The following is a 72,089-nucleotide window of genomic DNA, read 5'->3' on the forward strand; positions in this document are numbered from 1 at the left end:
TCATTGGTGAAAGATCAAGCTTCAATAACGACTCTTTGGTGCGCTGGCAATTTCACAACGTCTCTTTCACACCTCTATATAAAGGAGTGAAGACCTAGAGATTTGGTAATGCAAGAACGCTGAACGAAAGACTCACAAGATTTTCACAAGTACCAAACCTCTGCTGAAATTGTTCTGCATTCACTTAGAATTTCTGTGTCTCAAAGTCATATCTTAGAAATTCTTAAGTCCATTGAGTCTGTATCTGATTTGTATTGTGAGCACCTCTGATTGTATATCAAGTGTTCAACCTTAAACAATTTTCTGTGTAATTTTGTTTAGTTAGGAAGTCTCTTGCAGTTGTGCTTGAGCAGGAAGTCTCTTGATTGTGTTCTTGAGCAAAGGAAGTCTCTTGCAGTTGTGCTTGAGCAGGAAGTCTCTTGATTGTGTTCTTGAGCAAAGGAAGTCTCTTGCTTGTGTGCTTGAGCATTTGTAATCAGATATTACTCATAGTGAAATCTCCTTGGAAGTGCAAGGGGGACTGGACTACTTCCGGATTGTGGAAGGAACCAGTATAATTGCTTTGTGTCGTTCTTCTTCTCTCTCTCTGTTTTATTCCGCTGCATTTAGATTCTGATTATCACTTCAGAAGCTGTCTCACCTAGCCTCTGATCAGTGTGTTCAGTTTTTAGGAGAATTGAAGAATTTTTCAAAACACAATTTCTCACCTTCAAATTGCTGCAATGGTACTTTGGAGACTTTGGAAGAGCCGCAACGCAAAGCTTTGGGAATCTACCGACAACCCGACTGTTGTTATTATCTCCCGAGAAAAGGACGCGTTGTATGAATGGTCTTGCATGCAAAGAGCTAAATCACAGATGCCAAACCAGAATCAACTTATACCATGGTCCAAACCGCTTCGAGGTGTGATAAAATGTAATGTGGACGCCGCAATTTTTCACAGCAATGTTGTCACCGTGTTGTCACCGGTTATGGAATCTGTTTTCGAAATTCTGAGGGTCATTTCATAATGGGGAAGTCTAATTTTTCAACTTCTAATATGTTAATTTTAGAGGCTGAAGCAACATCATTGCTTGAGGCGATAAAGTAAGCAGCAAACAACGACTTCCAGTTTGTCCAATTTGAAACCGACAGCAAAATCCTAGTTGCAGCTGTGAACTCACGCTGCACTTATATCAATGAGTTCAGAGTGTCATTTATTCGGGGGCAAGCTAGTAGGGTCGCTCATAGTATAGCGAGAGCTTCTCTATCACACACTATCCCCCCATCTTTTTTATATTGTACCTGACTCTTTGTACTTTTACTTATGAATGAAATGCATTAATCTTGCCTTTGCTAAAAAAAAATAGATTAATATATAAAGGTGATTGATATGAGATTAAGGTATATTTTATTAGGGAAATGTTAACTAGTGCCCACATGACACTAGTTAAATACCATAAGTGGTAAGTATTTATGAAAATATGTGTATTAAATACAATAAAAATCAAAATATTTAATTTTTTTTAAATAATACTAACTTATTTTAGAATGCTTAAAGAATACTCCGTATACACTCGTTAACAAGACCCAATTTATAAAGGTTCTTAAAGAATGTCCCAAGAACATTTGTTAATATTTTCTTTTTATAAAAGCAAAAAGTACTTTATAGATTTTTATTAATAGATTAACTATTTAACTTTCATTTTTGCCTCTTCTTCATCTGTCATTAATAATTGACAATGTTGCCTTGGATCAGTATTAATCTAGAATGATGGCATACAATCTCTGTCCCGTGGTTTGGATCAGATATGGCCTCCTAATTTATTATTAATAAAAAGAGTATGCAAATGGGTTTTGATCATTCAATTGAGTATTTGTCAAGTTTATGATGATATATAATATAATATGTAAAAACAAGAAAAGGGCATGCAGTGTGGGATCATTTAATTTTTCCCTTGTTTCTGCTTCACGGAATAGAAGATCTATAAGGGACAGAAATTAATTAATAGATAGTGGTATATTTTGAGGATAGAGGACTTTGGTATATGGATGAGCTGTGAATAGAAAAGCTATGTAAGAATCATGTACCCTCACTCTCCCATGTGAAATAGCCCAGCTTTATTTGCTTTGTCCCCAATCAGACTCACATGGGGGTATTTGTGTTCCTCCCTCCTTCCCCTCTCTGAAATTCTAAATACCTCCATCATTTCATGCTGGCACATATGTTAGTGTATATATATTTTTTACAATGGTGAAGAAAGTACATAATTAGGACATGCTAATAATGATTAGAGGAAAAGGGGGGAATGCATGTTAAACTGTCTATTGTTTTATACTTTCTTTGTCTTTATATTTATTATTACTTGTACTATAGTAGTACTTTTGTGCAATAACGCGTTGCCCACTTTTAGAATTGTTTTTTCCACAATGTCTTGTACTTTTGTTTGTTGAAATAAATCTATGGTATTTTTATCTCTGAATTTTGTGGCTAATTTCTCGAAATATTGAGATTTATTCAAATAATTAGATTTATTAGAAGAGTTTAAAGTTATTCTATATTTGGTTGCCACGTAAATTCATGAATATCACAATTCATATATTTTTATATTTATTAATTGACGTAATAACACATCATTGGATGCATGTGTAAAATAATTATACACTTAAAATGTATACTAATTAAATTCATACACAAAGTGGCACATGTATTTTTTTAATCATCATGTTCTTGAGGGAACGAAGCCCTAATAATTCAGACTAAATGAATACGTGACCAACACTTGGGTTGATTTGGTGTTATTGATTTGAGATTTGGGAGTGTGTTACTCATCATGTCTCAGATTTAAAGAAGTTTTATCAATTGTGCCACACTATATTCATAAAAGACATTTTTTAAGGAATATTCATAAAGACTTTTAGAGTGTGTTTGATGAGAAAATATAATTTTTTGAGTGAATTCATATTATTTTATGTAAATTCATTGTTTTGATAATTAATTTGGAGAATTTTTAAAACGATGAAAATTTATGAAGGGTTTTGTCCAAACTAAATTTAGAAAATTCAATTGATACCTATAATCTAAAAATTTGACATTCTTCCTCCCATGTGTTAATAAAATTTAGAATTGGCCTCTATAAATTTTTAAATTGACCCCTGCAAATTTTCAAAAATTGCAAATAAGCCGCTTTAAATTTTTAAAATGTGCAAATTGGTCCCTATTTTTTAAAGTTTGAATTTGACCCAACATTTTTAAAATTTATAAAAGTTGTCCAAAAATTTAACAATGAAGTTTATTATTACTCTATCTAAAAATATTTATAAATTGAGGAAATTCAATTTCTAATTATTATTATTTTTTTGAATAGATTTTCTAATTATTTGAATTGTCTAGAATGTTAAATTCTTTAAAATTTCTAATTACCCAATCCAAACAAATTCTTAGAGATTAGATTTAGAGATGTTCTCAAAGTTTTTTTGTGGAACATTTCTTTACAAGTTAACTAGTAATAAAAAAAATCATATTCCTTACGTAATTATGAAATCGAATCTTCAGAAATCATCATGAGAATTATTAATTGATATACATTCCTTCAAGATAACTAGATAACTAGAGCTGTAAACTCAATCCTACCAAGGTTTAATTAAGTGGTTAGTTATCCTTCTCCAATCCATGGTCAATGAAAACAATTCCACTCCATGTTCTATGCATAAATTAAACGTTAAAAAATACTCTAGTTAATTAATCAAGAAATCATTGAAACAGAAATATATGCCTTTTTTTTTCTTGACAGGCTTTTATTTTTTTAGATAAATGGCGCAGTTACTAATAATGTAAGTAAACTGCTAGCTGGTTAGAAACAATGATAAAAAATAATTAAACCTAAGAGAAGCTAAGCTTACAAACTAAGTTTAAGGTTTACTCCCAAAAAAACACTGAGATTAAGGTCAGAAATGCCAGGCGCACATTAAAATAAAATATCATGTTTTTAAACTTTATTTACATTCAATTAAATGAAAAAACTTCATTTTCTACGTTATCACGTTCCATAATTTAATTCTCAAAATACTTGGATACTAAAAAATAAAGATGTTCTTTAAAAAAATAAATAAGGATGTTCATATCCAAATCAGTCTAAAAAGATACTTGAACTGACTCAAGCATAAGGTCAGTTCAAACATAAAGCAACCTCTAAAATAATTCATTCCCGTGGGCTTCGGCACTCTCTTGTATCAAAAAATAATAAAAATAATAATAATTCATTCCCCCCTCCCCTCTCATTCATTCCCGTCTAACCAAACACACACCTGCAAAGTGATTGATAAAACTAATTTCGTCTATTCTAGGATTAGCTCCTTAAAAAAAATTCTTAACTAAACTCAAAAAAAAAAAAAAAAAGTGAAGGAGAGAGAATATACATCATAAAGGAGGATTCGGTTAATTTTTTGCTACCCTCTTCATTCATCCATGATTGGCTTTATAGAGCTGGGAAATGTCACACAATGGGAATTATCCCTTAAAACTAAAGCTGGGAAATGCCTAAGACATGGATGCTGAGTATTCCTAGTCAAATAGTCAAATGAATTCTGCTCTTTACCCAAACGGTTCTGCTCATTCCTAAAGTAAAAGTCCAAAATGCTCCTACGCATGTTAACATGCGTTAGTGTATTATGAGCGTATGTTAAGTCACGCTACGTGACTTAACATGCGTTAGTGTAACGTGACTTAAGTTACGTACCACGTAGCACTAGCGCAAGTTAACTCACGCTAGTTGGCCGGTGAAAAACAAACGTTTTTCCAACTTTGGTCAGCTTTTCAACATTCAATGTACACGTTTTTTTACCACTTTCACACGTTTTTTTTGACCACATTTATGTTAGATACAACCTAGGTTCACATTTCTACCTATAAATACCCTCACATACTTCCCATATTCCTCACATTATCTCCTCCCACTCTCTCACTCTAATTCTCTTCTTTCTTTGTTTTTTTTCTTCAATATTCTCTTTGGGGGTAAAAAGTGATCAAAATTCGTCGGGGTAAAACAGTGAGTAGCCGACTTGGGGAAGTGATCGACCCTTGGGATAATTTTAAATCTGCTTTTTTAACCACAGAAACTTTTTACCGTTGGTAAAAAGAACTTCTTGTGGTAAAAAAAAATCAGATTTAAATTTAGCTCAAGGGTTGATGATGTATTTTCCCCAAGAAGGCTGCTCACTATTTTACCCCACGAAGATTGATTACTTTTTACCCCAAAAAGGATAAAATAAGTAGATTTAGTGAATTAGTTCAAAAGTATTGTATGAATAATTGTAATGTATGAATTATCAATGAAATGAGATGTTGTTATATTTACTTTTATTTATATTTAGTCCATTTGCTTTTATTTATATTTAGTCCATTTGCTTTTATTAATTTAGTCCATTTACTTTTATTTATATTTGTATTTATTTAAAGAATAATATCGAATCAATAATTTAGAATAATGTTAACAAAATAATTTACAAATAAAATAATTTAGAATAAAGTTAAGAAAATAATTTAGATTAATGTAAACAAAATAATTTAGAATAAAGTTAAAAAATTAATTTAGAATAATGTTAAAAAAATAATTTAGATTAATGTAAACAAAATAATTTCAGAATAATGTTAATAAAATAATTTAGAATAAAGTTAAGAAAATAATTTAGATTAATGTAAAAAAAAATTATAATAAAGTTAATAAATTAATTTAGAATAAATTCCTTAAATGTAACAAAAAAAAAAAAGGCCTAATTGAAAATTATTTAGTGCATAGTTTTTATATGCACTAAATGCAGTCAAAAAACAGTAAAAAAACGTGTAAAAATCAATAAAACCATGGTTGAATAACCGACCAAAGTCCAACAAACGTGTTTTTGAGTTGTGACCACCGGCCTAACTAGCGTGAGTTAACTCACGTTAGTGTTAACCTGTGCGTGAGTTAACTCACGCTAGTGTTAATCCTGGGCTCAAGAACACATTTTTTTGACTTTGTTCAATGCATTTTAATTGATTTTACACGTTTTTGTTAAGTTTTTACACGTTTTTTGACCATATTTATGGTAGATATAACCTGTGTTACAATCTCCCCCTATATATACACCTCTAAACTTCCCCATTTCCTCACACCATCTCCCATTCTCACTCTCTCCCCCTATGAATCTTCTTCCTTTCCTTCTCTTTTTCCTTCTTTATTTTGGTGTAAAAAAAGAAAGGATGATAAGTAGTGGGAATGCTGGGGAAAAGATAAGTAGTGAGCAGCTTTCTTCGGAAAAGAACCACATTGGGTAAAACTAAATGTGCAGATTTAGTTTTACCCCAGGAAGGTTGGCTTTCTTGTGGTTTATTTTTAGTTTTACCCCAGGAAGATAGGTTTTCTGGTGGTTTTTATTTTTTCGCAGATTTAGTTTTACCCCATTGTAAATGTAATAAGAATTATATTAATAAAATGATATTTTATATCCATTATTTTTGTTTCTTTATTTTTGTTAATTGTTGCATTTATTTATGATTGCGTATTGAAGAATTAGAATAAATTCAGCGTGAATTCGAATAAATATTGCGATAGCGTGAATTCGAATAAAAAATGCGATAGCGTGAATTCGAATAAAATAAAAAGTAAGATAGCGTGAATTCGAATACAAATTGCGATAGCGTGAATTCGAATAAAAATTGTGATAGCGTGAATTCGAATAAAATAAAAAGTACGATAGCGTGAATTCGAATAAAAATTACGAGCGTGACTTCGAATAAAAATTGTGATATCATGAATTCGAATAAAATAAAAATTGTGATAGCGTGAATTCGAATAAAAATTGCGATAGCGTGAATTCGAATAAAAATTGCGATAGCGTGAATTCGAATAAAAATTGCGATAGCATGAATTCGAATAAAATAAAAAGTACGATAGTGTGAATTCGAATAAAAATTGCGATAGCGTGAATTCAAATAAAAATTGCAATAGAGGTATCGTTACATTACATAAACGACATGTATGTCAACAATTACATTACATTCCAGAATGTACCTTCCAAGTGCAACAATTATCTTACCACTGAATGGGGCAAATTCAAACTTGTTAAGCAGCAGGACTGCAACATTCGATGAGCATCTTGAACGATGGTATTCAAGTGCCAACGAAATGAGGTCCATTCCTTGACACTTGAATACCATCGTTCAAGATGCTCATCGAATGTTGGAGTCCTGCCGATTAACAAGTTTGAATTGCCCCATCCAGTGTAAGACAATTGTTGCAGTTGGAATGTGCAATCCAACTACAACAATCATCTTACCTCTGAAATGGGGTAAATTCAAACTTGCCAAACAACATGGACTCAAGCATTTCGCTCCACATTCATGCTTTCCTTTGAAAAGAATAAATTTTTGTTAGGTATTCAAGTGCCACCGAAATGAGGTCCATTCCTTGACACCTAATACCTTCATCTAAACCAGCCTAACAAGAATTTAATCTTTTCAAAGGAAAAACATGAATGTCGAGCGAAATGCTTGAGTCCTCGCCGTTTGGCAAATTTGAATTACCCCATTTCAGAGGTAAGACAATTGTTGTAGTTGGAATGCACCTTACCCTAACTAACGACGATCTTCTGGCGGAATCAAGCTGTTGATGATATCTTCAGTTGATCTCAGCAACGTCACCCGCATATCGATCCACTGGAACTTGGTGTGCTCCCAAAACATGCTCGTCATGTTTTCGTCGTTCTTTAACTCCACCCAAGTGAATGATACTCTCCCCTCGTCGAGCTTTGGACGTTTATACAGAATATTTTGCACCTTCCTTGTGTCTCTGGGGTTGACTCCTTGGTAGAATTCATTCAGTTGATCCTTGAGACCTCTTAACCTTACATCAAGGCACCGAACCTTCAACCTCTGAGTTTCTCCGCCGTTGAATTTTGCATGAACGTCGATCCACCCGGCCATTGCTTCAAATCTACACAATTACAAATTAAACACAATCAATGAAAAACTCATTCAAACATTTCATCAAACACTTGGAGTGCAAATTATACATAAACCCTAAAAATGATAACTACAACATAAACATGCAAAGATCAAAATAATTAAGCAATATTACTCATTTGCATGTAACATTGTATCATATATTGCAAAAAACAAAATAACCAAAAATTAAACAAACCCTAAATCTAAAAAAATCTAATCTAAGTGTAAAAAATCTAACATAATCATGCAAACATCTAAACATCATAAGAATTAAACACTATAAGTCATTTGCATGTAGCATTCTATAATTTCTTGCAAAAAAATTTAAAATTTTAACAAAACAATAAACCTAAAAAATTCTAGATTAAGTGAATTTTTTTTATCATAACAACATAGTTTAAGTGAAAGCTTCCTTGTTCTTGTTGTTGTAGTGTTGTTTGATTTGAAGTTGAAGGAATTTTGGAGTTGGGTAATTTGAGAGAAAATTGAGATTTGTGTGTGTTGTTTGATGAAAATGAGGCAGAATGAGGTTCTGCCTGGGCTAATAACATCATGCAACGCAACTTAAGTCACGCAGCGTGACTTAAGTTGCGTTAACATTACAACTAGCGTAAGTTAACTTACGTAACGCATGTTAACATGCGTAGGGGTATATTTGTATTTTACTTTGGGAGTGAGCAAAACTGTTTGGGTAAAGAGCAGGATTCTAGTCAAATAACGATTGCTTTCTGAAATTGTTTGGGCACAGATTCAATGGGCTTTAACCAACTCTTTTTTTCCTTCAGAAAGCAACTCTTCTCACTTTTATTTTTGCTCTTCACACACCGCAAAAAACATCAAAATACCTTCGGTGACAGTTAACTGCTGCTTGTTACACAACAGTATTTGCCGAGTGACAATTAACTTTTGTGGAGGTATTTTAGTATTTTCGCAGTGTCTGGGAGCAAAAATGAAAGTGAAAAGATCAATTTCCCTTTTTCTAAGGCGTAACTCATGGGTCGTAACTCTGATGTGTGACATTTTTTTCGTCGAATGGATGTGTAACACTTATTGGAGAGTTAGTAGGAAAAGGAGATGAAATATTTTGGAAGAAATTATAGAATTTTACGTATAAAATGAGCTTAAAGTTTGATTTATAAGTTACTTTTTTCTGTCAAAAAAGGTTACTTTCATGATTTTGTTTATTTAGCTTTTAACGTTTTTAACAATTCAATTTTGATTTATATGTTGTTAGATAAATTTCAATTTTATGGGTTGATGTTTGTGATATTTTTTTAAGCAAGTTAGATATATAAATTATAAAAGGTAGTATAAATAGTTGGGGAACATAAACTTGACTCAGCAACCACAAGTCAACCATAAAAGGGTAATACAACAAACATTAACAAAAAGTGGTATAAAATAGCCAACTGGATGTAAATCCAATGATAACCCAAAGAGGAGTGTTATTTGAACAACCTTTAATTGACAACTTATGGGGACAACCATAATTTGTAATGAACGAATAGGTATTTGCACGAAAATCAAAGCAATAGAGAGATAAAGTAAAAAATAATGTGAGTATGAGAGAGAACGTTGTAGCAAAAGTTGTCACAAAATGGATGTTCAAATATCATTTCTCTAACCCAAATGCATCGTCGAAAAATACACGCATACACAACTCAGCAAGCGCAACGTGGGACCCGAAACTAGATTGTAAAAGAAATCGATGTGTAAAAAACCGCAATAGTTGATCGAACCAAAACAACCAGAGACAAGTTTGACTACTAAATCAAACTGTCTTTTGAGAAATGGTTTACAAACCGACCGCCAACACGGATTAGATTCACGTACCAACCACCCCTGCAAGAAATCACAACAAGCCTAACTAGCCCTTTCGAGCAAAAAGAAAAATGTTCATAAATAGAAAACTCAACATTACTTATAATAAAGTGGCCTTGAATTATCAGAAAATTATTAAAACTCCTTGTAACCCAAACCTCCACTTATGTAACATCCCATAAAGTCAAAATTCCACTTGAAGCTCTAACTGATGGTCTAAGAAAAACAAACCGAACATGATCCCCATAAAGATAAACTAACATACTTATTCACTGCCTCTAACTTTGTTTCTTGTAAACACAACACCAAAGGTCTCATCTCCTTCACCAACTTTTGAACTCCCCTCCAATTCTCCCACCCACCTAAACCTCTCACATTAAATGATAATAACTTCATTTTTACCATCAACCCCCTCCACTTCCTCCAACAACCCCAACCATGCTATAATCTCAACCTCACTTCCAACATTCACCTCACACATCCCCCTCCTTCCATCCACCGTCCTTTCTCACCAACCCACTGAACATATTATGATTTGCACCTTTTAGTTGTACTACGATAGTCTTGCCTACCTCATAAACATCATTCATAGCCTCTTTAGAATTACCATGAAGCACTATCCAATTCTTCGATCATCTGGATTCCTCGTGGACGAAGATACTACTGACAAAGAAACTCCATCTGATTTACAAAAAGAGGATATTAATTTCTTAATTATCGTCTTATTCTTTTTGCTCCTTTTGAGAGAACGAATCAATTCATGTTTATCCTTTGTCACCAACCTTGCTACTATTTTCAAATCCAATAAAGATGGTGCCACCTTCTTCGAACGAGGTTTATGACCAATTTTTCCCCTCCTTTAACACTGATCCCCACAGACCCTTACTACTAATGTTACAATCATTATGATAAACCTCTGGTACACAATTACCTTTGAGCCACTCATAACTCCAAGGTTCCGGTCCCACTGAATCATCACACTTGTGAGGACAAAATTGTCTTCTCCCATGCCTTACCTTTTTTCTTTGAGAAGCTGAAACATCACTATTCTTGTCGATTCCTTAATTGAAATCACTACTATTAGCCTCCTCTCGTCTTTCTGATTCCTTAACTGCTTATGTAACCGAAACTTTATCGTTAACTACTAACTGTTGATCATTACTATTAGCCAACAAAGACTTTTTCTCTATGGTAACTGTTTCAACCCCATCAACTTTCGGCTGATCTCCATTGTGTTGCCCCTACTTTCCTTCAAATTTCTATTTTTCTCTTGAGGCCAATCCTCATGTAATTGAATGACAAATGTTTCAATCTTTATTTTTCCCTTTTTTGATAGAATTGGGTCTTTATTGTGTTCTTGTTACAATTTATATAATATTTAATGTTAAATAAAAAGATATATAATAATGAATATAAAAAGGTTTTGTTAAAAAAAATTATTTCAATTGAACTCATATAGAATGTTCACACTTTATAAATAAAAATAATTCAAAATAAATTAAATTATTTAAAATAAATAAATATTTACTTTAATGTCATTTTATATTTATAAATCACTTCAACGATTTTATCTAACACTTTGTTTTCAATTATCTAACTTTTTAACTATAAATCATCAACTATCGATTATTAGCTATAAACTAGTTTTTTTGTCAAAAAAAAGCTATAAACTAGTTTTTTTAGTTTTTATTTTTGATGGATGAGTTTTTTTTTGATAAAATTTCATTCTTCTTCTGTTTAAATTAATTTTCATTTTTTTTTTATGGTGGTCGGGGTTCAAACTCCAAACCTTTTATATATATATATATATATATATATATATATATATATATATATATATATATATACATTGTCATTATCAACTGAACTAAGCTAACAAATATAAAATTCATATGAAAACATTAGTAAAAATCCATTTAATTGAATATTGAAGATCCATATATAAATCAATTTTTTTTTTGAAGGACCATATATAAATCAATTAAAAAGACAAAAATGATATAAAAAAAAAATATAAATGATATAAATCAATTAAAAAGACAAAAATGATATAAAAAAAAATATAAATGATACAGTGAAGAATGACAAAATCCATCGTTGATGGCACAACACCTTAAACCCTAAACATCGAAATTCTTCTTCCACAGCATTCTCCATCCTCTCTTCACTAACCTCTTGAGAAAAAGGGTTTCAACTTTCAACAGTGCTCGACGTGAAGAATCTTAATGGTAGCAATGGAAGTCGAAGCGTTAGATATAATACAAGCAGATACCAACATTACTCCAACGAAACCAACCCCTCGCCGCAAGAGAAAGGACGATGCTAACCACCAACTCTCCGCCCGGAAAAAGAAGGAGATGAGAATCCGTTTATCTCTTACAAGACCTTCTTACGTTCTTCGTCTCTGTCCTAAACCTCTCAGAACAGAGCATCGCCGGAGATTGCAGTATTTGCTGCGGAGACTCGTTAATCAGCAAGATTGGGTTTCAGCTAGTGGTGTTCTTAGTGTTTACTTGAAAGGAACTGTTAACGATGCTTCTCCCAACAACAACCGTTTCAAATTTTGGGTATTCTTCATCTTTCTTGTTTCTGAATATCCCAAATTTCTTCAATTAAGTTTAGAATGATTATGCTATTCTTTTAAATGATTATGCTGTTGTTTGAAAGATTTAACAATTTAGTTTAGAGATTAATTTCTATGCACTGATGGTGTAAAACTTGTTTACACATGCATCCAATGCCATTTTTATTGGTTAGTTTTTAAAATATCTCAACAAATGTCTACATGGTGTAATTGAATGGATGAATGTGTAAAAAAGTTTTACACTGTCGATGTATACAAATTATATTGATACGTTTAGAGGTTAATTTATATGCACAGACAGTGTAATTTTTTATAGGTTGGGATAAAATATACAAATTATATTGATACGTTTAGACGTTTAGATGTATACAATCAAGTCACAATGTAGTGCCATTTTTATAGGTTGGTTTATAAAATATATCCACAAATGTCTATATCACGTAAATTGATTGGATGCATGTGTTAAAAAGTTTTACACTGTCGGTGTATACAAATTCTACTGACATCCGATAGGAGCTCTCTCATAACATCAATTTTAAGATACATTTACAAAAGTGGAATGGCATGGCGAAACAGTAGATTTCTATTGGATGTCAGTGGAAAACTGGTTTGCTCTGACCGTGTATATCCTTTAAATTTAAAGGGGATAGAATCGATTTGGAAAAGCTTTGTAGCACTTATATGAAAAATAAATGTTTTTTATTTTTGTTGTAAACCATGGGTTTAATCATGTAGGAATACTTCATGTTTGAGGAGTTGTGAGACACTTGATATGGGCACCTATTTGGACATTTGAGCTGTGGTTTGCCATGTTATGGAAGACTAGCTCCTTTTGCTATAACTGACTAGTATTTGTATAGTTAACCACATGTTGAAATCATATTACTTTACGCATAGATTGAAACCAGCCTCCCTTACTTCTGTTACCTTTTACCCCCTCTTTCTAAAGTTGTTATACATTTTTGCTGTAGTTTCTTTCATCATTGATATCCTGAATCCAAAATGTATGCCTGTGTATATGTAGGTTTTACTCGAGCTTATTAAGCATGTGAAAAACTATTATATGAATCCAACAAGGATCACAAATCTTTATGATATTTGGTCAAAGAAGATTGGATTAATGAAGACTTGGCCAGTAGAGGTATATTTCAGAAACACTCCTCCCAAGTTCTTTATAATGGCTACCTTTATAATATTATTTTGAATAGGTATTTGAAAAATTCTTGCATATGCAGCTATGCTCGTCTTTTCACATACTAACATTATCTTCTACAATATTCAAGATCTTGATGGCTGAGTTCTAACCAAATTCCAACTTTAATGCTCAGTGTTCATTACCATCTATTAAGTTTTTTTTTTTCTTTCACTTTTTTCTACTTTAGCACAAAGGTTACAATTTTATAACAGATTAGCTGAATTTTACATGCAGAAAATTCTTTCAGTTCATTATTGAAGCTTAACTTTCAAAGGTTCCCTAAATTTTAGATGTAATTCTTAGTAATTTTGTAAAGATTTCTTATTAATTTATTGCATGTGCAAGCTAAGTGAGAGTAATCAGTATTGTGTTTAATGATTATATGTTTGTTCCTATTTACATTATGTTGCAGCCTGCTGTTGCACAACTCTTCTATATCCAATGCAAATAATCTCACCAAATCTCTTATAACTTCAGTTCTAGTTGATAAATAACTTATATTTGCAATTGAAAAACTGTTATGGGTAGGTTGATTTAGAACATTCAAATTTATTGTGTATTTTTACTTGGAAAGCAGAGCAGGTATGCAGTTCAATTGGAGTTCTTGTTGTTCCGTCTTATGCAAGGCGATGCTAATCAAACAGAATCTCAGCTGTCTGTATGGTATGCTATATTAAATTTTAATGCTTAGCTCTTTACCTGTAGGGGAGCCTTGGCACAATGATTATATTTGCTATTGTGTAACTACTAGAAAGTCATAGGTTTGAGTCATGAAACCAAATGGATCCTGCTCTTACTGAACATTGGCGTGGAAAGAGCGGCTAGTTTCAGTAGAGACATATGTGTTGCATCATGATGCCAAGGAGTGAATTGTTTCAAAACTTGTCATCACAAGATAATGTGGTCAATTGGTTATTTACCATTACCGTTCTATTCTTTAGCGGGTGATATATTGTTCTGTAAAAGTTATATTGCTCATAATTGTTGATGAAGTATTAATGATTATCGCCATTAGTATTCTAATTCTCAAAAAATTTAGGAATAATACCTTAACTAAGAATATGTATGGTTCTCAACTATTCATTATGAAATACTGACGACTTATAACTTAACTGATAATGACTTAAACACCTTTGACTTTTTTCAATTGCTAACTTTCCTTGATAAAGCATTTTGTCCTGCATTAATGACGATTTTTACTTCAAAAATAAATTGCACCTTTTGAGAAATACTGTTAGTATGGTTGCTTAGTTGGCTCTAATTTTGTCCTGCATCTTATCCCCCGGTCTCTTTTTTTTGTCCTTTTGTGTCTTCATTAGCATTGAGCAAGAGAAAACTGATAATGATCCCGTTTCAAAGATGATGATGGGTTTGACATTCTACGAGCTGTGGTATTCTGGGATTCCAGATGAATTTAAGTGGAGAGATTTAGATCAAATTGACCGTCAAGAGAACTCACAAACGGAGGGAACCTCATTCAGCAACAAGGTACATACGGAGGGAATCTCATTCAGCAACAGGGTCGGACAGTCAGAATGGCATAATTCAGTTGAGTCGCACATGGCAGACTCCCAATATCAATGTGACTCAGATTCATCTGTCATGGGTGATGGGCAAATTTCTGGGGAGATTGGCACCAATAAAGATATGATTGTTTCCATGGATGTTGATGCTAACCATAGAAGAGAAAAATCACATCCAATCATTGAGGTAGGAGGTTTTTCCTTGACATCTGATGAAAATCCCACACAAGATATCTTGCATACTGATGATCTTGATCTTGGTAAGATTTTTGTTTTCTGATTAATCATTAACGGCAGATTATCTATTTCTTGTGGCTGCACACCTGTATGAGAATGTGCATGCACATATGCTTGTATATTTTCAATTTTTCCTATCTGATTTTTTTCTTCCCAGATTGAAAATATTGATTTTGTCTTGCATAATAGTTTGATAAGGCTAGATTTTAATTTTCTCATGCCTGCGATTACTGTTTTACAGCAGCCACTTATTAGTCTTATTCTAAATATTGCTCTTCATTTAGCATTTATACTCTCACATCAGTCTATATTTTAGATAGCGTTTGCTATTCAGCTCACCTGTAACTTTACTTTTGATTTTCTTATGCATTTATTTAGGGAGACTTGATTTGTGGTTGTTACCCTTGCGTTTTCCGGAGGGGAACGGTCTGCGTGAGTTCCATATCCTGCACAGAGATCAGTTTAATGACTACTATAACAATGCAGAAAATTATTTACGTCTGGCTCTAAATTCAACATCCTTTGCATCAGCAGCATTACTTCCATTAATTCAGGTATGGAGCATACTTTTCAATTTCAAATAATTTTGGAACCACTTCACTACTTTTGGTATTGGTATTTGTAATTTTTGAATAAACTGAAAAGATGGTTTAAAACTTTGAAGTTATAACAAGTCACTAGTTACGTAACCCCATCCCCAAAATAAAACAAAATTTAACTTAGATTTCACTAGTAGTGTAAAACTTTTCTGAACTATGTTATTCAATAATAATATCTGGCCACATCGCAAAAAAAAAAAAAACATTTTTTTTATGTAAATTGATATTCTTTTAAGAAGAAGCCGGGCCAAACAAGTTTTTAAAGAAGATCTAATAATAAGAAGTAGCTTACTTTACATGAGTAAAAACACAACCGGTAGCTTCAATATAAGCCATAAGAAGATCTAATAATAAGAAGTAGCTTACTTTACATGAGTAAAAACACAACCGGTGGCTTCAATATAAGCCATAAATAGTAACTTTGAAATGGCTTCACTTTAGTGGAGCTTTTGTGCCATAACCTTCCTTCGACTCCTACTCATCATATTTTGTATAATACATTTCGTAATTTTTATTGCTGTCCGTGTAGAAATGTTAAACTCTTATTTCTATTTGACATATACAATTATAAATCCGTTGCCCCGTTCAAATTCATCTACTCTATTTCACATTTTCTAACCTTCCCTTGATGACTTGAGCTTTTGGATCACATCCCTTATAGTGTCTCAAAAACCTTTATTACCAACTGATTAGGAGCTCAGTCCTTGCAATTTGCGATCCACATCCATCATTATTTAATTAAATTCCAGTACTTGGATAAGAGGGTGTTTGGCAAAGCTTATTCGGGTTTTTCTTATGACATAAGTGTTTGTGTAACTGTTTGGAGACTTATTTTCATAAGCTACCTCAGATGTCCTATTTTCCAAAGCTATTTTCAGTGTATGCAGAGTTTATTTTCATTTCCTCTTTGATTGTAAAAACAACTTATTCATAAACTCTTTTACTTAAGTTGTTTATCCAGACATTCTCTAAGTAGGCCGGAGCACAACCTTCAATTTTCTACATGCATTTAAGAGCGTTACTAGTGATTAAAAAAAAAAAAAATTGTAATCTAAACAGACCATTTTTAGTTGTTGGGATACTTGGTCCTTTATTTGACCTTCTCTTCCATATGCATGTCAGCATGTGTACAAGCATAATATGAAAATATAATTGGCTTGGATTATTTGAAATCAATTTTTCATTTTAACGTGCACAAAACAACTATATGTGCTCTGCAACTCTGCTGTATGTTTCCTTTCTGTATGTACATGCACATGCATATTTTGCATCTGCTTGAAACAATATATACGATAATTATTTTCTCCATGGAATAATTTTGAGATATCAACAATTGCTTCACTTTATTTTCTGTTGACAGCTGCTGTTGATTAGAGGTCGAGTTAATGATGTTCTAACTTTACTTGAGAACCAATGCAATAGTTCATATTCTGTACTCCCAATCAGGTACACATCCCTTATCTTATTGTTGAAAGAGAAAACAAGAGTGCTATATGGTTAAAGCGTGTGTTTGAATTATACTCTGGAGTCAATTTTATCTTGGCTCGAAGTAATAATTGCAAAAAATATCGGAGATACTATCCCTATTTACATGATATGATATTCCGATACAATAAAATACAAAGATCGTAATATTAATATGCTGAAATAGCGGCGCTATAGCGCTATTGCATAGCTGTATGTAAGTGCAGAAACAAATCCGAAATGTGTGCACAATATCAGATATACGCAGAAACATATTTAAAAATAGAGCGAATACTAGAGGGAGACCAGAAGCTACCGATCTGAATCAGACAAATATTCACTAGAAAAGACAAAGAAGTTGCTAGTGAGTTGAACTCTGGAATCGGCGTCATAATTGGATCTCTGGAAGGAGGCGTGTGAGTCTCACATGCCGGTGGTCTGGGCGCCGCGTAGATGGTTTTACGGCATTCACCGTGCAAGGCGGCAGTCCGACGGTCGCAGCGGCAGCCCTATGAGATTCTGACTTGGTTCTTCTAAAACAAAGAGTCAGCACTTACTGTTGCTGAAAAACCCTAACAAAATTGAGAGAAAAAAATAAACCAGAGCTTGAGATACCAATTAAAATATATTAGAATTGCTTATGAGAAATTACTTTCAGCCTTGTTATTTATAACCAAGTATTTACAATCAAATCCCTTGATAAATAGTGAAGTTAAAACTAAATAGTTACAACTTTTCAACATCTCAACACTCCCCCTCAAGGTGGTACGTATACATAAGTTATCCGAGGACTCCATAGAGATTTAGTAAAGATATCTGCGAGTTGATCCTTGGAATTGACAAATGAGGTTCTGATGATTTCGGTGATAATCTTCTCTCTAAGAAAGTGACAGTCACCTTCAATATGCTTTGTCCTCTCGTGAAAAACTGGATTGGAGGAGAGGTGTAAAGTTGATTGATTATCACATACAAGTTCCATTTGACCAACCTCACAAAAATGTAATTCTTGCATTAAATGTTTCAACCACACAAGCTCACATGTAGTATGAGCCATAGCTTGATACTCGGCTTCTGTACTCGACCTGGCGACAACAGTCTGTTTTTTGCTCTTCCATGAAATCAGATTTCCGCCCACAAAAATGCAATAACCAGAAGTAGACCGTCTATCACTTGCATCTCCTGCCCAATCGGCATCTGAATGCCCAACGATATTTGTATGGCGTCTATCCTTTTCCAGGCGCTCTTTTGATGTACTTAGAATTCGACACAAGGAGAGATAAGACTGACTTACGATGCTAACCAGAAAAGATATGTCTGGTCTGGTCAAGGTGAGATAATTCAATTTTCCCACTAGTCTTCGGTATCTGCATGGATAAGAATAGGGCTCCCCCTGGTTAGGAAGAAGCTTTACATTAGGATACATATGAGTATCAACTGGTTTACTATCTATAAGACCTCTTTGCTCCAAAATATCAAGGGCCTACTTCCTCTGAGAGATAGCAATACTAGAGTTTGATTGAGCCACTTCAATCCCGAGAAAGTAACTTAGAGGACCCAAGTCTGTAGTCTGAATGTTTTGAAATAGATGTTGTTTTAATGCCTTGATACCTTCATAATCATCACATGTAATTACAATGTCATCAACATAAACCACAAGGTAGATATATTTATTTGATGATGAGCATTTAAGAAAAATAGAATGATCTGATTCGCAACGGGTCATCCCAAGCTGTTGTAGAACTTTGCTGAGTTGACCAAACCATGCCCGAGGTGATTGTTTCAAACCATACAAGAACTTTTTCAATTTGCAAACCGAACTATGCCCCCCGAGCAACAAACCCAGGAGATTGCTCCATATAAATCTCTTCTTCCAAGTCCCCATGCAAAAAAGCATTCTTGATACCCAACAGAAACAAGGGTCAACGTTTCATGGCAGCCATAGCTATAAAGAGACGAACAAATGTTTCGGAACTAGTGAGAAGGTATCACTATAATCTTGACCATATACCTGAGTATAACCTTTTGCCCCTAACCGAGCCTTTAATCGATCAACCTATCCATCGGGTCCCACTTTGACATTAAACACCCACCTGCAACCAACAATAGATTTTCCAAGAGGAGGCGGAACAAGCTCCCAAGTTTGTTTGATTCTAACGCAATCATCTCATCAATCATGGCTTGTTTCCACCCTGGATGAGATAATGCTTCATTAAGTGTCTTAGGAATTGAGACAGTTGAAAGGGCAGAAACAAAAGGCAGGTAGGAAGAAGACAATCGGTTGTAGCTCAAAAAATTATAAACAGGATGAGGATTAGCGGTAGACCTTTCATCTTTACGAAGAGCAATAGGTAAGTCAATAGGACGCTCAGGTGGAACAGTAACAGGAGAAGAGACTGGAAGAGTATTTGAATCACTTGAATCAGTAGCATGGGTCTTAGAAGTTGAATCATTGGAATCAATAGTAGTTGTTTCTGGAGCTTCAACCTGTCGACGCTCATAAGTAATACCATACTGACAGAACTCAAGGTTAACTTGTGACTATGGAGGATTGTGAGTAGAGACAAATGGCTCAAATAGAGGAATGGACATCACCTGGGAAGTAGTAACATCAGTTGTAGAACCAGATGTAGTGGGTGAAACAAAGAATGTTCTATCCTCGAAGAAAGTAACTGTTGCTGAAACATAAAAACGATGTGCAGATGGAGAATAACAACGATACCCCTTTTGGGCTTTAGAATAGCCCACAAACACATTTGACAGCTCGAACAAACAATTTACCGCGGCCAGGAGAGAGATCATGTACGAAACACGTAGATCCAAACACATGAAGAGGAACAGCGCACAGTGCCTTGGAAACAAAAGTATGGAATTTCATTGCCCAATACTGATGATGGCATGCGGTTTATCAAATAACAGATAGCAAGAATGGCATCACCCCAAAATCTGAAAGGTGCATGGGCATTGATCAATAAAGTTCGAGCTGTGTCAACCAAATGATGATGTTTTCTTTCAGCGACGCCATTTTGTTGCAGTGTGTGAGGACAGCTGGACTGATATATAATACCATGAGAAGCCAGGAAGGAGTTAAACGATGTAGAAAAATATTCTTTTGCATTGTCGCTCCATAAAATTCAAATTGTTTTACCAAATTGGGTCTTTATCTCTGACCAAAACATTTGAAAGGCACCAAATAATTATGAACGATCCTTCAATAAGGTGATCCAGGTGCATCTAGAGAAATCATCATTGAAAGTGACATAATATTTGTATCCCAAATTAGACGGCACACGACTAGGACCCCAAACATCAGAATGGATGATATCAAAGGGAGAGATTGATTTTTTATTGGCACTACTTGGAAAAGATACCCTGACATGTTTGCCAAGCTGACATGATTCACAATCCAGTGGCTTTAAATACGAAAGATGAGGAACTAATACCTTTAACTTAACCAAACTTGGATGACCCAAACGACGATGAATGATATCTGGAGATGTAGAAACACCACAAATAGTGGATGGATGAGAATGGAGATAATAGAGACCATGTGATTCAGATCCTGTTCCAATTGTCTTTCCCGTACTTCGGTCTTGTATAAGGAAAGAGTCATAAGAAAATGTTATAGATCAATTGAGAGATTGAGCAAGTTTACTGACCGAGATCAAATTAAAAGCACTTCCAAGTACAAATAACACATAATTCAAGGGTAGAGATGGCAGAGGTGAAGCTTGACCAATACCAGTAACTTGTGCCTTAGAAGCATTAGCAAGAGTAATGTTGTGAGGTATCTTAGGAGGTGACAAGTTAGAGATAAGAGAGGGATTACCAACTACATGATCAGAAGCACCAGAATCTAAAATCCATAATCCCGTGGTGTGAGATAGGTATACCACAGAATTATTGAAATGAGCCAAAGTGGCTGAAGAGGAAACCAGTTGGATCGCCATTATGCAACACGAAACAAAAACCAGGACGGTGCCCTTTGGACACCCAACAACTGAATTATTATTATTATTATTATTATTATATATATATATATATATATATATATATATATATATATATATATATATATATATAGAGAGAGAGAGAGAGAGAGAGAGAGAGAGAGAGAGAGACACACACACACACACACACACTACAATAGATCCACCTTGTTCTGTGAAGGAGCATTTTAGCAACCAACACCTTTTCATTTAGACCAAAAACTCAATTTTTTTTTTTTTTTAAATATCAAAAGTCAGGGATACAATTGTAATTCAAGTTTGATCATTAATGTTTTTTCTTTGTTCTGGCTGGGTTGTCTCTCACACATTGATTCTCTCTCTCTCTTTCATTCTTCCATCTTTGAAAAGTGAATATTCTCGATTAACGTTTGAAGCCACCGTCGATGTTTTCTCCGATTCCGAACACGTAACATCAAAGAAACTAAGATACGATTTCCCTGTATTTTTATTATATTCTATTCCTATATTTCCACACGTAACATCAAAGAAAAATCACTAAAAAAATCAAAGATGTTCTATATTTTTATTATATTCCGAACACGTAACATCAAAGAAACCTGCTGTTTTAAGCGCTTGTCCAGTATGTTTCAATTTGGATTGAAGTTGCAACACCTTCAAATTTAGGCTTCAGGTCCTATAAGCATTGACTAAATATCTTTAGATTCAGGGGAATGATAGAATATAAGGAAAATATATAATATTAGCATGAACTTGAGTTATCTCATAGGATCAATTTCATATTTTAGAACATCTCTTATTATTGGTTTCCTATTATTAGTTATTTATTATAATGATTTGTTTTTCAATTAGGATTAGAAGTCCTGTATCCTTATAAATAGGGGTTAGTACTCGATCTTTTTACATCATTGAATTGTCAAACATATTTTAATCATTATTGTTTCTATGGTCTCTTTATCTAAAACCCACTACTTCAGCACGTGCATATAATCATTAAATGAATTTGACAAAAGCAAGTTGTGGTAATTTACCCATATTGCTTTTTCGTTATGCTTATGAAGTTACTGATGTGGTGATTACAGATTACGAGCTATTCTCCTAGAGCATTTTGATCGAAAAAACACTCGCTTGATTCAAAGCTGTTTTGAGGATATATTAAAGAAGGATCCAACATGTCGTTATTCTTTAGCAAAACTTATAAAGTTTCACCAAATGGGTACCTTCATTCGTAACAATTTCAAATAAATTGAATATTTTTTTTTTCTTACTCTCTGTTTCACTTGCTATAATTTCCTTTCCTTCATTAGATGGTTTCTTCTGATATGTTGCAGGGTACTATGGTCTTGAATCTCTTCTGGAAATGATTGCTTTACATTTAGATGCTACAGATGCAGAATACAATACATGGAAGGAGCTCTCTGTATGTTTTTCTAAATTCTCTCCCCTTGAAGACCACACGTCTACATGCTCCATTCAAAATGTAAAAGGGCAGGGGCAGCAACATCACTCCTTTCGCCATACCCCAAAAATATTTATAGAGGGTATATCGGCAAAATCTTGGAATCTTCGCTGTCGGTGGTGGCGTACAAAATATTTCAGCAATAGCAAGTTTGAGTCAAATATTAAAACTGGTGATTTACAGTTACTCACATGGAAAGCAGCATGTGCATCGTACATGTATGGACAAGAGTTCAGCTATGTTGTGAAGGCCTATTCTCATTTACAAAAAGAAAATGACAATGATTTATTGCGATTCTTGGATGAGCACAAGAGAAATTCATATGGAATTTACAACAAAAATAGAAAATAGCTACATGTATAAGATTAAAGTGATAAGATATATTTATGGCATCATGAATAGTCATTATTTGATTAATTTGTGTTAGTTATGGGTATATCTTTTTTGGTTTTAACTCCATCAAATTTGTAAGCGTTTGTTGAGTTTTTACATAAGGTCAAAGTTGTTGAAAGATTTAGGAAATCCTCGCTTTTTAGGGTTAGCTCTTGGGGTGAGAATTCATGCTGAATGCACGTTGAATCTTGAAAGAAAAGGGAAAATTATATTAAAGATTCATCTTCTTTTTCTTCAGCATGGCACAAAATATATCACCCACAAAATCTTATCATGGTCTACTCATTCATATCTTTGCAATCTAAATTTTACTTTTTGTTCTGCTTGCTATCTGGGAAAAGTTCGTAGACTACCTTCACATGCTTTGACCGATGTTTGCATAGCTCCTTTTAAATATGGCGGAGTAAAACTTTTGTTTTTGTTACAATTGAAAAACGCATTTAAGCCAAAATTATATTTAATCATATGTTTAAACAACTTATCTTTATATTATAAATTAAATAGTAATTTTATATTTTAATATGTAATTTAAATAAATAAAATGATTTTCAATTGGTTTTTTGATGAATTTTCATACAGATTTGTAGGTTATCAAAATTTTCAACTCAAGGAAAAGAGCAAGAAGAAAGAGCGACAACATACTTTGTGCATGACCTTTTCCTCAAAAAAAATACCTTGTGCATGACCTCAATAAATTTAATAATTTTTCAGTTTCCCACATGTTCCCTTTACTGAAAGCATTGTCATACACTAAAGGTAGACTCCTAGTTTTAGGGATAAGGATTTCCTGCTGTAATATTTACACGCAGTTGCACGTTGTAGCTGTTCTACACCGTCTGATCTGAAGTGAACGGTTAAGATCTGACATTGTGTGAAATTGTTGAAATCCGTGCTGTGAACTGGGACCGTCAGATCATAGATTGATGGCTGAGATTTGCTACTGCGGCAAACTGTGTGAATTTGCTACAGCAGCAAATCCTGATCCCTAGTTTTAGATTTTAATTTTGTTAAATTGTAATTTAGTTTTCATGCATATGGACAGTGTAAAATGTTTTATACCGTCAACACAATACAACCAGTTATGCGTGTAACTTTAAAAATGGTTATATATGATAAAAGAAAAATAAATATTTTTAATGATTTTACGATTATAATTAATTGATAATATAAAAATTCTTAACAATGATAGAGTATATGAATTAAATTCGTTAAATTAAGCCTCTAATTATACTTTTCATAAAATGTAAGTTTTATAACATTTATTCTATAAAACCTTTTAATAAGAGTTGGATTTATTTTATTTTATTTTATTTGATGCATTTTGGAATTGACAAAATCGTCCTTTTTTAACACATTCATATCATATTTTGGTAATTATGATCATTTTCACCATTTAAAAAACAATGAATTTGTTTATGTAGTAAAAGATTTGAACCCTTTAAAAAAGTGGTCAAGGGTTCGTATGTAACAATAACATGGTAACCTAAAATTAAAAAGTGCATGTTTTATTTTGATTTACCGAAATAAAAAATGAATGTTAAACATATATTTTAGTAATTATGACTACTTTCACTGTTTTATACTTTCCTTTTTAACATACTTTTTATATACTTTAATTTTGATCACTTTCAAACTTTTTTTATTAAATTAATTTCCTCATAGAACATTTTAAAAATATTTTCCCATGCTGGTAGGAAAAAGGTGTGTCGAAAAGTATTTTGTCTACGGTCAAAAGAAATTATTACCGTCAAACAAAATTATTACAAAAATAAATGTCCTTTAATTTATTACAGTCAACCAAAATTAATAATTCCTTAGAAAACTCAATAAATAGCTCCTTATAGGCATTGTTTGTTCATTCACATTTCAAAAGAACATGGCAACCAAAATCAACCGATTGCACTTCTTCATTGCAATTTTATGCATTTCTTCTGTTTTGACTTCAGGTAACAAATTTAATTATTCATGTTTGATCACGGTAAACTAGTAATACATTATCTGTAGCTATATGTACAAGGATCCCTCAAACTTGTTGTATATCCACAAATATAAATTGTTAGAATTTTAATAAATTTATGAATTCAAAATTTGATGTGTGCGTAGTTTTTGACAACATTCAATTGATTGTAGGAGGAGCAATTAGTTCAGGACCTGGTCCATGCAAATTGACAGTAGGAGGAGCAAATACTTCAAAACCTGGTCCATGCAAATATTGCATTCCCAAAGATTCATGTGGAAATAACAATCAAGATTGTATTAATTATTGTGTAGAAAGGGGGCTTCCTAAGGATGGTGCCACATGTGAAAATGGTTTATGTTGTTGCTATTATTAGTTGTACCTTCGTAAAATATATTTACACACACTACCATTACGACTAGTGAATAAAATAAATGCATGGATTTTTGTTTTAGTTCATATGTCATAATAATTCTTTGTAATCACTTCGATTTGAAGAGAAATTTGAGCTCAAATCTAATCTAATCTAATCTAATCCTCTAAATGATGTTAAAGTTGATAATTCTATGTTGTTTTTATACATATGGTTTACATGAAAGTTACGAATACAACACAATTCAAAAACCACAGTGGTAATTCAAAATTTAAGTGACTACTTTGTATTTCACTAGTTACATTCTCAATCAGTGATAAAGAACGTATTACTAATGAATTTTGCAATAACTATCAGACCGTTGGTCATCACACAACATCTAGTCGTAATAAGTTGAATCATGAGAAAAGTTTTGCTTACAATAAGTAGGATAAACATAACGTTGAAAAGGCGCTGCATAGAAAAGTTTTGCTTACAATAAGTAGGATAAACCTACTTATTTTTCAATGTTAGGTTTATCCTATTCTTTTTTTTTTATTTAAAAAAAATAGTATGAATCTAACGTTGAAAATGGTGCATAAAATAATTTGATGTGCAAATAAGTCTAAAAAATTTATGGATTCCTCCTTTCCCCTCTGAAAGGGACTCGTAACATTTTGAATTATCCGACTCATTTTGAATCAAGTTCTCACTTCTCATGTATTATAATTTCTTTTGTTAATCTATTTTGAAGTGTCAGACTCATAATATTTTATTATTTAAGGTTGTACTTTGTAAGGTTTGGTGAATGTTTACGCCCTAGCTATTTTGTGTGGATAATATTTGATGATGTGGTAGTTATTTTTAGTTGTTTGTTTGTGCTATTGATCCTTTTGGTGTGTATGTGAAAAAAGGAGTAGTTTTTTGTTGTATATTTCATCACTTAAAAAACGGGTCGGGCCAGTCCGTCTACCCCGCCCATCAGGCCATTGACCCATGTTAGGCCGGACTCTAATTTTACAGCCCATGTATCAGTCGGGTCGGGCTGACCCAACCTAATTATATGTGTTCGGCCAGGACAAGCTATTTGACACCTCTAATTGATACTATATGGTTGTAGTATTTGTTTTTGGTGTGAAATTTCGTTGAACGTGGGTTCACAATTTATGGTAGTAGTATTTGTTTTTTGTGTGAAATTTCATTGAACGTGCGTTCAACTTGGAGCAACAATTTAAGGCGAGAAATGATATTTGAACAACCATTTTTGACAACTTTTATAACAACTTTCTCTCTCATACTCACATTATCTTTTTACTTCCTCTCTCTATTGCTTTGATTTTTGTGCCAATATCTCATTTCCTTTCTAAAATTTTGGTTGTCACAAAAGTTGTCACATACATGGATGTTCAAATAACACAACTCATTTAAGGCTTCTCAATTTCAACGATCTATGCAGCATGACTCATACATACACCCACACCAAATATAAGGCGTTGACACATTCATTGTCGAGTTTAATCAGAGGTACAATTATTTTACGTATGTATTCATTATCGAACCTTTAAATTCCAATAGAAATATCAACAATTATATCAATGAAAATGAACATTGGTTACCAAGCAAAGACCATCAAAACAAAATATTGTATTTTCAATTTTGCTCTTATGAAAGCCTTTTATGCTTTCTAGACCGATTCACTTACGTAAATATGTGTGTGTGTGTGTGTGTGTGTGTGTGTGTGTATATATGTGTATATATATATATATATATATATATATATATATATATTTGGTGTAAACCTGTTATCCTCCGCGCATGTATTTGCGGAGACTAATCTCTTGAGCCTTGTGAAACCCTAACGGCTGGAAAACTCTCCCTAACATGTTTCTGTATGCGCAAGACTGGATTCAAACCTAGAACATTGGTTAAACTAGAAGAGACTTACGCCATTTCATCTAAAGGCTCTTGTGTATGTATTTTTTTCTATATAGTTATTCTTTTTTTTAAACATATATAGTTATTCTTATAATGTTAGATTTTATTATAAACCTTTTGATTTTACAGTTTTGGATTAAGGACATTTATATAATTTTGTTAATACACATATTTTACAACTTGAGTTTTGTAATTTTCTCATAAACAAAAATTGTTCTTCACTTTTAAAAAATAAAGGCTAAAGTGCACTTTTCCCCCTTAACCTTTAAAAACTTGCAATTTTGGCTCCCTAAGTACAAAAACTACAATTTTAACCCTCTATGTTTTAGCCCCTTTGCAATGTTAGTCCTTTTGCCTAAGTTTGACTCAGTCAAAGCCTGTGTGGCATGCCATGTGTATAATAGCTAATTAAAAAAATAAGAAAAAAGCCACATCTGAAATGATTAATTAAAAAAATAAAAAATAAAAGAAAAAGGGAAGGAGCACGTGTGAAGACTTTTTTCCAGCAACTTCATCAAACAATCCTTCTCCTTCATCTTCTTAAGCTATCAACTTCAACAATTCCAGAAGATTTTTTTTTTCTTCCCAAAATCAAACCAAAAACTTAAAATCAAATTAAAAACCAAATCAAATCCTAAAACAATTTCTGAGTTTTCATTCAAACCCTACCAAACTCCTTCATCAATTTTAAGAGTATGAGTAAATTTCATTCAAACAAAAACTTCAATCCATAACTAAATCACTCTTTTCTTTTCTTTTCTTCTGCAATCCAGATCCAAACTCTTCAATCCAGAATCGTTAAACCAAGGGCAGAAGAGGTAAACCAAAGGCCACTAAATTAGTTTCCAGATCTTCATAGAACGTGTTGGTATTGGTGCTCCGGAACCGTGGAAACTTAATTCCATATCCAAATAAATTTGACCCGCTTGTTATTGATATTTAGGGTTTGTTTAAAATCGGAACCGTACAAACCCATTTTTTTGTGGTTTGGGTTTTGGAATTGGCTGGGAACGCTGCTAGTGAGGAACAATAGGAAATAGGAACTGAACAATGGTGGTGTTTTGCCTAATTTTCACCAGCTTCTTAAGAACGTTGGAAAAGGAAAAAGCAAAATTGGATATGCTCTCAAGAACTAATCTTTTGTTTGTTTAAGAAAAAACTAACTAGTTTATTTTGATTGGTAATAGGCTAATACAATATCATAGCAGTGTTGAACAAAACAAAAACAAAACATTCACTTCACTTTCAAGCCACAAAATATCAAGTTGTTGCTGAGTTTGATGAAGGTTGGTGTGTGGTGGTTGGTGTTGGTAGAGAGGAAGAAGGGTTTAGTCACGTGCCCCTTCCCTTTTTCTTTTCTTTTTTATTTTTTTAATTAATCAATACAGATGTGGCTTTTTTCTTATTTTTTAATTAGCTATTACACACATGGCATGCCACACAGGCTTTGACTGAGTCAAAATTGGGCAAAAGGACTAACATTGCAAAGGGGCTAAAACATAGGGGACCAAAATTGTAGTTTTTGTACTTAGGGGGTCAAAATTGCAAGTTTTTAAAAGTTAAGGGGGGAAAGTGTACTTTAGCCAAAAATAAATTATATGTCATGAAAAATAAAGTGGGAGAAATTGTGATGAAATTCAACCAATCACCTCGCAAAACAAAACATAAAGGGTGTGTTTGGTAAAATTAAGCTATAAGCTAGCTGATAGCTGAAAAGCTAGCTTATAGCTGATGACTGGTAGCTGAAAGCTTATAGCTGAAAAACTAGTTAATTGAAATTAAAGTGTTTGATAAAATTAGCTTTTGAAATGACTGATAAATATAAAATGACATAAAAGTACACATATGTTTAGTATTTTTTTGAGGACATATATTTAATATGTTATAAATATAATTTATAAACATTTTTAACTAATATATTTATTATAACAATTTTAGTTTATGTGAAAGTATTTTTTTTATCTTTAAAATGATTAATGTAATATATGAATTTAATTGAGATTAGGGGAGCTTTTTATGGATATTTATTTCTTGAGTAAATTACACTCCCCTCCCCTCAAAGATGCTTGAATTACACTTCCCTCCCCTCTTATGTTAAAATATACACTCCCCTCCCCTCTTATTCAAAACATATTAGAAAATATTTCACTCCCCTCCCCTAAGAGAAACTTGAATTACATTCCCCTCCTCTCTTATGTTAAAATCTACACTTTACTCCCTCAATATTTTTTTCTATTTCTAATAATTTAGCAAAAAATAATAATTTAACACACTTCAAAAAAATAGTATTGCGAGTCTATTTTAATATAATAAAAAATTGAATACATATTTTTCGCTATTTTTTATTCACAGTTTCATTAACATGTAGTTTTAAATCCTATTATAAAATATGAAACAACCCAAAACAAAATTAAAATATGTGAAAAAAATTTTAAAGACAATAAAGCATGGTTATTTAAAAGTTAATTTTATACTCTAAATTATAAAAACAATAGCAAAATATTTAAATTTAATTATCATTGACATTTAAGTTATAAAGAAATAAATTAATTTTTTTAAATGGTGGTTCAAAATTAATATATATCATAAAAATATTTATTTATGTTAAAATAGATTAATGTGTAGTGCATATTTAATTAGGGAAATGTTATCTTGTGCCCTTGGGGCACAAGTTTAAAAACTAAACATAGAAATTTTTTCTTGGGAATTGTACATTCATTGCATTAAAAGTTTAAAATTTTATATTTTCCATGCAAAAGTTATCTTTTAATTCCATTTTTAGTTTCTTAACTTGTGCCCTAAGGGCACAAGTTAACATGACCCATTTAATTATTAAGGAAGGAGGTTGTAATTCAAGCATCTTATAAGGGAGGGAATATAAATTTTACTTTTCAAGGGAGGAGAGTGTATATTTTAACATAAGAGGGGAGGGGAGTGTAATTCAAGCTTCTTTGAAGGGAGGGGAGTGTAATTTACTCTTATTTCTTTGTGTAAATTGGTAAATATGTTTAAAGAAAAAATAATGATAAATATGTATATATGAATTTAATTGATATATTACATAACTATGTGGCTAGTTTCTTTTTCTTGAGTGGGTACGTATATAAAAAAAAAAAAATCAAATAACGAAACCGTAAAATAAAATAAGCACAACGTGGGTAGTTCTTTTTCTTGAGCGGGTAGTTTTTTTAAATAAAAAATAATATTAAAGGTTAAAAATGGAATAAAATGTGAAAAGCTACAAGCTATAAGCTAAAAAGCTACTTGGATTAGCTTTTTAAAAAACGCTACAAGCTAGTAAGAAAAGCTTTTTACCAAACACATCTCATTCTATCAAAACAAGCTTATAAGCTAGTCCAACAAGGTATAGGCTCTGTTTGGTAAAAATAAGTTATAAGCTAGCTGGTAGCTGATAAGCTAGCTGATAGCTGAAAAGCTAGCTGATAGCTGATGGCTGATAACTGATAGCTTATAGCTGAAAAGCTCACTTTTTAAAAATAATGTGTTTGGTAAAATTAGTTGTTGAAGTGGCTGATAAGTATAAAATGACATTAAAGGACATGTTTTTTTTTTTAAGTTATATATATATATATATATATATATATATATATATATATATATATTACACACACATTTTTTCTAATGTATTTATTTTTTTTAATATTTTAATATATGATTAAATATGTTTTTGTTCCCTATAAATATTCAAACTTTTGGTCTTAGTCTCCGTAAAAAATTTCTTCAACTTTTAATCCTCAAAGAAATTTAACCGACATTTTTGATCTCTGCTTTTATGAATCTCAAAAATAAGAGGAAGGAAACAAAATGTGAGCTAGAATATATAAAATTTTACAACGTACAATAGGCCAGTTATTTATTGTTTGGTGTACAGTAGGCTAGTTATAACAATATATAAATCATTTATTTAAAAAAAAAAATACATATATATAACGTTCCTTAGAAAAAAGCGTGCAGTTTTTCTTTTTTTTTTCTTTAATGGAAAAAACGTGGTAGTTATAAACATGAACATGGGGTAGTTGTTTTATTAAAAATAATTAATTTAAATTAATAGGGTTAAAATTGGAAGAAAATATAAAAAGCTATCAGCTATAAGCTCAAAAGCTACTTGAAATAGCTTCTCAAGAAAAGCTATAAGCTCGTGAGAAAAGCTTGTTACCAAACACATCACGTTTTCATCCAACAAGTTTATAAGCTAATCCAAAAAGCTATAAGCTAGCTTTTTTGTCTTACCAAACACAGCCATAAGCTAACTTTTTTGTATTACCAAACACAGCCAAAAGGAACAATTCAAACCAATCAATAAATACTTCTATAATACGATAACGACAATGACTTTGAAGTCAATGTATACAACCACGTTGTAGCTTCCTAGTCAATGTAATGTCAAAAGATTAAGACAACTATTGAATGAAAAAAAATTAGTTTGATGAAGGAAATTTAATTTATTTTATGTCTAAATTATACTACTATCAATTATCAAATACTCTCTCTGTTCGTGTATATAAGTCCGTTTGATTTTTTTTTTTTACATTTCTTAAGAAAAATTATTAATACAATTATTGTGTGTATTTTGTGAGTTAATATTTTTAAATTGTCATTTGTGTGTACATGTATTAAATTTGATTTTTCATATTTCAAAACAAGTTAGTAGTATTAATTCTCTCAAAAAAAAAGTTAGTAGTATTAATTAGGGTTATATTTAAGAAAATAATAATAAATGTATCTAGTAATTTGAAAACAAGTTTATATTTAGGAAGAATTTTTTAGTTAAATGAGTGTTTATACATAGGAACAAATAGACTAATACTATAATCGTGTATGCTTAATTATATGAAGACTCCACATGTATTTACAGGAGACCAATTTTAACTAGGCTAAAGTGTCTCTTCAAAAAAAAAAAAACTAGGCTAAAGTGCATTTTTCGCCTCTTAAGTTTTAAAATGTTGCGATTTTGACTCCTTAATAAAAAAAAATACAAATTTTACTCCTTAATTTTACAAAACGTTGCAAATCTGCTAAGAACATGCCACGTGTTCCAAAACAGGGGGCCAAAATTGCAAATTTTGTAAAAATTAGGAGTCAAAAGAGCTTATTTCCCTAAAGACAGATGATTAAAAGAGCACATTTTCATAAAATTAGAGGGTCAAAAGAGCATATTTCTCTAACGATAGAGGGCAAAAAATTTATTATTTTAATAGGGGACTAAAATCGCAACATTTTAAAATTTAGGGGACGAAAAATGCACTTTAACCTTTTAATTATCAATCTTTGAGTACTAGAACAAAAATATTGAGCATAGTTTTGTGCTAACCAATATGAATTGTGATGATTGTGACTCTTTGATCATTTCTTACTTGTTTTGCGAGCAATTCTTACATAGGCACAAACCCAAATCAAATTTATTTGGTCACACACACAAATGTAAAATATTTAAAGAAAAATTATTTAATCACATCATTCAAATCCATCCTCTTTTAATTTTTTTTTCATTTGTGGGTGTGTGCCCAAATAAAATTAATTTGGGTTATGCCCAAATGTTTTGCTAGTCTTTGTCTCTTGATCACTACTAATGCTTTAGTGTCTACTCCCCTCCCCGTCTATTTCCTTGCACTTTCCTTCTTTTCTTGGACTTAGGCCCTTCTTTCTAATATTCGCTCCAGTTTTAAATATAGATAAAAATCAAAATGTATTTAGTTTTAATTTAGTCTATAGTTTTTGATAAAATATTATTGTATTTTTTTTTAATTTGGGTTTAGGATGAGTCTACATGTATATTTCATGTGGTTAGACATTCTCCAACCATAGATTCAAATAGAAATATTAACTATTATATTGAAAGAAAATGACTATTGTTCGTCAAGCAAAGACTGTCAAAACGAAATATTGTATTTTCAATTTGGCTATAAATATTTACGTACCATTGATCACCTCTGTTAAAGAGTCTCATGTTCGATAAGAGATAACCAAAAAAATATTTATAAAAGAAGGTAATCCGCTCTTTATAAATTTGTTTTATAAAAATGAGTTAAACCCAAATTTCAAAGGTCTCCATAAATAATGCATAATTCACTCATGCATTTTATTGAAATAGAGATATAAATAAGGAGATATTTTATCTCTACATAGATCAATTTATAAAAAAATAAAAAAAAATCTCTAGGTAGATCAAATATAGATAGATAACAATAAACCATTTTTTAATGAAATAGTTTATTTTTCTTCGAAACTAAAAACTGCGTAAAAGTTTTTTGAGGGAGTAGATTGAGTTTTTTTTTTTTTTTCAGAGATAGTGAGCCTTCAGCACCTAAAGTTTTTTGATTTGGCAATTGCAAGCAGACTGCACTACATATATTTCTCCTCTCAATCACTCTCGGAGTTGGAGTTAGATACAATGAATTTACAATCATGAAATCATATAAGAAATACTATACATTAAAAAACTAATAGAGATGACTAAGTTGGTTGCCAGAAATATAGCTGAGGGATCAAAATGCAACGAATGTTATTTAAGGGACCAAAATAAAACACAAAAGTGTGTCCATTTAACCATTTAAGCCTAAATTATAAATCATAAAAATAAAGTAAAAGATATGAAGTGAAAGAAATTGTGAGATAAAAATGAAACCAATCAATGCTCCTACGATGACTTTCAAGTCAATGTACAACAGTCAAGTGAATCAACCACAACGTTCTAGCCAATGAAAAAGTCGCTATAACGTTGTGGAAAAGACCGTGAAAACTGAATATTTATATTTTCAATTTGGCTATAAATATTTAAGTTTTGTTCCTTAGCATTTCATCCACACATACTTTACTTTACTATTGATTTTCTTTCACGTAAACCATTTGGTAACATTTTCCAGAGAATATTCATTCATGGTGGTTTCTTCTATTATTGCATCTTTTCCTCTTCCATTTTCCTTCCTTCTCTTCTTCTTTCAATTTTTTATGTCATCATGATGAGAGCTTTGCTTTGCTTCAATTCAAAGCCTCCTTCACTATAAATTCTGAATCTTATTCTTCTTGTGATGAATATCTTATGAAAACAGTAACATGGGACTGATTGCTGCCAATGGCATGGTGTCAGGTGTGACACCATCTATGGTCACGTGAGTTGAAAGTATTGGTTTTGCATGACAACAATTTGCTTGGTCCCATTGTCAATTTAAAGATCGAGCATCTATTTTCTAGCTTAATAATTTTTTATATCAAAAGCTTATTTAATTTTTTTTTTAAGCCATGAAGAATGTTGGGGATAGCAGTTTGCACAAAACAAGCTGGGGATGAATTTGCTGAAGACATTAAGCAAATGTGTGAAAAAGGATTAATAAAAACATTATGCGCCCGCATTTTATGTTGAAAACCATAATGAAATAAAAAGAGAGAAAGGAAGGATGGTAATTAATTATGAACAAATAAATGATGCAATGGAAGGAGATGCATATTTTCTTCCAAGAAAGGATTTAATTATTTAAAGAGTTAGGAATATGAATTGGTTTAGCACCTTTGATGGTAAATCAGGATTTTATCAAATAAGACTAAGGGAAGAATCTAAAGCTCTAACAACCTTTAGTTGTCCCCAAAGTCAATATGAATGGAATATATTTCCAATGGGAATGAAACAATCATGGAATGTACTTCCAATGGGAATGAAACAATCACCAGATATTTTTCAACGAAGAATGGATACAATACTTAAAGAATTAAAGGATTTTTGTCTAATTTATATTGATGATATATTAGTTTTTTCAAATAAATATTTAGACGATCATTTTAAAAAGGTAGAATTAGTACTAAATAAATGTTTTGAGCATGGAGTAGTATTAAGTAAGAAAAAGGTTGTAGTAGCGCAGAATAAAATTAATTATTTAGGATTAGAAATAGAAAAAGGAAAAATTATAATGCAAAAACATGTGTTGGAAAAACTTCAAAATTTTCCAACTAAACTAAAAGATAAAAAGGAATTACAGAGGTTTTTAGGATTACTAACATATATTTCAAATGAAGGTTTTATAAAAAATCTTGCAGCCGAAAGAAAGTTACTTCAGCAAAAACTTAAGAAGGATTCAATTTGGTCATGGACCGAAGAGGATGAAGTACTTATTACTAAATTAAAGTACTTATGTCAGGACCTTACAGAATTATATCATCCATCTGATGATGATTTAATTATTATTGAGACTGATGCCTCTAATGAATATTGGGGAGGTGTTATGAAAGCAAAACCTCCTGGACAAAAGAAAGAATTACTATGTAGATACATGTCTGAAACTTTTTTAGACAGTGAAATTAATTATCCTACTCATGAAAAAAAACATCAGCACTAATTCGAATGTTAGAAAAACATGGAATATATGTGCTTGACAAAGAATTTATTGTAAGAACCGATTCTACTTATATTGCAAGATTCAAGAACATAAATCATAAAGGAACTTAAACAAGAAAGACTTATTCGATGGCAGATGAAATTAGCCGAATATAATTACTCAATTTCTCACATCAAAGGAGAAAAGAACATACTTGCATATATTCTATAAAGAAAATGGAACGAAGCGAAGAATTATTAATCCAACAACTTGGAATCAAAGAAACACTAAAAGCTCACAAATTAAAAGAACAAGAATTAATTGGAAAGGAAGTAGAATTAATTGAAAAAGAGATAGAACTAATAAGGTCACAGATCAAAAGAAAGAGTCCAATTGATGAAATTATTGTGAGGGAACCAAAGAAATGGTATGTGGTCTTTAATGGACCATTTCCAGGAATCTACGATGACTGGTACAAGGCAGCCCCACACAGTCAAAAGATCTCTGGAGTTACTCATCGAGCCTACACTACAAAGGAAGAAGCAGAGAAGGCTTTGAAGGATCATAAAAAATTAGATAAATCAAGAAATTAAATTTATTTAGGTCCAAGAACTTTTTCCGAGACAACAAGAAGTAAGGCACCAGAAAGAGCTCCGATGAAAATCTTAGGAAGAATTCCTTCTTCCTTAGATGATCTTCCAATTATTTCCAGAAAAGAACATGAACTTCAAGTACAATTTTCAGAAGAAAAATTTCAAGAAAATTTTAACAGACTTAAAAATTTGACGAATGAAGAAAAAATTAATTGTTTTTATATGGTGAGCATAAATGGTTTTGGACTAAAAGCGATAATCACTCTGTGAGCTTCACCGATATTAGCATTCAATGTGTTCCAATTTGGACTTATTCAATGTATTTATCTAAGTGCAAATTTTGAAGAAATTAGCTTGTTTTCGGTTACTCTCAAGGAAGTAGTCCAATCGTACAAAAGAAATATTGCAAGAGAAAGATCTATCTATCTCAAGTTTTACTCAGCATATCCCGATTTCTCTACTAATCAACCAGCCATGCATTTTGTTCAAATTGGAATTAACAATCATCCATATCCATTAATGGACGAAGCAAGGGAAGAAATATTCCATGAAGAACAAATTGATATGATCATTGCTAATCAATTAGCAAGCATATTTTCCCAATGTCAATCAATCACTAAAAATTCTTATATTAAGGTACTTAGCAAGACAAAAAATATGTTGATAAGCAAAACAAGTGGCAAACTAATCCATGAAAAGGACATGCAATTACTAACAAGCTTTGAAGTTCCATTTTACTCACTAAACAAGGAGTTATTGAACTATAAAACAAGTATCTTAAGAGAATTATGTTTAAGCATAAAAGAGAGTATTAATCATGCTTGTGAGTTGTGCATGCATGAAGAAAAGGCTGAAGCAAATACCAAGTGCGTGGACATGTGTCTTGAGGAAGAGGAGAAAAAGCTATGATGAAAATGTAATGTTAACATGCATGGAGACATGTAGTTAACAATGTCATAAAATTATGTAAGGGTGAATAGTGTTAGGATGAATAGTGCTATGGTGAATAGTATTATGAATGAATAGTAGTAGGGCCTTTTGTCTTATAAATAAAGGCTTGCACGAGAGTAGTAGCAAGCTGTAGTAGAATTCTCTATGTTGTGTAAAGTTTCTCTAAGAAACTTAACTAAGTCCTTTAGGATTTAGTTGTTGGCACTTTGGTGCTTTTTTCTTGTAATCAATTTTCATCAATAAAATACATCCTTCCACGTACTCAAATTTATTTAATCCACTTATTACTACATATTACCTACTTATTACTACATATATATCTACCACTAATCCTACTTAAGGCTACTTAAAGCAACGGAAGCAGCAGTGGACCAAAAATTAATTCATGAAAAATCATGAGCACATATATCTACTTAGTTTGTCTAACTTAATTTAATCTTTTATTATACATATGTTATAATGCTAGCACTTATATGTCATTTATTATTATTTACTATTATGTTTAAGTATTTTTATTTTAAGAACTAGTTAATATAATTATCTACTAATTATGGGTGATATAGAACAATTAAATATTACTGAAGAAGATGGAAATTATGAAGGAAGTATTTTAATTGATCCCACTCTATTTTAAAAAATACAAAAGGAGGATCTAGACCTAACTAAAGATGCTAATCTGAAAGGCAAAGAAAAAATTGGTGGAATAATAAAAAGATTCAATCAAAAAGAAAACATTATATACTATGGAAAATTAATTAACGAGACACCTACAGATATTGCGGATGCTCAAGGACATACATATATTCAACTATTAAGTAAGAAGAAACTTATGGAATTAAAAATAAATATAAAGAAAGAAGAACATAGGAATAAGATAGGATATATTCATATAGGAGCTATACAAGTTCTAATTAAAGCAACTTTTCAAGAAGAAATTAAATCTCCGGTAGAACTAATATTAAAGGATGATAGAATTACAGATCCAGTTGATAAAATACTAGGGGTTGTTGAAGGAAATCTAGCCTATGTAAAATTAAAATTTGAAATACATCCTAATATAGGAATCCCTCTAGATACTCAAAGACTAGATCAAGCACTCACTCTTGAACATAAAATTTTAAGAGGAAATTTAATGAGACCAGGAGATAAAATATTTTCTATCACTTATTGTGTTAATTATGCATTAACAAATCCTCATCATAGTATTACTTTTTGAAATAATAATAGAATAGATGTCCCTAGTCTATTTGAAGATATAGGAAAAATTTACTATCCAAAGAGAAATGAAATAACCGAATTAGAAACTTTTATAAATAAATCAAAGATTTTAGAATTAAAAGGAACAAGGATACCTAGACCAATTAGATTTCATGAACCAGAAAAAGTTGAAGAAAATAACATTGATAAGTTATCTAATCAAGTAAAAGAATTAACCACAGATTTAAAAAATAGGATATGAATAATTTAGAATAGGCTAGACTCTCAATAATAAAGAATTTGGTATAAAATAAGTATGGCAGATTTTAGTATTAATGAGAAAGAAAAAATAATAAAAATAAAGTTAAAATATTGGGATATAGCATACGAAAATAATATTGAGAATAAAGAAATTTTTTTTTCATAAAACATACGCCTCAGGATACTCAAGATTTTGTGACTGTGGCGACAAAAGGGACCAAAATTATATTGGTGAAAATTCCAAGAAACTTTGTAAGTATTGATTTGTCAAGAAACAAATTTGAAGGAGAGATTCCAAATACTATTGGAAAGCTTCATGCACTCAGAGGGCTTAACCTTTCCCATAACAGACTCATCGGTCATATTCCCCAATCCATGGGAAACTCTTCAAACTTGGAATCGTTAGATCTCTCGTCAAATATGCTTACCGATATGATCCCCGCAGAATTAACCAATTTAGACTTTCTTCAAGTCTTGAACCTTTCCAGTAACCATCTAATGGGAAAAATACCTCAAGAACCGCACTTCAGTACATTTACAAACGATTCCTTTGATGGAAACTTGGGCAGTGTGGATTTCCCTTGTCAAAGAATTTTGGACCTGAAAAACATTCTCCACCTTCAGCCAACAACATTTGGAGTGAAGAGAAATTTGGATTTGGATGTGTTGTGAAAGTGCCTCAAAATTGAAGAAATTGGAATTCTGGAAGCAGAAAATCGGTGGCCGATTTTGGACTCTGGTTTTTTGTCTGTTGGTTCGGCAAAAATCAGTGGCCGATTTATGGAGTTCAGTGGCCGATTTTGACAGTAGGAAATAAAACAGAAACGTATTTTTGGGCCTAGATTTGTTCCAGCTTTATTGAGGATTCTTTTACTATAAATATAGACATTGTATTAATGTAAACCTTGAGAGATAGAGGGGGCTGAAACAAGGGTTTAGAAAGGCAACAACAAAACTAGGGTTTGTATGTAGTTTGTCTCTTGGGAACAAACACTAGGGTTTGAGGGTTGATTCACCTTGGGAAACACTATTAGGATTAAGTCTCTTGGTTACTGGAAGAGATTGGGACTTTGGGTAGAATTTGGCGGGAGACTTATTCTTGTAACTCATTGATATCTCTTTTATAAAGTTACTTATCATTATAGTGGAACGGAGGGTTGCTCTCTCCCCCAGATTATGTCAATTTGGACCGAACTGGGTCAACAAATTCTTTTGTGTTCTCTCTTTCTTTCTTTCTCGCTGTTTTCTACTTTTGTTTGTGATTATAACTGTTACCCACTTGTATTGGTTGCTTGACTATCCCTTGCTCCACACATCAAGTTTGTTATTGGTGTGAGTTTTCATCGAATTCACAACAATGGGCGCCCACCGTGGGGCAAGGGTCAAAGGATAATCAAGTATCATGGGTTCGAGGTGGGATATTGAGAAGTTTACCGGAGATAACGATTTTGGGTTATGGGAGGTAAAGATGGAAGCGTTGTTAATACAACAGAAGTGTGAGAAAGCTTTGAAGGGTGAAGGTGCGTTACCGGTCACCATGTCACGAGAGGAGAAGACCGAGATGGTGGACAAGACCAAGAGTGCCATTGTCTTGTGTAGGAGCACCAACATTGTTGAATCGGCTCATGCACAATTGAAAAGATACTTGAGGAGTAGTGTGGGAGATTTGGCATCATGTTGGGATGAAATAGACAAAATGTTGAAAAACCAATTCGGTGAGATACATGGGAGTTTTGGGAGGAGAAAAACCGTCATGGTGCACAAATACAAAAAAAACAAGTTATTCTCCGAGTTGGAGGGGTATATCTCTAAGGCCGCTTTGGGTTTCATTGATGAAGAATATGAACGCTCTAGGAGATTCGGCTTTGCTAAAGAAGATTGTGGTTGTATGTAAATGGCAACGTTCGGGTTGCCTTGTGCTTGTATTCTTGCCGAGAAGAGAAAGAAAAAATTGCCTATTCTTTTGGATGAAATACACCGTCATTGGCGAAGGTTAAGTGTAATTGGAGAAGAGGTTGATGCCAATTTTTCCGTTACGGAGGAATGGGACGCCATTCAAGAACGTATCAAGAGGGGCCCTTACAAGATGAAACTCTTCATCAAATACAAGTTGCGTGAACTAGAATTTCCGGAGGAAACAATGTTGAAGCCACCTCCGAGAAAAGTGGCCACCAAGGGGCACCTAAAAGGGTGAAGTCTACACCAAAAAAGAGGTCCACCGGTTGAATCCCCTCTAGGTGGGAGACTATTGATGCTCAAAATCCCGATAGTCAATGCTCACATGCCAAGAGTAAGTCTCAAAAGACTAAAGGTTCTCGTCTTGGCACTTGCTCCCGCTCACAAACTTCAACTCCTACTTCAAAAAAACAACCTTATTTGCAAATACCATACATGTCACAAATTCCAAATCTCATGAGACCTTACGTTGAAGACATTGTGAATGTTAGAGGGGATGGTAATTGTGGTTTCCGGGTCGTAGCTAGGCACATGGGATTTCATGAGGATGATCATGTTTTGGTTCGTCATGCACTTATTAATGAGTTGAAAACTCACAAGAGTGACTACTTGCCAATATATGCTACCGAGAGCCGTTACAAACTTATCTTGGATGGTTTACACCCTCCAACAAGTAAAAGTGGTATTGCACCTCCAGAGAAGTGGTTGACCACTCCGGATATGGGTCACATTATTGCTAGTTGCTACAATAGAGCGGTTGTTCTATTGACTTTGCCCGAATTGGGTGGTTCATGTGAGACATATTTTCCAATATGGAGTGCTCAACCACTTGAGCCACATTCCAACATAATGTGCCTTTGCTTGATTCCGGACCACTTTCTTCATGTGAAGTTGAAAGAAAATTGTCCTTTACCACCTCCTCCTAAGGAGTGGATGACTCACAAGATTGGTGATGCGGAGCAATGGCTTTTTGAGTTTTTGGATAGAAACGCCGCCTTCGATGAACTCATGTCAAAGGAGCCGAAGCCGCCAAAGAAACCAACAAATGAGCACAATCCTATTACTTTGGACACTCCAGAAAAGTCAAAGCAAGAGAACGATGTCATGGATGAAGATGAAGATTATGCACTATCACCAATCTAGTTAGATAGGTTATGACACTTTTGGGTCGGTGGGTGTTCGTCCTATTTTTTGGTGGTATTACACCCCCGACATATTTTTTGGTGGCCTATTGTGTAATTTTGATATTTATGGCCAATATGTAACTGATATTATATAAATATATGAAAAGAATTATTTTGGATCGTTTACGTGTCATTAAGTGTGTTTAAATTATTACGGGTCATTACCGGCGAATTTATGAAATTTGGATCGTTTATATGTGATACTTGATTGTGAGAAAAACGATGTTTTTAAGTAATTTTGATCAATTATGTCGTATTATCCAATAAACTACTTAAACTGGCGTAATTTGGTTAAGTTATGACTGTGGCGTGATTACGGGTCTTTCTAGACTTTTCAAAAGTCTGTTCTGTTACTGCATGCATTTAATGCAGTTTCTGTTTCTGCTATGAACATGAGTTAACTCACGCCAGTGCAAATGCCAACGTGAGTTAACTCACGCACTGCATTACACTAACGCATGTTAACATGCGCGATGTTTTTCCAGAAATAACACTAACGCATGTTAACCTACGTAACGTGACTTAACATACGTTAACATTTGCACTAGCGTGACTTAACATGCGTAGGGGCATTAAGGTCTTTTACTTTGGGCATGAGCAAAATCATTTGGGTAAAGAGCAAAATTCTTAGTATTGATGGTGGTATTGGATGAAAAAGTGGACCAAGGAAGCATATATCATGCTGACATATATTTTTGAGTTATATACATTGGCATCTAAAGATTAAAACAAGCCACACATAATACATTGAAGGAAACATGAAATTATAAAGTGGGCTTTGACCCATGTTGTTGGTTGACCCGAGGGTTGGAACTTCAGCTTTGTTATAAAAGGCCAATTCACATTTTGACAGAAGGGGACTTTTGCACACGGAAGAAAAAACGTTTTTGGAGGCCAGGGAAAATCATGGTTTAGAGATGGGAGATTAAGCAAGAAGAAAGTTTTGGAAACGGAACAACACGAGGAGGCCAAACGTTGGAAGGACGAATTCTTTCGGGTTTAGTTTCTTTGTTTCATGTTGTTTATTCCTTTACTCATGTCTAGCTAATTTATTTGATTAGGTCTGAGATGAATCTGATGTATTTTGTTTGAACCATGTTGTTATGAAACTCTATTTCTCGTGAATAAATCTAGTTTTATTCAATTCAATTGTTCTTAATGCTTTTTATATACTGATCACATATAACATGAATTCGTGAGAATGAATGACTACTAACCATAGCTTTCAACTTAGACCTAATTGAATTGTTCAAATAAACAGGGTTAGTCTAGGAATGGATAATTGTTTATTTGTGATATTAGGTTAACGTTCTTAAAACCTTCAAAGAATATTATATCACCTAAGGAAGCGGTAGATGTCCTGTATTGAAGAAGTATGGTATAATCTTGTAGAACTACCTAAAATTCCTAGTGTAGTTAGGATACAAGGATCTTCGAGAAGGCGGAAGGCATTCCGATGGCTGAAGAGGTTAGGGTGTAAACTTGTGGAGCTACTTGGTGTAGTGGGAAGCAAGGGAAAGAGCAGCAAGGTGGTTGATGGTTTGATATCATCAATAATTTAGAGTCAAGGTGGAGATTGTTGTGAAAGTGCCTCAAAATTGAAGAAATTGGAATTCTGGTAGCAGAAAATCGGTGACCGATTTTGAACTCTGGTTTTTTGTCTGTTGATTCGGCAAAAATTGGTGGCCGATTTATGGAGTTCGGTGGCCGATTTTGACAGCAGGAAATAAAACAGAAACATATTTTCGGGCCTAGATTTGTTCCAGTTTTATTGAGGATTCTTTTACTATAAATATAGACATTGTATCAGTGTAAACCTTGAGAGATAGAGGGGGCTGAAATAAGGGTTTAGAAAGGCAACAACAAAACTAGGGTTTGCATAGAGTTTGTCTCTTGGAATTAAACACTAGGGTTTGAAGGTTGATTCACCTTGGGAAATACTATTAGGATTGAATCTCTATGTTACGGGAAGAGATTGGGACTTTGGGTAGAATTAGGCAGGAGACTTATTCTTGTAACCCATTGATATCTCTTTTGTAAAGTTACTCATCATTATAGTGGAACGGAGGGGTGCTCTCTCCCCCAAACTAGGTCAATTTGGACCGAATTGGGTAAACATATTCTTTTGTGTTCTCTCTTCTTTTCTCTCTCGCTGTTTTCTACTTTTGGTTTGTGTTTATAATTGTTTCATACACTTTGTTTTTGGTTGCTTGATTATCCCTTACTCCACACATCAAGGTTGTTATTGGTGTGTTTTCTCATTGAATTCACAACAGGATGGAAACTAGTGGCAATTGGATATGGATGTGGATTTGTGATTTTTTTTTAAGAAGTTAAACTAGCCCACCTAAATTGGCATTAGAGATAATCGAACCTGAGACCTCGAGGAGGAGCACACTTCCAGATCCCAAGCCAATTACCACTAGGCCAACCTAAGTGGGTTTGTGATTGAAATAGGCATTGGATACTTTATGTTTTTAATTGGAAAGCCTAGATGGCTTGTGATGATATTTGGTGGTCATTCTAAGAGAAGAGTGAAAAATAAAAATCAGATGGTGCAAATGTCATAGTTATATTGTAGTTATTTTCTCTATTGTGTGTTGGTTTTTTACTTTCTGTTTAAAACAAGCTTGATTCTTAGTGTGACAATCTTGCCACTCTTTTGAACTAGCAAGTTTGATTTTGAGTTGTAATTTTGTACTCCATTTTTTTAGAATGTTTTTGAAAAATGAACTTCATGAATTCGTTCAAAAAAAATTTTATTTTGGATAATATCTGTCGATACTTTTGCTTTGTTTGTTTATAAGTGCATACCGCAAGATGTGTTATAGAATAAAATTCCAAGTTTATGTAAAATATAATTCACATTTATATGACCTTTATACCTTCGCTATTCAGTTTTAGCTTATCTGTGAAGGAGTCTTGTGTCGGTTTGAATATTTTGATGCAGCCAAGCATTGATCTTTAAAATGATTGCAGAGGCTCTGCCACCGCGTCTTACAGAACCAGCTTTCAATGTGATTATTACTGCCCATGTCAAGCTGGGGTAATCGGACAAGCTTTGGAGATGGTGATGCTATTGGAAAGCATGGGTTTATACACTTGTGAGATACTGTTATGCGTCGTTATTCACGTTCAATTGATATGTTAGTAATTAGGAAGATTTTGGAAGAAGCCAAAAATAAGGAGTATAGTTCATTGTTGGATTTAATTATTTTATGTTGATATGTCATGTTATTTTGTTTGATAATTTCCATGTTATAAAAACTACCATTGATATTTAAAAAAGCAACTAAATCAATCGGTCTAACAAATGTTAAAGTGAGTATATTATTGGATAATGTATTACAACATTTCTCGGGTTGCAAAAAAACTTCTATTTTTTATTAAAATAAATTATTTAATGCGGGAACGGGGATGAGGCGGGGATACCCGAACCCGTCGGGGACGAGGATGAGGTTCAATTTCTCATCACCGTTGAGTATCATTAGGGTAACGGGTAAGTATATGAGAATTGGGCATGGGGACGAGGAACGTAAAACCCGTCCTCACCCCGCCCCATTGTCACGTCTAGTTGGATATTGCAGGTGACATATGATTAAGGATTTTGGTTTCGTCGCAGCTAGAGGAATTGAAGCCTATGGCTATGGATAGGAAATTGAAGCTCCTGAGAATATTCAATGTTTTTTAGATGCTATTTGCTATGTTGCTCACTTTTCTTGATGATGAACTTTATATCCATAACCAGGGAGATTAACACAAGTAAACCAATGTAACAATACAATTTATGGAAGGAAAAGTAATGAAAGAAAGATAGAGCGTAGCATAAGACTAAGAAGAAGAAGAAATCATTTCTAACACTGCTATAATATACCTCATACACTTCCTTGCACACACAACTCCTTCCATGTGATTCCTATCTTTCTGTTCCAGCTAATTTTGCTGACGAGACATTCTTGCTTTGCTTGTAACATAACGGGCTGTTTGGTGCGCAGGATAAGAAGACTGGATATGATAACACTATCATATCCTACTTAAATCCGTTGTTTGGTGCATCAGTAGGAAAGGATAAAATAAACCTATTACTTATCCTATCCTATCCTATCCACTCTTTGTTATTTTTATCCTTAGTTTTTGGTGGGTTAGCAACATGACAGGGTAAAGATTCACACGCGTATTTTCTATTTATCAAAGAACCTCATTCGACTCCCACTCTCTCCTATTTTTACCTTCTACGTTTTCAGGTTTTTTCTTGCTGTGCGTTTTCAATTTCTTCCTCTTCCTGTTCCCAAATCCCAATCGATTTCAATTTGTTTGTATGTCTTGTGCTTCTTAATTTTTGTTTCCAATTGATTCAATTAATCTCAATCGATTCAATTAGTTTTATTCCTCTTGATTTCAATTGATTCCAATCAATCAATTAATTCCAATTGATTCGTCTTCTTCCTCTTCAATTATTTTCTTGCTTATTTTCTATAAAGCCCATTCTATGATTTGATTTATTTGAATGTTACAGATAAATATCTGTATTGGTTAAAAATTAATTTTTTATTTTTAAAAAATATATGTATTTGTTTCACAAGAATGATTGTCATTTAAATATAAAATATTGTATTTTTTTTACAAATATATATTGTAGTTTTTATCAAGTCAATAACAAATGCGCACCAGACATATGATATGATAAAATAATGTTATCTCTTTCTTATCATGTGTATACCAAACGTAAGATATGATAATGTTTATCATCTTATTATCCTATCCTATCCTTATCCAACTTCAAATCATATCATGTCTCTATCCTATCATGCGCACCAAACGGCCCCTAACATCGTATTCATGTTTAAATCCTTCAAGACTTGCATCAATCCCTATCTTTTGAAGAGTAATTTTCGAGAAAAGAATAGAGTTAAATCAAATACCGAGGAAGATATATCGTAACTAGACCTTGCACCCGTGCTGCCGCACGGGTCATATTGATTGCAAAAAAAACATTCAATTATATTGTAATTAGGAATTTATAGCACCATAGCTACCGCACGGGTCATATATATGCGGATAGAATGTTCATACATTCACTTAGTGGGTTCAAAAAAATACAACAGTACATATGCGGATAGAATGTTCATACATTCACTTAGTATTATCAAAAAAATACAACAGTACATGAGAAAAAGTTCATTTAGAAAAATGGTGGAAAATTTCTTTGAAAACCACATTTGAGGTACTATTAATGCAGACACCATCGTCATCAATTATCACAATCTTCAGACCATGGGAGAATACAGACTGTAGAAGGTATACACCAACATGCTTGAGAGACTGCCCATGACTCTTGTTAATAGTCATTGCAAAACAAACTGATATGGGAAACTGTCTTCGTTGGTTTAAGACAACTGCCTTTATTTTATTTTTTGAGCTAGACACAATTGATGTTAATACCATTCACAACAATTGATCTACATCATGTATTAGACAACCCTTGAATGGAAATAGTCTATAGAGCCTAACCACCGAAATTACATCATGTCCATATTGTTAGGTTGAACACTTTCATTCGTGTTCAAGTTTTAGACCTCTCAACCGTGGATGTGAGTTTTAGCTACAAATAAAACAATATAAATAAAAAATAGTTAAATGCATGTATAATCCTTAAAAATAATTTCATATATGTACTCATGATATTGCAATTTTTTCAATCTTAAACTATTGTCATTTCTAATCAATTTTTTCTTTTCTGAAAAAATTGAAATCCTAAATTACTACCATTTCTAAGCTGCAACGAAGTAACCATGGAATCTGGCATCCATTCTAAATTACAAATAATAATGTTTTCAATAGTTTTGCTTTATGTTTGCTGCTCTCAATCATATAGCAGGGTTGCTCCATAATTCGATATAAATTTAAAATCACAATCAAAAAATTTGATTAAACACAATTATCAACAATGAGAGTTTTGAATTATCAACTATGACATCTATAAGCTTATATTTTAAGTATCAAAATGAACACGTCAAGATAGCCACTATTTGAAAGCATAAAAAGACATAGAAATGATTTTCATTGATATGATAATAATAGAATTTATACTGATTTTGAATAAGGATAAGAATTTAATAGCCTGTTTACAATAGAAATCCATGTATCATATAGTTCACATAATGTTGATTAATATGCCGTTGCCTGTTTCTTTAGCTAGTTCTCTGCAATTGTACCAAATTAGAGCTGCCTAATTTCTATCTTGAGGAATAAGAGTACTTAAACAATGCGAAAAATTCTTGCTCCAGTAGATGCTTCAGACTTCTATTCAACAAAAATACTCAAAACATATTTAAGTCAAATTAAGTTCCACTTATCCACTATATGAATGCAATGAAGACAATTAAAAAAACATGAAAACATAATAGAGTTGGCAGATAAACTAACCAATTCTAAAGTATGTATGTCTAACTAAAATATTATATAAAAAATCAAGAAAAACAAATAATAATGAACAAAAGTCAATCTTGAAGTATAAGGTTCACAAATAAAAATTTAAGTTCACTTGTTGGCTAACAAACTTTCGGCCATATTTTCATCTTTTCTTCATTGCACAGCATAACCAAAAGGTTGCAAACTCCCTTCATAACTCCAAAGTAGTCATCAAACAGTCTATCCAAACTCTAAATTAAGCTTATTCCAGCCTTTCCTTTAAAAGTCCCTATGTTCACACAACCTACATTATGGTCACAAAGATGAATTTGACAAAAAAAGTGAGCCAATCATTAACCATATGATTAGTGGAAAAAACTATCAAGTAAAAGGGATACTAAATATTTTAAACAACCACAACCTCTTTTCTTTCAAAAAAAAAAACAACAACAACCTTTTACTTCATCAATATGCACCCATAAGGACCTCAAAACCCTTAAGCATATGTATGTTAATCATAAACATAAAGATAAAACAAACTCAAAAGTACAGATGAAAAATAACTAAAGAATTTAAGAGAATGAACAAAACAAAAGACGAAGAACGCTACACATATTACATAGAGCTGAAATCGCAACTCTGGAAAGAAATAAAGGATGGTCTCAGATTCCTATTGTGTTGAAGATCTTAGTATTATACATAATACATTACTATAATTGGGGTAGAAAATTAAATGGCTAACACACTTCAACCCAACTAACAGGATCACACTTATCATGTTATCATTTGCATAGAAAACATTGAATGGCTGCAAAGCATTCATTGATTCTTCACATACACAAAACAATCTTTTGTTTTTAAAACCAAACTATATAAGTTTAGTATAGTGAATCTCTCATTTGATATTTAAATATTCTAAAATAAAGCTTCAAACAGGTTTTACAATTTATCTACTAACCTCAAAACTCATGCTGGTCAAACTGAATGAAAGTTCCTATTGCATACCATTTAGCAATTGTGTACTCATTTACAATGTATACTCATTAAGAAAACAAATGCACATCTACAATAGCAAAATTGTGTACTATAAGCAAATTTCGGATATCTGCTGTACATTTACAAAAATAATCTACATAACGACATAGAAAAGGAGACCAAATTAAAACATAAAATAATGTTTTAAAAAAAGACAGATCACATAACTAAATGATATGAATCCATATTAGCTAATGTTTTGCAGAAATTCTACAGAAATAATAAGAAATGAAAGGAAAAAAAAAGCTCCAATGTCAAGAGAAATGACAATGGAAATTTGAGCAGGAAAACAATCCTTCAGTTTCGACTCAAATTTTGAATATACGATGTATTAGATACCATCTTAAAACTGTCTCGGACCAATTCAAGAAGGCTTACAGAATCAATCAATCACTGTATATAACTAAAATGGCCAACTCTCAAACATTTTGTAAATATAAATCCAGAACAACGTATCATTATAAGTGATCAGTTATAAATAGTAGCATGCTTTGAAAAAAGATTTACCCTTATCTCTAAATCGATGTATTTGAAAGCGCACAATTAATTTGTAGGACTCAAAAATAAAAACCTAAAGAAATATAAACACTAACAATGTACATCTCAAAAATAATAACCTCAATTACATCATGCACTTCAAAAGCCGTTTTGCTGGGTTTTTGCAAAATAATAACATCAAAGCATTTCATTTTCAATAATATAAATGTAGTCTATAAATCAATGAATGTGTCTTAAATCCCTAATTAGATCCGCCATGAATAAATTCAGACAAATTTCTTGAATCACATGATAAGAAAAAGGGTTATCATCTCACCCTTATGTGGAAAATAGTGACTCATTGTGGTTTCGATAAACTCACCGAGCAAACTCTAAATAAGCTTCAATAGAAAATATACACGATATTAATAAAACAGATGAAACCATACAATTGCAACAACTTATCAGAAACTTTCATCGGAGATAATACCTTAGGTGCAAGCAGCTCGAACCTTAAGCAACAACGGCGTCGACACCAGACGTTTAGCACCACTGCAAAAAAATGAAAAACAAAAACAAAGAACCCACAAATCTTAATCGATTGCAAAACAGAAAACTTCAAAAAAAAACATATAAACTTCGAAACAATGAAAGGTGAGAAATAAGAGAAGATGAAAGTGAGGGGTGAAACTGAGAATGAAACCCAATGGTTTTCATTCATTTGGCTTTGATGTAGAGGGTGAGGCTTCTACTGAATTCTTGAGGTCAGATACAACAACAAAATTAGTGGATCCTATTCAATCAACTATGACCCTATTCTCATCAGAGACCCAAATCTGATTGTGTTGTGAACCTAATTGCAAATTTATTACCAATAATGAATGGAATTGAAGAAACAACTGAGAGGTGGAGAGTGATTAGACTAAAAACACAATTCAATTCATAGAAAGGGAAAAACAATTACCTTGAGAGAAACTTTGCAAAATTAGCAAATTAGAACAGTGATGGAAGGGAGCATTGAGCATAATGGATGTCTTAGATTCAGCAACGGGAGAAGCTTTGTTGATGAAGGGAGAGAGCAATGATGGGAGCCTCCACTTGAGATTGCAAATTTCCATGGCTTATTTCTCTTTTTCCGGAGTGGCAGGTTTCTGGCATGAGAGAGAGAGAGAGAGAGAGAGAGAGAGGGAGGGAGTTTGAGTGGAAATAGGTTGGGAGAAAAGGAAGAAGAAAGTAGCGCACGGGAGAGAAAGAGGAGTCTGAGTGGGTTCTGGCATGAGAGAGATTTTTTTTTGACAAAAGTATGAGACCTGATTGAAACCTGAGTCATTGGTTTATTTACTGCATTGGAAACACGCGAGACATTGTAAGAGATGGAATGGAGAGAGTTTGAGGCTGTTTAAGCACTTTCCAATGAGAAAATGGCATTAAATGAGCACACATGTAAGGGTTCGGCGGCCTATGGTATAGTATGAGGAATTTGAATTTTGAATTTGACATTAAATGAGTTAGTAAACACATTTTACCCGCTCAAATGCTAGGATTAGGGTTTGCAAATTTTGTTTACATTGTAGCTTATGATTAGATAATAAGGATACTTGTTTTTTCATAAAGTGGTGGGGGTCAACTAAAGCTAGTCAGAAATCCTCTAGAGGAAGGATGGCTTTAGAGGCTTCAGCAGGTTTATCATAGAAATCCTTGGTAAACTATATTAGAGATTGCTAAAAGTCCCTCATGGCTAGAATCATTAATATATAGGTGCTATCCAATAGGTGATTAGAGGAAAACAAAATGTTGTTTCTTATAGCATTGTTGGTGGTGTAGAAAAATGAATCTGTTGGAAATAAAACTTGGATAGGTTCAGTCCATAGCCAAATTCTATTTACTTATTGTAATGTTCATTTTTTTATATAACGAAATCACTTTCACGGTAAAATATGTTTGCTTAATTTTTTGAAGTGGAGAGACTAGAGTGACTCAAAAAGTTTGAAGTGACAAAATGTTAAATTTCAAAGTAGATTAAGAAATAATTTAATTATGCATATTAATTTATAAGAATCGTCAGGAAAAGAAAATTGTACAGTTACCAAACAATTAAAAGAGCATTTTTTTTCTCGTTACTTTCCTAATAGTTGATTTTATATAGGGCCAAGGCTTGGGAACGTCAGAGTTATGTGTGGCGAAGCATATTCAACGCGAGGATGGTTATAAAACAAGGGTCGAGAGGATGAATAGGGACAGGTGCTTCGTTGTTTGGTGCACCATGGTTAAAAGACCTGTTGTTTTTTACGACTTATAGTCCTATTTATGTCCTATTCAGTGCATAGTGCCTATAGAATATGTGTAAGTGAAATTGCTGATAATTCTCATTTGCATATACATGGTTGTTGGAACTTAGTTTGGAAACTCAAAGTCCCATCCAAAAAAAAATCTTGTTTGGCATGTGTGTCGTGGCTGTTTTCCAACATGAGCACGCCTAAGCAATAGAGGGGTGCATTGTTCAACAGATTGTGTTGTATGTGAAAGCAACTATGAGGATGATAGAGTTCGACACCAAAATTATAATATGGATGCGGTGATCTTTACTCTTTTGCACCAGCTTAGCCTAAGCCTAAGTGAACTATTTGCCACAATTTTATAGAGTCTTTAAAAGAGAAGGAACTTGAGACTATGGCAACAAGAATGAAACGATATGTTGGTGGTTGAACGAGCAACGCACCTTCTTGAGGATTGGAGACCGGCTCAAATAATCTGGGTGGTCGTGATGCGCCCACAAATACATAGCAGCCGGATTCAACACGTCAGGATACAGTACAGTGGGAAAAACCAACAACCGGCCGCTACAAGTGCAATATTGATGCTTCGGGATGACGTATGGGACTTTGTTCTTGCAAAAACAACTTGGTTTTCTCCTCTATGTGATGTTGACACAGGGGAAGCAATTGGTTTGCATACGAATTTGGAGTGGACATCAAACCTTCAACTTGATAACATAGATTTTGCTTTAGACTCTAAGAAGGTAGTGGATGCTTGTAGAACAGGTGTAGACGATAATAATGAATTTGGTTGTATAGTATATGCATGTAGACAGTTGTTTCCCAATAGGTTCCAAAACTCTCATGTTGAGTTTAATAGGAGGCAAGCTAAAGGAGTTGCTTACGAATTAGCTCGGATAGCCTCATGTAATGCTAGCTCCCACACTTACGATGATTAGGAGTGTAACGGTTCGGTTTGGATCGATTTTGGTCAAAATAATATCTGAACCAATGAAATCTTCATTGGTTCGGTTTGGTTCGGATTTTTACTGTTTTTCAAAAAAGAAACCAAACCAAACTAACCGGTTTGGTTCGGTTTGGATCGGTTGATCAGTTTGTTTGAAACTACAATTTTAAAAAGAGGAATGCTAGGGACACTCTCTTTTAAACAATCTTTCTAACACTCACTCTCTTATTGGGTGAAATTAATGTATGTCCCACCACTTTAAGTGGAACCCATTTCTAATGTGTGAGACCCACCTTAGTTTAAACCAATGAGAAAATGAGTGTTTAAGAGAGTGTTGAAAAGAGAGTGTTGCTAGCACTACTCTTTTAAAAAATCATATTTTCACAAATTTGTATTTCATGCATACAACATACACCAATATTTGAAGGAACTTTGTATTCCATGTTTTCTGTTTTTTAAACAACTTTGTATAACTAACATGAAAAACTAACCAAGAGATTGTCAATTCCATCGGCGGTGAGGAACGATGGATTAGATATGGTTGGCAGCTACTCTTCTTTTTTATTAGAAATAAAATAGAGTTTGAGTGATAAGATGAGATGATAGTGAGAGAAAGTGAAAGAATTAAGGAGTATTTTATGTTGGGCTTTAAGTTTGAGTTTAATCATAAGTGTTTGAGGAGGGATAGTATTAGTAAAACGGGGAGTGGATTAACATCGATTCGGTTCATAGGTTCTTTGGATCTCAAAATCAAAAACCGAGAACCGAATCAAACTAGATCGATTTATGTTGGTTCGGTTCGGTTTTGAACCGAACCAAACAAGATCGGATATTATTTCGGTTTTGTTTGGTTTGGATTTTCGGTTTCATCAGTTTTGTTTGAACCGCTTACACCCCTAACGATGATGTTCCGTCATGTATTAACATATTTTAGCTAATGAAATACATGAATTGTTTCGTTTAAAAAATCAATAAATACAGTAGAAACTCTTTAATTTAATACTCAGTAAATTAATAAACTCTCTAAAATAATAAATTTGTCCGGTCCCGACTTGGGCCAATGTAAAAAATTGAAAAACTCGATAAAATAATAAGATAATAATTTTTCAGAAGATCCCTTTATAATTTTCGGTCCCAAGAAAATCATAAATTAATAATTCATAGAAACTGAAAAAAATATATTAAGAATACATTGAACACATTTGTTCCTCTTGTTTACATTTACTGTACTTCAAAAGTTATTATTGATTTCCAATGCATATGAACACAGTAGTTACTAATTTACGTTGAGTCTCAAGGTTCGTTGCAACGTAATTCTAAGAGACATAGACTAATTTGCCTTTTTGTTTGATATGTATAGTATAATTACTTAAAAACTCTTTAAATTAATAATTATTAATTTATCAATAAATTAATAACTCTCTAAATTAATAAATTTCTCCGGTCCTGACATTATTAATTTATAGAGTTTTAACTATACACGATATTTAAAGCATAAATACACGATATTGACTATCATGAGTGCTACAATTCATTAAAATATCACGACAAATTATAGTGATCTAACACACATTCAATGCCGAATGAAGATATATAAGATGATCTAACGTTAAAAACAAAGACGGTAATTTCATTTCAACTCGTGCATATCAAAATAAAATAAATACATAAACAAATAAAAGTACTGATATTCCCCTCCAAAAAAAAAAAAAGTACTGATGTAATAACTTGAAGTAAATAGATCCAACACATGACAAAGTTTGCGCAAGTTGATGGATACGAAGTTCGAGTGCCCAACAACACAAGTGCATAATAAAAATACAATAACAAAATATGAATTATGTCCAAGATAAAATTATTCAGGAAGGAAACAGGCACGAATAAAATGATATGCATGCATGAAGAAATCATAGATTCCAAGAGATTCATTCTTCTCTCCATGAGTTAAAGCTTCTACTTTGCAAATAGGGCAAATATTTTTAACCATCAACCATTTTATTATGCAGTCAACGTGATATCCATGCTTGCATTGAAGAATTCCAATCTTCTCTTGAATCTTAAATTCTTCCTATTCAAGTAACAAGGAATAATTGATTAGTAAAACAATTTGTCAAAAAAAAAAAAATTGATTAGTTAATCAAATAAAGAACTGCCCTAACAAAATTTAAATTTGAAATATCAAGTACAAAATTATTGAAAATATTGAATCAAATGGAACTAGTTTCTAAAAGATCATACCTGGCATATCATGCAAGCATCGATTTCTTGACTGTCATAAGGTGAATATAATTTTGTCTTAAGTTGACTTTCAATTGTTTTCTCTGGTAAACTAGTGCTTACATTGCCAATCCTCTCACCCAATGCAAGAAGTTCCTATAAATAATTTCAAGTGTAAATATTTTGAAAATATTATAGAAGCTCATAAGACATGTTATCAATGTCTACATTAATAGGAAAATACAATTTGAATAGCAATATATGTACTTACCTCATAAGACATGCTATCAATGTCCAAGCGCATATCTTGATGTTCATCAACCAGATTTTCATCTTCATCAATTAAATCACTTTCCTGCAAAAATGAAGTTAAATTGATAAGTAAATCTATGTGTTTTCCTAAAAATATTATGCGGAAGTAAATCACTTTCCTAAAAAAATTATTTATCCTTTTAAGTTTTAAAACAAATAACAAAGTAAATGCGGAAGTACTAACGATATGAGAGACTAATGTCAATTTTACAACCATCCTAGGTGGGATTTGAACATTGTCTTTTGAGGTTACAAAACTAAGATCTTACCACTAAGATAGTCAATGTATATTCATAAAAATAATTGGTGAAAAAATGTAAATAGTAAATAAATTTTGTGACAAGAGAATTAGAAAAGAAATTTTTTTTCTATCCATAATTTTGATCATTAATTTCATTGTTTGCCAGTAGTGAGAAACATTACATCGATAAAGATGAAGCTGGAGGGGTTAACCCTTCGATTTCTGAGAGTTATCTCAGGTATGACTCCATGTGGTTGTAAAATCTGAAGGCCCGCCTGTGGAGGGATCACGACACCGCGTAGAGGATTTGGTGGAACTTCATTAGTAGCAAGTGTTGGAGGGTGGTAATTATTGTGTTGTAGGGTGGGACGAGGAGGACTGGAATACCTAGTGTCATTTCGATTGCCAATTGTGTCATGGTGATACCTTTGGAAATCCATACTTGAACTTTGCAATGAACTTCCATTTTCATTTGGAGCTGGAGAATGAGAGCAATGCAGTCAATTACAAACTTAACTCAACCAACATGAAAAACTTTGCATACACCTTTTTTCTTGAAATCAATTTTCATGTTTTCATAAAAAAAAAAATTACAAGTTTTTACTAAGACTTACATATTAATTAATTATTGACACACATGACATACAAGTAATGACAGCAAATAGAAAAAAGGAGAATCTCAAAATAAGAAAAGAAAATATTTACCTTGTATATAAGGTATTGGTTGAAAGGATTGCCTCATATTGTTTGCATTAATCAAATGATTATGGTTATTCTCCATAATAGATTGACCTAACCTGCTCCCTATATTGTTATGTTGTCTTACTTGATTTAGTGAAGGGAAACAAAATGGCAGTGAGGTGTTATCCCTCATAGCAACCCCACCAATGTGTCTTGCATTAGAGTGAGCAATATAAGAACTAGCCAAAGTACTAGAAGATTGGTGATTTCCTCTAGTCCTTGTGTGTGGACCTCTACCATCATCCATGAGAACCAATGCTTCTTCTGAAATCATTTCAAACTTTAAAAAACAAAAAATATATTTGAGAATTCTTAATAGGACCCCTAAGATTTTTTTTTTATTTGAAGGAAAAAATGTCTTATTAATCGTTTAAATTATATCACCTTTGTAATTTTTGTTAAAAAAAAATCACTAACAATTATCTCATAATTTTAAAAAAATTAATATAGATAGTTAATGTTGGCTGATAACTTTTTCATGTAGTAAGAAACACAATTATATGTCTTCAAAAATCTAAATTTCATCATAAAGGTTGATTTTGATAGAACTAATAAAATCTCTCTAATATCATGTTTTAGATATGTTTGAAGATTTTTGCAACATAATTCCAAGTCTTTATCAAAGTAATAACCCAAGTCATATATATACAATAATCTACCACAAAAGACTGATCAATCGTCTTAGGGTTTGGTTGTGTGGATTTAGATGGATTTTGAACTTGGTATTTTTTTTCCCTGAATTTGACGTTCTTGAAAAAACATACATTCGATTTTGGTGAATAGAAGCAAATATAATAATATTGGAAGCGAGACACAAATAAATGATACTCACAATGGTGGCAGTGGTGCCAAGACAGGGATGGTGGTGCCTAGAACGAAATAAAGAAATGAATAGTTGAAATTAAAGATTTTGATGTGATGATCTCAAATCCGATCTCAGATCATCTGGACTATATTTATGGAGGCCGAAAGTTTGATAAAAAAGACGGCAGTGGTGGTCTTGTTGAGAGAGAAAATGAGAGAACTTCTTTTAGTTTTTAAAATATACACATGGTTTTGCAAAAGGGTGTGTGCATATTGTATATGAAATGGTATATGTGTATATTTACTTTATTATTTTATTTCTTGACTTTTGTTTATTTTAAAGTATAACCACGAAATATAAATACAACATTTACATTAAATTAAAAAATGTATTAAAAAATTGATGCTCTTCAACATTTATATATATGAAAAGATATTTTTATGTTCTTGGTCAATTCATTTTTTTTGGTACAAGTCAATTCATTTTTTTATTAAGAGTAAAAGAGATATCATAAATTAGGCTTGACTCTTTTGTACCAAAAAAAAACTATATTTATCATAAATAGATAAATAAGACTACATAACATGTTTTAATTAATTAGAAAATGTCGTAAAATACATTTCAAAATTAATGATGTACATTTTTTAGACAAAGGTAATAATGCACCTTTTTATTTTTTAAATAAGGGAGGGTTAAATAGGTTTTTGTCCCTGTTAATGTATTATTTTTTATTTTTAGTCTCCCTAATTTTTATTTAAACAATGGTCCTGCAAATATTTGTTCGTCACGGCATTGTATAGAGAGAGTAAAAATAAAGAGTAATATATTTATAGAGAGAGTAAAACAATGTTACAATAATTTTTTGACCCTGTTCTTTTAAAAAATATATAATTTTTTACCCTATAACTATATCATATTTCATTTGTTTACCTTAATACAATGCATATTTTGACTGATTTTAACAACATGAACATAATTTGCAAACAGAAAATATTTAGGTGACCATTATTTAAAAAATATTAATGGGACTAATAATTTATATTCAATATGCTTGTAATAAAAATATCATTAATTTTTAAATGGTTGTGATTTTTTTATAATTTAAGGATTTTTTTAAAGTATTATTACACAGGTTTTTTTTAAGAGGTCAAATTAGCTCATTAAAATTGACATCGATAATTTATATTCAATATACTTGAAATAAAAATATCATTAATTTTTAAATGGTTGTGATTTTTTATAATTTAAGGATTTTTTTTAAAGTACTATTACACAAGTTTTTTTAAGAAGTCAAATTAGCCCACTGAAATTGACATCAGAGAGAATCTCAAATCATTGTTAGTTTATTTTCATAAAAAAATATTTAATTTTTTAATAATCACTAATAATATACTCTTTTACAGCAATTTGATATTGCTAATATAATCGTTTAATTTAACTAAATAATATAATCAATATATTAAATGATATAAATAAAGGATAATTTAGTCAATTTAGTCCAATTTTTGCAATGTGCACTATTCACTTAACTTACTTTGACCATACTTTTTAACTAATGTATATATACAAATATTAGCATGTAAGATGTTTGATTTGTCTCGATAAATATCTCCAAAATATTAAATTTTTATAATTTTTTACTTTGGATAATTAAATATATTAACGGTCAAAAAATTGTGCATTGACATATGTGAATTGGTTGACTTGGACATGTATTTTGAAACGGATGGATTATAAAAAAGATTCTCTTGTATCCCATTAACACGTTAATTTTGGAAAGAAATACTAACTTTTTTACGGGAAATACTTTGGTGCCATTAATGGCACCATACCATTAGATCTGGGCCACACATTGCCCAAATGTGTGTGTGTGATGTGGTGTGTGTGGATGCCATTAATGGTCAGGATTTAATGGCACGGTGTCATTAATGGCACCCAAGTGCTACTCCTTTTTTACTAATAACTCTTTATTAATAGCACGCTAACTTTTGTTCAAAAAAAAAAAAATAGCACGCTAACTTTTTCTAATAACGCTCATGAAAGCTAACGTACAACCAATAATGACTTAGGTCCACTCTTTGACGAGATAAGGCCATAAGGGGTAGAAATGAAAATGATGTAATATTTGTTTCAATAACATTTGATGAAAATGAGAAGAAAATAAAACAGAAAGAAAAATAATTCATCACGAGCCTGCTCAATTCTCAAGTGATAAAGAAAGAGTATGGATGGTTTAGTTCAATTTTTGTGTAGAAAAGCAAATTGAAATTTGAAGAGCTAATCTCCTTTTGGTTGAATGCTCAAATACCGGTGCGTAAGCCATATTTTGATTGCAAAGTTAAACTGAAATCTTAAATTAAAAAAATGTGCATCACATATCACCCACAGCATTCCTGGCAGAAAAATCCGTTAGTAATGATGAGATTCAAAAACTTTCACATGTAGTATCAGTTGTGAAGCTTGGAAAAAAAAGGCTTGGGTGGACCACTAAATTATGAAGTTTTTTTTTTAGTATAAATGTTAATTGAAACAAGTTTTATTTGAGAGACAATGTAAGGGAGGTTTGAAACCCCCCACAAATTAGAAGGTATGTAATCCTCCGCTAATCAGCCAAGCATAGATATGACAAAAATCAGGTATACTACTTGTGGAACCGCCGAAATCTAAAACCGTTGAAAAATTGTTTAAAATCTCACAAAATTGATCTACGATTTTATATATTTTTTATTTTTCTGGATGGGCCACTACACCTCTTAACAGAGATTTGAATGTGCCGAAAACAAAAAAAACGTCATAAAATTGTTTAAAATCTCGCAGAGTAGACCTATAATTGTTAATTTTTTAATCGACCCACCCCAGCCCATAATAGTATTACGATGTTTTAACAAAATAGTTATGATCAATGGTTTCGCTCATAACCGTCTTCTTTGACCATATCCACCTAATGTCTTAGGTAGGTCTGTGTCCATTAAAGGTTTGATTGTGCATTAAAACTCTTGTCACAAAGACGGTAGTATAATTGTCTAAAGTTATTAGAGATTGAACAGATATCCTAGATCATATTGCAAAAGGTAGGGTCAATAGTCATCCAATACATACATTAATTTATGAACATTCAAGACGCATAAAAAGCATTAAGAACAAATAATAACTTAATAATACTAAAAATTCAATTGCATAAAGAAGTGCTCATTCGGATTACATGGTCCAATTAGCTAGGAAGAAGTTCATCTATATGGCCTAATCAAAGAAATCTAACTACTCATAATCAAAAGAGACATGACAACAAGATTAAGAAATTACACATGAATAGCTGATGAAGAGGTTGGTGGAATCTTGTTTACAAGTTGTTTCTCTAGCCTCCACTACATTTGAAAACAAGTTTCTGACCCTTTTTGTGTATTTTATTACCCCCAACTCAGCTCTGATTGTGCCCTTTTTATAGAATTCGTATATTCCATTTTTTTCAGGAAATGAATGTGCGCATCGCGCACGAGGAATTAGGATGCATATTATGAGCCTTCAATCATGCACATTGCGGGACTTTCCTTTGTCTCACGAAAATTGTATCTTTCACCTTTTTGTAAGTCGAATTGGACTTTGGTGTCAGCATGAAAGTTGTAGATATGGATGTAAAATTTCATGTTTCTCTCCATATATGATTAAAATACCACACAAATAACATGTAGAGATTAGCACACCTCACTCATGTTCTTTCTAGGGGCGGACATGGACTAAGCCTGGTGTGGCAAGTACCACACTAGTCCAGGCCCAATTTTTTTTATAAATTTTTTAGTTAAATGTTATATTATATAAATCAATCTTTGTAAATTAATCACATGTGTATGGTGTACTTGAGTGGTAAAGGCGCGCCCTATTCAGGTGGGGAACTTGAGTTCGATTCTAATTGGAGTACTTGACCTAAAATCCAATATGTACTACTATGTACTACTATAATAATAATATATTTTTATATATTTTTTTTTAGGGAATGTACTACTATAATATATGCACTAAAGAAATTGCCCCCTCAAAATATTACTCCTGGCTCCGCCATTGATGCAGACCTGCAAAAAAATTGTGCCTCACTGATTTTGTGAGGCCAGGTCCGCCCTTGGTTCTTTCGCTCTTTTTCCCATTTCTTTTCCCTGTAACGTCTGTGATGGCTATATCCCAAAAGATAATTTGATTGCTCTTGTGAAAAGAATATCACAACTAAACTCTAGTAAAATGTTAATTCGAGCCGATTTCAAAGTCTTCTTTGCCTATTTTCAGTACAATGCTAATTATCACTTCTTACTAGACTCTAGTAAAACAAATCTAAAAATGACTCAAAGAACAGTAAAATGACCCAAAAAATATGGTTTGACGATTGTAATGACCAACCACATTATTACTAACGGAATTTTTTTGCTAGTGATCCGCCAAAAATGTACATTATTGAGGGATTTTGTGCATTTATAACAAAAAAAAATCCGCCAGTAATGTTATATATTATTGTAGTGAAAGATATTATGCATAGGGTGGGAAGTAGTAATAAAAGTAATAGTTTAATTGATAAAAAAAATACTTAATGTAACTTTGAAATTTACAAATGATGAATATATATATATTTCCTCAAAAAAAAAAAAATATATATATATATATATATATATATATATATATATATATATATGAACATTTTGGTTCAGTTTGGTTGATTTTGAAAAAGAAATCTATAATTTGATATGATTCAAGTGGTTTTCACAAAATAAGATACAAAAACTTTTTATAATATTTGTTGTTGTACGATTTTTGTTTTCTTAATTGATTTATGCTTTTGTTTTGCATCAAAATGAGTATGAGTATTCTAACTTCTACCAAAAACTTTATATCAGTATATATCAATAATACTCATTCATTTCAAAACCAAAATTTATATAGGATCCGAAACAAGAAAGAGAGCAGTTTTTAATTTAACAATCTTCTAAATAGGTATTTAAATTTTTTAGATGACGATAAATACACTTATTTTGCGTAGTGCATAATAAGAGAACTTCCACGCCCCTCAAAAAATAGAGAGAGGTAGAGAGAACTACCTCGTTGTGATTCTTAGATATGGATTTTCTAAATTTAAGAATGGAAAGTTACATGTATTTTTATCTATCTCTCTTATCTTTTATTTTCATTTTCTATCTCATCTTTTCCATCCATATTTCTCTATATTTTTTTGCATTTTCTCACCATTGTTAACCTAAAATCACCAAAATGTAGAGAATCCAATTCAGTGATTCTCTATTTCTCTTACATAACAGACTAAAGTATCTAGCACTGTCATTTCGGTGACAAAAATAGAGCGAGAGAGAGAGAGAGAAAAAAAAATAATATGTTTAATTGTATGTTATTCCCTCTACTATAATTGATTTGTGGTTTTGATTCCTCAATAATTTTTTAAGAAACTCTGTCTCAATTTTTAAATTGTTGTTGTCATCTCCTGTAATTAATTTCTCTTTATTTAAAACTTAAATTCTTAAATTTTATTTAAAATCCTCACGAAGTAAATCAAGAGTGAATATATATTTTAGTTCCTAAAAAAACTACGAGATCAAATTTAGTCCCTAATAGAAATAAAAACAACTTTTAGTACATGAAGAAAGAAAATAAAGAACAATTTAGTACATATATGAACCACTATATGTTAAGGGTCCCAAAAAATAATTAAAAAGCGTCAATTTAGTCTCGGACAATAATGTTATACAAGAGTCAATTAGGTCAAAATGTTACTTTTCTTGCAATTTTGCAAATGGATTGATGATATTCTTCACTCAACAACTTTTTTAGTATGCATTAATTAATGGAATTAAACAAGGTTACTTTTCTTTCTCTAGAAGGGTTAGACAAGGGGACCCTTTATCCCCCTTTCTTTTTTCTTAGCAAAAGATGTTTTTAGTAGAAGCTTAACAAAATTTGTTGAGCAAGGCAAGTTGGAACAGATGAGGGGCACTAGAGATTTGAAGGTACCATCTCATATCCTCTATGTTGATGATATTATGATATTTTGTAATGAGAAAAGATCTTGTGTAAATGCTCTCGTTGATCTATTCACAAATTATGCTTAAGAATTTGGTCAGAAAGTCAACATTAACAAATCAACAATCTATTCATGCTTCATCTCTACTACTAGAATCAATCAACTTGTCAATATCATTGACTTCAACAATTGATCACTCCTTTTCAATTACTGAGGGTTCTTATTTTCAAGGGTAGACCAAAACCTAGATTTCTGCAACCAATAGCATATAAACTCAAAGCAAAACTATCAACTTGGAAAGCTTCAATGTTGTCCATTGTTGGAAGAGTTCAACTTGTCAAATCAGTGGTCCATAGCATATGATTGGTCAGTTTCTTTGTTAAAAGATCTGGAAACTTGCATTAGAAATTTCATCTGGTCAGGTGATGTCACTAAAATAAAATTGGGTACAGTAGCATGGAAGAAAGTTTGTAAACCATAAGATCAAGGATTAATTGCTAACCTCAATGCTATAGCAAATTTTAAGTTGTTCTGGCACATGCTTCACTCGGAAGAAAGCTGGTCAACTCTTCTCATGAGCAGACCTATTAGCAAAGGTAAATCAATTAACCATCATGTCTTATCCTCTATATGGTCTAGCCTGAAAAATGAATTCAATGTTATTATTGGATAACTCTAAATGGATTTTGAGAAATGGTGTGGGGAACCATTTATCAACCTTCATTCAGTTTCAAATATTGCATTGGACGTGGATGCAAAGATCTCAGTCTTCATCCTCAATTCACAATGGCTTCATCCTCAGGAACTCATCAGTAATTTCCCACAGTTGGCCCAACTTGTGCTGCAAGAAATTATTCCCAATCAAGACAGACAAGATCAACTAGTTTGGAAGCATACTAATATTGGAACATTGACTTTGAAGGAAGTTTTCAAATCCAAATCTCACCAACTGATGTTGGTTGGGCCAAAGCCATATGTGGTCTAATCCCATCCCTCCATCTAAATGTCTCCTAGTTTGGAGAATCATGATTCATGCATGATAAAGTTTCTTGTGATGAAAAACTCAAAGAGAGAGGATGCAACATTCCCTCTATATGCAACCTTTGTGGTAATCATGAGGAAACTACTTTTCATCTATTCTTCCTATGTAACTACTATGTGCAAGTTTGAAGATGGTTGGCTTCAGCTTTTCAAAAAACTATTCAATTTACTTCCTTAGAAGATGTTCGGATTTTTTTTTTTTTGTGGTGGCTGGGGAACCCCGAACCTTGCATATTTTATGCATTGTCCCTACCAACTGAGCAAAGCTCACAAGGACAGATGTTGGGAATATTTGTGGTAGAGGTAGGTCAAGTTGCTAATGCAAGTTGCCCTTATCAATATCTTTAATGTTATTGGCAATCTAGAAATGTTGCTAGATTCAACAATAAGCATATCCCTTGGAAGTCAGCTATTTCTTTTATAATTTTTGTTATCTGCAAATAACTCTTTTTTTAGTTGTCGGCTCCTCAATGATAGAATTTACCATTCTGACAGATTTCAACTGGAAAATCAACCCTCCAAAAGCTAGCATTGTCAAAGAAGCGATTTGGAACCCTGGCATGTGGTGGAATTTTCAGAAATAGCAATGCTCAATTCTTGGGTTGCTTTGTTGAAGGACTGGGAATGGGGAAGTTGCAGAAATTTCTGGTGTAATGAGATCTTTAAAAGTTGCCAAACACAGGAACTACACTCATTTATGGCTGGAAATTTTTTTTTAAATCTTGCAGTATTAGCATTCAAGTTTGCTTCCTTGGTTGTAAACATGTTACACTATATCCTTTAGTGTACTTTGTAGATGAGTGTTTTTTCTTTTGTTCAGGTGGCTTGAGTACCCGCTTATATTTCATTTCTTAGGTGGATTCAGTACTATTTGTATTTATTTCCATTTTTTAATAAAGTTTCCTTGTTGTTCAACAAAAATAGAAGTTATTTTTCAATAAATCTCACATTTTTGTGCTTTTAAACAACCGACATCCACATATATATAATTGTAACATGAAATAATTAACATGTAACTTATTTTTGGTACATTATGTGTACTAAATTTTTTATATGGTATCGACATTTTTTAAATTTGTCAAATATTATTGATATTTAATTGAATAATTAATTGAATGTTAAAGCAGAAAAACAATAAAAATGAATGATTTATTGAAGAAAAGGTTTTGTTTTTTAAAGGTCTCAATCCAAAATCATCATACCAACTTAAATGAGTTTGATGAAAAGGTTATTTATTTGACTTTATTTGGTGTAGGGACAAAAATATCTCTTTTAATCCTACAAAAAAATATATCTTTTAACTATTGTCAACAATGGCCAACTTGCTCATGTTATGATGAAGTTCATATAAGGATTTTAAGTTGAACCCAAATTATTATTATTTTTGGAGATTAAAAGTTATTTTTATTCATCTCAAAAACAATATTTTTATTTTTCTTATTAACTAAGTTGAATTTTACAATTTTATTCATGGACTAAAATAGTTTGGAATTTCTACTCAAAGTTCACCTATAAAAATATCAAAATTCCATTAAATAAACATCCAACCATAGAATTCTCTCTCTACAAACCCTAATCTCAAATCTGAAAATTAGATAAAATTTTACATTAAATTTTCGATAAATTTCCAACTTCTAAACATTTCGAAATTAATGATATCTAAAATCCTATATACTCTAAAATGGAGACGTGTATGCATCTAAAATCCTATACTCATAGTCATTGTGTACTCATGAATACATATTTAAGAAGTATTTGAATTACTTTATTTATTTTTTAAAAATATTTTATAGGATACTTATAAAATATTTCATGGATACAAAAGGATAGATATCGTAAAAAATATGAAGTGTACAATAAAGGTTAGACAAGTTATGAAAAATCATTGAGATGCACATAGTTCATGAATTCAAGATTGGTGTTAGACTTTTTTTTTTTGTCAAGTAGTTTAATGGTTGGAGCTCAGACATTTTTAATGTGGAGAAGTGGGGTGTATGGGGTTCGAACCTCACCCCCTGCATATATTATGCATTTGTCCCTACCAACTGAGCTAAGCTCACGGGAACGTGTTAGACTTTTTGAATCAATAGAGTTATCTCTTGATGATTTTATGGATGATGGTAATGGAAGAGAAGAAACTTAATAAGTTAACATTAGACAAAGTTTGGTTGAGTTCTTTTAATAATGTTTTTGTTGATATTTTAACATAGAGTAATGATATTTTGACATCCATTTGATGACAACTTTGTTGACAACCTTGTTTTTCTCACTTCTTATTGGTCAAAAACAATGGAGAGAGAAAAAGGAAGAGAGAGGATAACAACATCATGTGAGTATGAGAGAGAGAAGGTTGTCCAAAAGTTGTCAAAAAATGGTTGTCAAAATATCATTTCTCTAATGAAAAATGATCAACATGTATTTCTTTCATGTATTTTTCATGCATACAAGTTTTATTATAAGAAAATCTATAACACAACTTAGCCAAGTCGCATCTTAAATTTTGAAAATTACATGTTAACTCGTACCCTATCACATCCATACTACGTATCTGGACTCCATCTAAACCTATTATAAACTCCCAAACAACTAATCAGAAAAAATTGAAAGGCTTTGGTTAAAAAAATAGTTCAAGTAAAAATGTATTTGCTTAATTTTTAAAAGTGAGGGATCAAAAAAATGAAGGAGCAAAATCACAATTCAAACTAGATGAACCAAAATAATCCATGAATCCAACATGAAAAAATCATGTACTAAATGGTTTGAAGCATTCAATACCACATGAAGTGAATATTTTCCATGTAAAACACATGGAACATTATGAGAGCTTCAACCAAAACAAATCAAAATAATAAATGAAAGAACGTACCGATATAATTACCCGAAGTAAATACATCCAACAGAACAAAGCCTGTACAAGTTTGATAGATACAAAGTTCTGGTGCCCAGATTAAATGAGTTGGGCAGGTGAGAACTGTCTATATTATGTGCAAGTACATATACATACATTACATAACAAAATATGAATTCTGTCCAAAAATAAATTATCCAAGAAGGATGGATATATAGGCAAGAAGAAAAGGAATTCTTTGACTCCTTTCCTATGCATCTTCACTTCCAGGAGCCAATGCTTCTGATTTGCATATCGGACAGACGTTCTTGACAAGCAACCATTTTGTTAAGCATTCGGCGTGATATTCATGCTCACACCGAAGAATCCCAATCTTCTCTTTGTTCTTAAATTCCTCCTGTGGAATTATATACAGGTACACAATTACATCAGAGAAAGAACTGCCCCAAAAAGTTGGAATGAGAAACATCAAGTGCAAAATTATAGAATGGAAGTATGAAACCTGTTGTTAAAAGATCGTACCTGACATATTATGCAAGAATCAGTTTCCTGATCGTCAGAAGCTGCCTCCTCAAGATTAATACCAGTGTCTTTCGTTGAATAAACTTTAGACTTCAGTTGAGTTTCAATCGTCTCCTCCGATAAACCAGTGTTTACACTGCCTATCCTCTCGCCCAATGCAAGAAGATCCTGGAGTCAAATTTCAAGTGTAAGGCTTATTTGGATAAACAGGTTAATTAAGCGCTTATCATAGAAGTGTTTATGTATAAGCTATTTCTATATCAAAAGATAAAATAAAATCAGACTATTTTTATACAAGTTATAAGTTGTTTGCATAAGCTATCCTGGATAGATTGTTGAAATAAGCTGAAAACAACATATGGACATGTCATTAGTTGTTACCTTAAGCTTTCCTAAATAATCTGACAAGTGCCTATGCTGATAGATAAGTTCAAACAAACCAATCCAAACAAGTTCCAAGTATTTTATAAGTTTTCTATAACCTCTAAAATTACGTTATACTAGACTTCACACATGTCTGCCTTGAAAGCAAATTACAATTTAAATACCCATGCACTTACCTCATAAGACATATCCTCTATGTCCAAGCGCATATCTCGGTGATGGTCAATCAGATTTCCCACTTCATCAATTAAAGCAACATCCTATACAAATGAAGTTTTATTGATAACAAAATCAATGTATTTGTAACATGTGCATAAAAGCATTTGGAGGAAACATGTGAAGAGACATAGGAAATATTACATCAACTTGGAAGAAGCCCACAGGAGGTAGACTTCGATGTCCGAGAGGTGTTTCTGGCATGAGCCTATGAGGTCGGAAAATCCGGAAGCCTGTTGATGGTGCAGGGACAATATGCCTAGGACCTGCCTCAAAACCAGTCTGTGGAGGGATCACAGAACCGCGTGGAGGATTTGGTGGAACTCTAAATGAAGCTGCAGTTACCGGAGGGTGAAAGCTGATATTGTGGCCTCTTATTCCTTGCATAGGAAGTGTTGGATGATGAAAATTAGGGTGCTGTTGGTTGACAGGAGGAGGCGGAGGAGGAAACCTCAGGACATTTCGGTTACCAGCTGTGTCATGATACCTCTGCAAACCCATATTTGCACTCTCTAATGAACTTCCATTAATATTTGGTGCTGAAGAATAATACACAGATAGTCAGAATAACTAAACTCATCACCAACGTAACAAATTCAAAGAAATGTGAGTGCATTGTCTAGCATTAATTTACACCATGGAAGGCACGTCACACAAACAAAAAAAACATTCACACATTTATCGACAAAGACAACAAGGTGTTTCATAAATGTATTGCTTGGTTGAGACTACCACATCCAAGAAGCTGTAGTTTCCACTTTACATTAGGATGCCTGAAAAGAGCTTCTTACATGTTGTCACAAATTACACACTAACAGAACATCAAAGTAATGAAAACAAATCACTAAAAGCAGAAACTTAAAACAAGAAAAAAAAATCCATCTTTACCTTGAATATAAGGCATTGGAACAGACGGATTCCAGGCTGTAGTATGGCCATCATTGCTATTGCTATTCACTTGCTGGTCCAACCACGGAGGAGCCGCTGGTGGATAGTGCTGTCCCAAATAATTTCCGTGAATCAAATGATTATGGTCATGCACCATAATAGACTCACCTGACCTACTCCACGCACCACCATGTGGTCCTACTCCAACAAGCGAAGGGACGCGGAATGGCAATGGCGCAGTATCCATCATAGCAACCCCATCAGCGTGTCTTGCATTTGGTGGAGCAATAGAAGAACTAGTTGAAGCAGCATTAAAATGTTGGTGGTTTCCTCTAATCCCTTCAGCAACTTTCCTTTTGTACGGACCTCTAGCGTCATCCATGAAACCATTGCTTCTTCCGAAATTATCCAAGGAAACTCCGGAAATTGCAAATGTGCTTGAACCGGGCAACTGATCGGAGGCTCTATGAGGCAAAGGGAAAACACCGGTACTTGAAGAAGGATTCATGCCAGAATAATATATGTTGCCTGCAGTTGCAACGCCCATCTCAAGATTATGTTGAGGTGGAATGCCGTTGAATTGTGTAATCCCATACACCCTAGCATTGTCATAAGCATCTGGTAAATAGTGAGAATCAACATTAGATGTGTTCCCTGAAGCAGTCACCACTGAGCGGATATTAGGATGTCCGACGCTGGGACCTCTCAAAACAACACACGGTTCGGAATGAAAATAGCCTTGCCGTTGTTGATCCCTATCCGAATCTGTCATCTGATCCATAATTTAGATATTTGTTGTTGCAAGTTAATCCTGATATTCAATGAACACCAAAAAAGCATAAAATCAGCCAAACACAAAAGGAAAGAAAAAAAACTACAATCCAAAAAGTCATAATAACAGGAAATCAATATACATCCAGCAAAAGACAAAGCATATAATCACAATCTAACTTTTCATATCACCATCAATCATTAACAGCTAACCAGTTCCATTTGAATCATTATGATACATAACAGAAATAATTTATGATACTTTAAATAAACATGCAACATGCAGCTTCACAGAGAGACAGCAATATTGAATCAACATGCAGCATTCCAATTACAAACATAGAACACCAACAAAAAAATTCCTTTGAAGTCAAAACTAGTCACCCTTATAAAATCCCTCCAAGCATTAACAAAATGACACCTTATAAATCATCAAATCATGTGAAGTTCAAAGTAATGAATTTCATAGCCCATGATCAACAAATACATTGAACCAAAAGGTTCGTCTCAAGTGATTAATGAGCTTCATTAACATTGGTCTATCGAGATACCGAAGTTCGGTACCTGGCTAAAACAATCTCTCATCATGTTTTCCTTATCTCCTGATCAAACTCCGGATTATAACCAGAAGGTTAAAACCAAAAAATTCAACAATCACATAAACAAAAAATAACCTTTTTTTATTCTTCTTTAACCATTGTTTTTCAGGTTTATAATCCAGCAAGAAAGTACATACATAACACATATATCAACCACCCAAAAACCATCACCGACCAAACACCAATAAAAGAACACATAACAAAACCGTACCTTGTTATCATCAAAAACAAGAGCTTGCAACTTGTGAGTATCAGAGATCAAAATAACATACGAGGAACACAATCCCAAAAACCAACTCTGTTAAAAAAAATCACAAAAATTAAAAAAATTAAATTTTTTAAATTAATTAAAAATACAAACTTTGTTACTGGGGTTGAAAGAAAAATGTCAGAAATCATAATCAAACGAATGTGGTCGTAACCCATGAATGCAAGTTGTTAAATTTCATGAAAAAACACAAATGGGGGTAATTTAACCCTAGAAAATTGAAGATGAAAAATTGAAAATTTGTTATGGGAAAATTGAATTACCGGAGAGAGAAAGCGAGGGGAGAGAGAATTGATGAAGGATCGGAGAAGAAGAGGAGAAAAGAAAAGAGAGAGAAAGGAGAAAGAGTATGTATGAGGGGAAGAAGAGAAAGAATGAATGAAAAATATGATTATATGAATGAAAAAGAGAGGATCATGTCTTTCATTGGAGAAAATATTTTCATCAGTTATGCAATTTTTTAATTTTAAGTAACAAAAAATTATTTTCCTAATTTTTAAAATTTTACTTTTTTATTTTTTTCTATTTATAAATATTTTGTTTTGCCTCGTAGACGAAGCGATAAACATCAACTAAAACTTTATTTAAAAAAAAATATATCGTCTAAAACTTACACACTTAACGGAAAAGTTTTGGATGCATTATTTCATTTTATCAATATTGACGTTATAAGTTGATTGAGAACTTCCTTCAAAAAAAGTTGATTCCGAACTTATAAACTACATTTTTCTTAATTATAAGTAAGGCAGAAACCAATAAGCATTATCAAAGCGCACATATATAACTATGATATCTTAATTAAAGTGTCTAACTTAATAATTTTGACATTATCAATTTAGCTAGGCTTTACGGACGATCTTATCATCATTTTCAAATATTACTTATATATTACTATGGTTTTGCAAATTTGAAGGTAATAATTCTTTTTGACTTAACTTTTTTTTTCCTCCAAAAAATAAGGTAATAAATTATTTTTGAAAAGTTTTTAGGTAGTTGTTGAATTTAACTAATTTGTTAAATTTATTATAATACCAAAAGTTATTAGTTAAGGAAAGAAGTAGAAAATCCAATTTTGAAGTTTAGAATATAAATAAATAAAAAACGAAGAACCTTTTTGGGTTTCTCATGCAGTGAATTTAATCCCTTCAAGAAAGGAAAAAAATTGTAG

The 72,089-nt window shown here is 32.4% G+C and overlaps 4 protein-coding genes, 2 long non-coding RNA genes and 1 pseudogene across 7 annotated transcripts; 4 read left to right on the forward strand and 3 right to left on the reverse strand.

Moving 5' to 3' along the window:
• The first annotated feature begins 11,874 nt into the window (after positions 1-11,874).
• LOC146949651 (TAF RNA polymerase I subunit A) lies at positions 11,875-23,329 on the forward strand. Its single transcript, XM_085745595.1, has 8 exons — positions 11,875-12,348; positions 13,390-13,506; positions 14,138-14,223; positions 14,880-15,343; positions 15,699-15,874; positions 17,280-17,365; positions 22,431-22,564; positions 22,680-23,329. The coding sequence occupies exons 1-8, from the start codon at positions 12,007-12,009 to the stop codon at positions 23,156-23,158; spliced, it is 1,884 nt and encodes a 627-aa protein (XP_085601721.1). The 5' UTR covers positions 11,875-12,006; the 3' UTR covers positions 23,159-23,329.
• A 1,698-nt stretch (positions 23,330-25,027) lies between these two features.
• Positions 25,028-25,682, forward strand: LOC146949652 (uncharacterized). The gene is made up of 2 exons (XR_015027352.1): positions 25,028-25,146; positions 25,331-25,682. It is a non-coding gene; the product is annotated as an uncharacterized LOC146949652 (long non-coding RNA).
• Positions 25,683-36,007: 10,325 nt separating this feature from the next.
• On the forward strand, positions 36,008-37,725 carry LOC146949653 (uncharacterized; annotated as a pseudogene).
• Positions 37,726-41,164: 3,439 nt separating this feature from the next.
• On the forward strand, positions 41,165-41,872 carry LOC146949654 (uncharacterized). The gene has a single exon (XM_085748548.1). The coding sequence runs from the start codon at positions 41,165-41,167 to the stop codon at positions 41,870-41,872; it is 708 nt and encodes a 235-aa protein (XP_085604674.1).
• Positions 41,873-48,188: 6,316 nt separating this feature from the next.
• LOC146949655 (uncharacterized) lies at positions 48,189-51,263 on the reverse strand. The gene is made up of 3 exons (XR_015027353.1): positions 50,801-51,263; positions 50,327-50,388; positions 48,189-48,628 (listed from the first exon to the last, which is right to left on the reverse strand). It is a non-coding gene; the product is annotated as an uncharacterized LOC146949655 (long non-coding RNA).
• Positions 51,264-54,913: 3,650 nt separating this feature from the next.
• LOC146949656 (uncharacterized) lies at positions 54,914-56,843 on the reverse strand. The gene is made up of 5 exons (XM_085748549.1): positions 56,534-56,843; positions 56,011-56,306; positions 55,547-55,630; positions 55,297-55,431; positions 54,914-55,126 (listed from the first exon to the last, which is right to left on the reverse strand). Exons 1-5 carry the CDS (start codon positions 56,841-56,843, stop codon positions 54,914-54,916), a joined length of 1,038 nt encoding a protein of 345 aa, XP_085604675.1.
• A 10,428-nt stretch (positions 56,844-67,271) lies between these two features.
• On the reverse strand, positions 67,272-71,276 carry LOC146949657 (putative E3 ubiquitin-protein ligase ZFP1). 2 transcript variants are annotated; one of them, XM_085745596.1, is made up of 7 exons: positions 71,185-71,276; positions 70,865-70,951; positions 69,284-70,094; positions 68,540-68,934; positions 68,356-68,439; positions 67,796-67,963; positions 67,272-67,670 (listed from the first exon to the last, which is right to left on the reverse strand). In XM_085745596.1, the coding sequence occupies exons 3-7, from the start codon at positions 70,062-70,064 to the stop codon at positions 67,524-67,526; spliced, it is 1,575 nt and encodes a 524-aa protein (XP_085601722.1). In that variant the 5' UTR covers positions 70,065-70,094; positions 70,865-70,951; positions 71,185-71,276; the 3' UTR covers positions 67,272-67,523. The 2 variants fall into 2 exon arrangements, with proteins under 2 accessions (XP_085601722.1, XP_085601723.1); XM_085745597.1 differs by lacking the exon at positions 70,865-70,951.
• Between the last annotated feature and the right edge of the window lie 813 nt (positions 71,277-72,089).

This window comes from Medicago sativa, chromosome 2 (assembly GCF_051527215.1).
Source record: "Medicago sativa cultivar Bolivia chromosome 2, Bolivia_mono, whole genome shotgun sequence".
In the NCBI taxonomy this organism is placed as follows: domain Eukaryota; kingdom Viridiplantae; phylum Streptophyta; class Magnoliopsida; order Fabales; family Fabaceae; genus Medicago; species Medicago sativa.

Bases quoted from the DNA above. Each gene is read 5' to 3' on its own strand.
- LOC146949651 (XM_085745595.1), top strand. From the start codon at position 12,007: ATGGTAGCAATGGAAGTCGAAGCGTTAGATATAATACAAGCAGATACC. The intron at 14,224-14,879 runs GTATGCTATATT...TGTCTTCATTAG, and splicing joins GAATCTCAGCTGTCTGTATG to CATTGAGCAAGAGAAAACTG. The intron at 22,565-22,679 runs GTACCTTCATTC...GATATGTTGCAG, and splicing joins TATAAAGTTTCACCAAATGG to GGTACTATGGTCTTGAATCT.
- LOC146949654 (XM_085748548.1), top strand. From the start codon at position 41,165: ATGTCACAAATTCCAAATCTCATGAGACCTTACGTTGAAGACATTGTG.
- LOC146949656 (XM_085748549.1), bottom strand. From the start codon at position 56,843: ATGATTTCAGAAGAAGCATTGGTTCTCATGGATGATGGTAGAGGTCCA. The intron at 56,307-56,533 runs GTAAATATTTTC...CTCATTCTCCAG, and splicing joins ACCAATACCTTATATACAAG to CTCCAAATGAAAATGGAAGT. The intron at 55,127-55,296 runs GTATGATCTTTT...TTACTTGAATAG, and splicing joins ATGCTTGCATGATATGCCAG to GAAGAATTTAAGATTCAAGA.
- LOC146949657 (XM_085745597.1), bottom strand. From the start codon at position 70,064: ATGGATCAGATGACAGATTCGGATAGGGATCAACAACGGCAAGGCTAT. The intron at 67,964-68,355 runs GTAAGTGCATGG...ATTTGACTCCAG, and splicing joins TAGAGGATATGTCTTATGAG to GATCTTCTTGCATTGGGCGA. The intron at 67,671-67,795 runs GTACGATCTTTT...ATAATTCCACAG, and splicing joins ATTCTTGCATAATATGTCAG to GAGGAATTTAAGAACAAAGA.